The sequence below is a fragment of the Perissodus microlepis genome, chromosome 10, assembly GCF_051167445.1.
Source record: "Perissodus microlepis isolate ML-2025 ecotype Zambia chromosome 10, ASM5116744v1, whole genome shotgun sequence".
Lineage (NCBI taxonomy): Eukaryota > Metazoa > Chordata > Actinopteri > Cichliformes > Cichlidae > Perissodus > Perissodus microlepis.
In genome coordinates, this window is record NC_140470.1 from 3,098,364 (window position 1) to 3,169,037 (window position 70,674).

Here is a 70,674-nt window from a genome sequence, read left to right on the forward strand (position 1 = left end):
CACTCAGGCATCATTCAAACCTGGTCTGTAGGAAGTTCCTGTCAGAAGGAGGGGGCACCGCGAGGGCGTCGAGGGGCGGAAGGCGGTGCCTTAGTGCCTCCCTCCTTCTGACATTGTAAAGGAACCCTAACTTTATTATTTTTTTAATAGTAAGATATATATATACATGTATGTATATGTTTTTTGTGCTCAGATGAGGTTTGAAGTGTCTGTGTGGTGCAGCTGGTCTGGTCTGTCTCTGTACAGTCGAGGCTGCACCCACCTATAAAAGGTGGAGGCTCACCAGGACATGCACACCTCACAAGTTCCCGGCTCTCTCGACTCGGTTGAAGACGGGTTTCTTGGAGAAGGGGAGGGCAGTGAGGCACAGTCCCCCGTCCCCCGACGCCCCTCGCGATGCCCCTCCTTCTTTGACTAACCCTCTGCAGAGGAGCCGTGAGAGCCAGGAACTTGTGAGTTTTGTATGTCCACTCAGGCATCATTCAAACCTGGTCTGTAGGAAGTTCCTGTCAGAAGGAGGGGGCACCGCGAGGGCGTCGAGGGGCGGAAGGCGGTGCCTTAGTGCCTCCCTCCTTCTGACATTGTAAAGGAACCCTAACTTTATTATTTTTTTAATAGTAAGATATATATATACATGTATGTATGTATGTATATGTTTTTTGTGCTCAGATGAGGTTTGAAGTGTCTGTGTGGTGCAGCTGGTCTGGTCTGTCTCTGTACAGTCGAGGCTGCACCCACCTATAAAAGGTGGAGGCTCACCAGGACATGCACACCTCACAAGTTCCCGGCTCTCTCGACTCGGTTGAAGACGGGTTTCTAGGAGAAGGGGAGGGCAGTGAGGCACAGTCCCCCGTCCCCCGACGCCCCTCGCGATGCCCCTCCTTCTTCGACTAACCCTCTACATAGGAGCCGTGAGAGCCAGGAACTTGTGAGTTTTGTATGTCCACTCAGGCATCATTCAAACCTGGTCTGTAGGAAGTTCCTGTCAGAAGGAGGGGGCACCGCGAGGGCGTCGAGGGGCGGAAGGCGGTGCCTTAGTGCCTCCCTCCTTCTGACATTGTAAAGGAACCCTAACTTTATTACTTTTTTTAATAGTAAGATATATATATATGTATGTATATGTTTTTTGTCCTCAGAGGAGGTTTGAAGTGTCTGTGTGGTGCAGCTGGTCTGGTCTGTCTCTGTACAGTCGAGGCTGCACCCACCTATAAAAGGTGGAGGATCACCAGGACATGCACACCTCACAAGTTCCCGGCTCTCTCGACTCGGTTGAAGACGGGTTTCTTGGAGAAGGGGAGGGCAGTGAGGCACAGTCCCCCGTCCCCCGACGCCCCTCGCGATGCCCCTCCTTCTTCGACTAACCCTCTGCAGAGGAGCCGTGAGAGCCAGGAACTTGTGAGTTTTGTATGTCCACTCAGGCATCATTCAAACCTGGTCTGTAGGAAGTTCCTGTCAGAAGGAGGGGGCACCGCGAGGGCGTCGAGGGGCGGAAGGCGGTGCCTTATTGCCTCCCTCCTTTCTGACATTGTAAAGGAACCCTAACTTTATTATTTTTTTAATAGTAAGATATATATATATATGTATGTATATGTTTTTTGTGCTCAGATGAGGTTTGAAGTGTCTGTGTGGTGCAGCTGGTCTGGTCTGTCTCTGTACAGTCGAGGCTGCACCCACCTATAAAAGGTGGAGGCTCACCAGGACATGCACACCTCACAAGTTCCCGGCTCTCTCGACTCGGTTGAAGACGGGTTTCTTGGAGAAGGGGAGGGCAGTGAGGCACAGTCCCCCGTCCCCCGACGCCCCTCGCGATGCCCCTCCTTCTTCGACTAACCCTCTGCAGAGGAGCCGTGAGAGCCAGGAACTTGTGAGTTTTGTATGTCCACTCAGGCATCATTCAAACCTGGTCTGTAGGAAGTTCCTGTCAGAAGGAGGGGGCACCGCGAGGGCGTCGAGGGGCGGAAGGCGGTGCCTTAGTGCCTCCCTCCTTTCTGACATTGTAAAGGAACCCTAACTTTATTATTTTTTTAATAGTAAGATATATATATATATGTATGTATATGTTTTTTGTGCTCAGATGAGGTTTGAAGTGTCTGTGTGGTGCAGCTGGTCTGGTCTATCTCTGTACAGTCGAGGCTGCACCCACCTATAAAAGGTGGAGGCTCACCAGGACATGCACACCTCACAAGTTCCCGGCTCTCTCGACTCGGTTGAAGACGGGTTTCTTGGAGAAGGGGAGGGCAGTGAGGCACAGTCCCCCGTCCCCCGACGCCCCTTGCGATGCCCCTCCTTCTTCGACTAACCCTCTGCAGAGGAGCCGTGAGAGCCAGGAACTTGTGAGTTTTGTATGTCCACTCAGGCATCATTCAAACCTGGTCTGTAGGAAGTTCCTGTCAGAAGGAGGGGGCACCGCGAGGGCGTCGAGGGGCGGAAGGCGGTGCCTTAGTGCCTCCCTCCTTCTGACATTGTAAAGGAACCCTAACTTTATTATTTTTTTAATAGTAAGATATATATATATATGTATGTATATGTTTTTTGTCCTCAGATGAGGTTTGAAGTGTCTGTGTGGTGCAGCTGGTCTGGTCTGTCTCTGTACAGTCGAGGCTGCACCCACCTATAAAAGGTGGAGGCTCACCAGGACATGCACACCTCACAAGTTCCCGGCTCTCTCGACTCGGTTGAAGACGGGTTTCTTGGAGAAGGGGAGGGCAGTGAGGCACAGTCCCCCGTCCCCCGACGCCCCTCGCGATGCCCCTCCTTCTTCGACTAACCCTCTGCAGAGGAGCCGTGAGAGCCAGGAACTTGTGAGTTTTGTATGTCCACTCAGGCATCATTCAAACCTGGTCTGTAGGAAGTTCCTGTCAGAAGGAGGGGGCACCGCGAGGGCGTCGAGGGGCGGAAGGCGGTGCCTTAGTGCCTCCCTCCTTCTGACATTGTAAAGGAACCCTAACTTTATTATTTTTTTAATAGTAAGATATATATATGTATGTATATGTTTTTTGTCCTCAGAGGAGGTTTGAAGTGTCTGTGTGGTGCAGCTGGTCTGGTCTGTCTCTGTACAGTCGAGGCTGCACCCACCTATAAAAGGTGGAGGCTCACCAGGACATGCACACCTCACAAGTTCCCGGCTCTCTCGACTCGGTTGAAGACGGGTTTCTTGGAGAAGGGGAGGGCAGTGAGGCACAGTCCCCCGTCCCCCGACGCCCCTCGCGATGCCCCTCCTTCCTCGACTAACCCTCTGCAGAGGAGCCGTGAGAGCCAGGAACTTGTGAGTTTTGTATGTCCACTCAGGCATCATTCAAACCTGGTCTGTAGGAAGTTCCTGTCAGAAGGAGGGGGCACCGCGAGGGCGTCGAGGGGCGGAAGGCGGTGCCTTAGTGCCTCCCTCCTTCTGACATTGTAAAGGAACCCTAACTTTATTATTTTTTTAATAGTAAGATATATATATACATGTATGTATATGTTTTTTGTGCTCAGATGAGGTTTGAAGTGTCTGTGTGGTGCAGCTGGTCTGGTCTGTCTCTGTACAGTCGAGGCTGCACCCACCTATAAAAGGTGGAGGCTCACCAGGACATGCACACCTCACAAGTTCCCGGCTCTCTCGACTCGGTTGAAGACGGGTTTCTTGGAGAAGGGGAGGGCAGTGAGGCACAGTCCCCCGTCCCCCGACGCCCCTCGCGATGCCCCTCCTTCTTCGACTAACCCTCTGCAGAGGAGCCGTGAGAGCCAGGAACTTGTGAGTTTTGTATGTCCACTCAGGCATCATTCAAACCTGGTCTGTAGGAAGTTCCTGTCAGAAGGAGGGGGCACCGCGAGGGCGTCGAGGGGCGGAAGGCGGTGCCTTAGTGCCTCCCTCCTTCTGACATTGTAAAGGAACCCTACCTTTATTATTTTTTTAATAGTAAGATATATATATACATGTATGTATGTATGTATATGTTTTTTGTGCTCAGATGAGGTTTGAAGTGTCTGTGTGGTGCAGCTGGTCTGGTCTGTCTCTGTACAGTCGAGGCTGCACCCACCTATAAAAGGTGGAGGCTCACCAGGACATGCACACCTCACAAGTTCCCGGCTCTCTCGACTCGGTTGAAGACGGGTTTCTTGGAGAAGGGGAGGGCAGTGAGGCACAGTCCCCCGTCCCCCGACGCCCCTCGCGATGCCCCTCCTTCTTCGACTAACCCTCTGCAGAGGAGCCGTGAGAGCCAGGAACTTGTGAGTTTTGTATGTCCACTCAGGCATCATTCAAACCTGGTCTGTAGGAAGTTCCTGTCAGAAGGAGGGGGCACCGCGAGGGCGTCGAGGGGCGGAAGGCGGTGCCTTAGTGCCTCCCTCCTTCTGACATTGTAAAGGAACCCTAACTTTATTACTTTTTTTAATAGTAAGATATATATATATATGTATGTATATGTTTTTTGTCCTCAGATGAGGTTTGAAGTGTCTGTGTGGTGCAGCTGGTCTGGTCTGTCTCTGTACAGTCGAGGCTGCACCCACCTATAAAAGGTGGAGGCTCACCAGGACATGCACACCTCACAAGTTCCCGGCTCTCTCGACTCGGTTGAAGACGGGTTTCTTGGAGAAGGGGAGGGCAGTGAGGCACAGTCCCCCGTCCCCCGACGCCCCTCGCGATGCCCCTCCTTCTTCGACTAACCCTCTGCAGAGGAGCCGTGAGAGCCAGGAACTTGTGAGTTTTGTATGTCCACTCAGGCATCATTCAAACCTGGTCTGTAGGAAGTTCCTGTCAGAAGGAGGGGGCACCGCGAGGGCGTCGAGGGGCGGAAGGCGGTGCCTTATTGCCTCCCTCCTTTCTGACATTGTAAAGGAACCCTAACTTTATTATTTTTTTAATAGTAAGATATATATATATATGTATGTATATGTTTTTTGTGCTCAGATGAGGTTTGAAGTGTCTGTGTGGTGCAGCTGGTCTGGTCTGTCTCTGTACAGTCGAGGCTGCACCCACCTATAAAAGGTGGAGGCTCACCAGGACATGCACACCTCACAAGTTCCCGGCTCTCTCGACTCGGTTGAAGACGGGTTTCTTGGAGAAGGGGAGGGCAGTGAGGCACAGTCCCCCGTCCCCCGACGCCCCTCGCGATGCCCCTCCTTCTTCGACTAACCCTCTGCATAGGAGCCGTGAGAGCCAGGAACTTGTGAGTTTTGTATGTCCACTCAGGCATCATTCAAACCTGGTCTGTAGGAAGTTCCTGTCAGAAGGAGGGGGCACCGCGAGGGCGTCGAGGGGCGGAAGGCGGTGCCTTAGTGCCTCCCTCCTTTCTGACATTGTAAAGGAACCCTAACTTTATTATTTTTTTAATAGTAAGATATATATATATATGTATGTATATGTTTTTTGTGCTCAGATGAGGTTTGAAGTGTCTGTGTGGTGCAGCTGGTCTGGTCTGTCTCTGTACAGTCGAGGCTGCACCCACCTATAAAAGGTGGAGGCTCACCAGGACATGCACACCTCACAAGTTCCCGGCTCTCTCGACTCGGTTGAAGACGGGTTTCTTGGAGAAGGGGAGGGCAGTGAGGCACAGTCCCCCGTCCCCCGACGCCCCTCGCGATGCCCCTCCTTCTTCGACTAACCCTCTGCAGAGGAGCCGTGAGAGCCAGGAACTTGTGAGTTTTGTATGTCCACTCAGGCATCATTCAAACCTGGTCTGTAGGAAGTTCCTGTCAGAAGGAGGGGGCACCGCGAGGGCGTCGAGGGGCGGAAGGCGGTGCCTTAGTGCCTCCCTCCTTCTGACATTGTAAAGGAACCCTAACTTTATTATTTTTTTAATAGTAAGATATATATATATATATATGTATGTATGTATATGTTTTTTGTCCTCAAAGGAGGTTTGAAGTGTCTGTGTGGTGCAGCTGGTCTGGTCTGTCTCTGTACAGTCGAGGCTGCACCCACCTATAAAAGGTGGAGGCTCACCAGGACATGCACACCTCACAAGTTCCCGGCTCTCTCGACTCGGTTGAAGACGGGTTTCTTGGAGAAGGGGAGGGCAGTGAGGCACAGTCCCCCGTCCCCCGACGCCCCTCGCGATGCCCCTCCTTCTTCGACTAACCCTCTGCAGAGGAGCCGTGAGAGCCAGGAACTTGTGAGTTTTGTATGTCCACTCAGGCATCATTCAAACCTGGTCTGTAGGAAGTTCCTGTCAGAAGGAGGGGGCACCGCGAGGGCGTCGAGGGGCGGAAGGCGATGCCTTAGTGCCTCCCTCCTTCTGACATTGTAAAGGAACCCTAACTTTATTACTTTTTTTAATAGTAAGATATATATATGTATGTATGTATATGTTTTTTGTCCTCAGATGAGGTTTGAAGTGTCTGTGTGGTGCAGCTGGTCTGGTCTGTCTCTGTACAGTCGAGGCTGCACCCACCTATAAAAGGTGGAGGCTCACCAGGACATGCACACCTCACAAGTTCCCGGCTCTCTCGACTCGGTTGAAGACGGGTTTCTAGGAGAAGGGGAGGGCAGTGAGGCACAGTCCCCCGTCCCCCGACGCCCCTCGCGATGCCCCTCCTTCTTCGACTAACCCTCTGCAGAGGAGCCGTGAGAGCCAGGAACTTGTGAGTTTTGTATGTCCACTCAGGCATCATTCAAACCTGGTCTGTAGGAAGTTCCACTCGGCAGCGACAGATGGCCGCCCCTTCCTGAGCCTTGTTCTGTCGGAGGTTTCTCCCCGTTAAAAGGGAGTTTTTCCTCCCCACCGTCGCCAAGTGCTTGCTCATAGGGGATTTTTTGGGCTTTTTTTTTTTTAAACCAACCGCTGATAAGTTCACTGGCATCAAGTTTAGGACTCTGCAAATATTTAAATGGATAATTCGTCATCAAGTGAGGAATGATCCATTTAAATCATATTTGAGAGTCACATATATTTGTATATAAATATGATTTGTTGGACAATAAGGCCAATCACAGACTAATTTGGACAATTGGGAAAAATTAAATAAATAAAAAAAATTGGATAAAATGCATGTGTCATTGTTTCATATTGATTTCAAATAACATACCATTTGATTTCAACATATTTTTGTTACACTTGCAGTGGTGTTATTTTGTTATGATCCTGTTCATTTTAAATATAAATATAAATATAAATCATCTAAATAGAAATGGAAAACTAGAAAAATTAAAAATATAGCTTTACTAATCTGAAAGTTATTTGTCATTGGAGCCATCATTCCCACAGTGGAAACACATTATTTCATATTATGTTCAATTCAGTAGTTAAAAGTATAAAATTTAATAATGTCTATTTTTAGTTTACTTTGTTAATAAACACATTTTTTAGTATTTTAGAAACACTAACATCATACATATCAAAATATGAAGCAATGTTTTAACTCCCATTTACATACAGACCTGTGGCCAACTTTATAAACCATTTTGAATTTTTTCCAGCTGAGGCGTTCAAAACAGATATACTTTTGATTGTCACGGTGTTATTTGGGCAGCTGCCTGCCTAATATAACATAACATCACCACAATATTTACATTAAATGAGGAAATGTATCTTTGTTTCCTCAGCTAAGACTGCTTGGCTGCTGTAGCTTGTGTTTATGTTGAGAGTGACATCTGATTTAAAAGCAAGAAGCAAAAGCTACTGAGCACCATCAGTCAGCACAGAGGCAATGCTACAAATTTAAGGAACAAAGGTCAATTCTTTGTGTGTGTACATGCACAGAGCACATGTGCACACGGTTGTGCAGATTAACTCACAGATGTATATGGCAGCTCACGTTTGTGGCATTGACATTGTTTTCCAATCTTAAATGTAATACATACATTTCCGTCATTGGCCATAATTCTTGCAAGGAAGGGACTCAAAGGTCACAAGTTATTAAATAAAATTAATTAAACACACCATTAAAAGAAGTTCACTATTCACTCCTTAAACATCATAGCTAGCAGCAGTTATTTATATCTATGAAAGAGAGAGCTTAATTGTTTGATTAAGCTGGTTGATTAAATAAGTTGGGGGAGCAAAAGTAAAATGAGCTACTTGTGGGATACTATTTAACTTGGGTTGGGTTGGGTAAGCTGCTCATTTTATGCTCATTTTACTTTTCAGATGGTGTCAAGCCTGGCAGTTTGGTGTAATTGTTAGCCTAGTAATTCATAGTAATATATTTCTCACACACAACCTCAACCTCTGCCTCTCCATGTGAGCAGAGACGCAGCAGCATCTTCTTTCTACAGGAAGCCTGATTAAAATGTGAGGCATTTATACGGTGTACAAGATTAAAGAATATAAAACTGATATTACTAAACCTGATTTCCTTCCATCTATTTTCTGCTGCTTATCTGAGTCCGGTCATGATGCCCAGACGTCCCCCTCCCCAGCCACCTACTCCTGCTCTTCCTGGAGAACAGTGAGCCGCCACTCTGGTGCCTTTCGGTGTAAACGAGTAGCTTTCCAAATAACTCAGCTCTTCATCATGTTTCTAAGGCAGAGCTCAGACATCCTTCAGAAGATGCTCATTTGTGTCAGATTTTAGCCATAGGTAAAGGTATGACTGTAGACTGACGGGTAAATCAACAGGGATCAATACCCTGCTCCTCTTTTTTCCAATACAAGTTCCTCTATCAAATCATTTTTTGACACTTGAGTCAGCAGTCCAAGCAGAGATGTCCAGAAGTTCCTTTTCCCACTTAAGTGGTATTTATGGTCACACAAATGCGTCTGACAACAGACAGGCAGCGAATACTGGGATACCACGGCGAGCCGGCCGAGATACATAATGTGTCCCAGTGTGTCCAGTGTGTGTTTGGTCTGCCCTTACCAGCTCGTCTAGGAGACATTCTGGAGGCCTCCTATTTCAGATGCCAGTCAAACCACCTACACTGGCTCCTTTCTTTTCTGTGAATGATCACAGTTGAGGAGGAGAAGCTATGCTGTCCCCTGGTATGGTCTCCCCAAGGCAGCTGGTTCTTGATGAGGGGCCAAACTTAAGTACAATTCAAAAGACCAAAGTTACTAGCCTGGGACCAGTACTGGGGAGGTTTCTTTTTTTTCCAGAACAGCTGATAGCTGTGCCCCATGAGTTCAGCTTAAAATATCCACACAGGTACTTCGTCCTCCCTCGGGTGGGCAGAGAGCTTTGTGGTCCAGGTGGTGGTCCAGTCCCCGGCTGCTTTAGCTGGCTTTAGAAAAAACCTGAAATTAGAATTAAAACTGTTTGTACCTTCACCTGTGTTACTTACAGTGATATGTTATGTCATTTGTTAACTGTCTCTTTAAGCTTTCAGCAGCTGGAGGGTGAGCGTTTGTTAAAAATAGTCTGTGTGAAAATAGGCAGGCGGTGAACTCGAGCCTGTGATACGTTTTTAATGTCAGGCTGTGACCACAAACACCAGAGTGGTCATCAGCATTCAGATCAGCTGATAGTAACCAGAAACGGCTTTATGGTCATTCTCTTAATTGTTATTGCCGTTTTCTTTTATTTGACTTGTGTAAAATAATAAAAAGCTGATTTGGGTTCATTTCATAAGCAAATCAAATAACTTAATACAACAGAAATAAACTGACAGAGTAGTGGAAAATAAAAAATTATAAATGTGGCTCTAAGCTACACGGATCACTGGCCACAATTCATTCAGCTGGAGGTCTTTTTTTTTTTTAAAGTTAATTTTAAATAGAAATAAATGTGGGCAAGAAATTAAAACTAAATAGGGAGCAAGCCTGAACCCTAAAGGCTTTACTAAGTGTTAATTATGCAGGTTTAGACATGGGCTGATTTGTAAGCTTGTGATAAACCTTAAATAAGTATATATGTATATTTTTGTCTGTTCCCTTGAAACACATGCAGGTTCTGCAGGAGTTTCACCAGCAGCTGTTTGTGCAGAAGAACATGGCGTTCCAGCAAGCACCAGACTTCATGTTCCAGCCTGTCGACTCAGACACGGTAAATACTGATGTTTTTCTCTTTTTATTCATTATTAAATGCATAAAATATCACATGCGATTGCTTTTAGTGATTATTGGGGAAAATAAACTCGTATTTATTATGCATGGAATGAAATCCCCAACCTTAAAAATTTAGAACTCAACATGATTTCTCTAAAATGTTCAAGTAAAACTTGAAGAATCATTTTTGAAACTATTAAAATCCAAATCTCAAAGTGTTTGGGTTGCTTTTAATACAAATTTTGTAGCATAAAATAAGGTACGTGTTTGACTAATTTAGTTGGCAGGAGGTGTTGATCAGTTTACCGGAAAATCAATTTCTACAGAAAGGTGAAGTGAAAATGTGGATCCTTCAGGTTTGAACTGCACAGGTTGGAAACCACAGATAAAATGCTGTAATGAAAACAGATCAGAGGAGATTGTTGAGAAGTGGAACAAAGCTCAACAGATGACAGATTCATTTGTTTAGACAACAATCAATACAAAATCAGACGAGTGGAACAAGCAGCTCACGGGCATCCTGAAAGCTGAGCTGGCCGGGCCACGTGGCCACAAAAGCCCGGACTGGACTCGGCTCAGGACCTTGATGCTCAAAGCGGCTTTAGGCAGAGCAGATCCACCATTTTGGTCCAGAGTTAAACATCTCAACAATACCAGATGCAGAAAAGATTTTTTGTTTTTAGACATTCATGATCACTGGATTATGAAGCTTGAGAAGCTGGGGGATGACTTTTCCTCTAAATTGATACACAAGCAGGAAAAAATGTTCAAATTTTTCTAATTTTCTAAAAATTTGTAAGTAACAGACAAAGTAGCTCCATTGTTTGAGTGTCAATAATCTGTCTGCACTGAAACAAACGACTAATTTAAATAGATTTTAATCACAAAAGTGCTGCACACACATTATGGAACAGTCTGGGTAAGAAGTCAAAGCAGGAAACATAATAAGTCCTGCGTGATTGGTCTTTATCTTTGTTAGTCTGAACTATGAGCCTGAAGGCAGAACAGTGAACTCTTGACTTTGTACTGTACTCCTCGCCCTGCACAGGAACTTAGATTATTTCCCATTTTTAGTTTTTATTTACAGATGTGTCGTCTCATTTCCTCACCGTGGGACTACTTCCAGCTCGTGTTTGTTCCGACTTTATCAGACTGTTTATCTTCCTAAATAAATGCACAACCTCTACTTTTAATTTGCACTTCAGTACACACACACACACAAATACATATATATATATATATATATATATATATACACACACACCTTTTAAAAAGCATATCTTAACTAGTCGCTGTCCTAAACACAGAGGAATATCTGCACAATATAATGACATTTTCCATTTTTATTGTTAATGCACACCACGCACTTATTCCTCTGAACTTCACACTTCCAGGAAGTGTAAACAGATAAACGCGTGCTTTAAAGATTGTCTCAGCTCATTGTCCTCACTTCTAAATGACCTGTGATTATAAGACAAGATACAGACACAGTAATCTGGAAAAGACTGTCACTGTTTTCCATTTACTTTTTCTTCCAAGCTCTCGTTTTGTCTTGTGCTTTAAATCAAAGAGTTTCGCCTCGTTTTAGAAGTCCAAACACTTGTTGTTTATTCATCTTGAGCCATAAGGTTATGAAAAGAGACATAGTATCTGCAGTCTTCTTTATCTGTGATTACCTGGTCTATTTCAGTCATTTTAGAGGCCATCAAAATCCATCTGGCAGCATCAGGCAAAATCTACCTAACTGATATCTGACAGATGCCAGCTAGAAGATGATCCTGGTATAAATATGGAGAAGTTTCATTTGCACTCACTTGGTAGCACACATGTTAAGAGCTTTGAGAGTTTTACTCAAAATGCTGTATTCGCCGGTGAATTAATAGAAAACACACAAAACATCCGGCAGCACCGATGTTTGCTTCTGTTTCTCCACATCATAGAGATTAAATTGGTGCAGGATTGCTGTTTGAAACTACTTGAAACAACTCAAAGTTGATTAAAGGAAACAAGATTTTGGCTTTAGATTGTGGCATGTGGGTTAAAGTTGATTATTTGCAGTTTTTTTGTTTGTTTGTTTTTTACCAGAGCTTTAATGTGTTTTTCCAGCCCTGTTAATTTCACATAGATATCTCCTGTACTTATAAAATTATGAATCTTCAAAAGCGCAGTTGAAAAAGTTTTACATTTCAACCCACCACTATGCACTTTCTGCGCCTATAATTCATAAAAATGTACTAAAGTTATTACACATATATATTCAGCTGATTGTAACGGGGTCATGTGGGGTCATGTGTGTGTGGAATGACCCAGGATTTTTATTTTATAAAACACCCGCAGGTCTGAACCTCCCTTTCTACATGATAGCCCTGTGCAACAGGTCATGTAACATGTAACAGGCCTTTAAAGTTAGGTAAGAAGTTTACAGAAAATCGAATGCTGCTGTTCACCTCATGATTGCCACAATATGGCTGGTGAAATGATGCTGCTGAGATAACTTCCCAGAGTTGCTAAATTCTTCCTTCCTTCCTTCTTTGCTTCCCTCCGACTGTTTTGCATCTGTTACGCTCTCAGCTTTATGGATTTCTCAGTTCAACTTGACTGCCTGGATTGTTTTTCAGTGCCAGTTCAGGTCTGAAACCTCTGCTGTGGTCAAAATCTGCCCTGGGAGCTGCACTTTAGGTGATAAAAGTAGATATGCGTATATAAAATACACATCCTAAACTCCTTTACGAGTCCCATTGCAGACATGGGTGCAATTCAGGTGCACCTGCTCATGAAGCCCGCAGTGTCTCCTTGTGGCCTTAAGTCTATTTTAAATAATTTTACAGCCACATTTGGCTTTTATTGGATTCTTTGCCCACTATAAAAATTAATGTAAATGTCAGCTTTGGTCCAAAAATATTTTCCTATCAGGCTGTAAGGTGACGCCGCAGGTCTGCCAAGCGATGTGTTACGACTCCCGTTCGTGGATGTAAAAGAGTCCGATTCTGACACCGTGCAGTGAATTAAGTTACACATGGTGTATGTAAATGATTAAAGCACGGTGTGGATATTTGAAAACACAGCAGGTAACACTGGTCTTTGTGCTCCGAGTAAAGCGTGTGATCGTTATTCACAGCGATCCAGTAACCAAATGACTTCAAATCGAATCATACAGTCAGTCAAATAAGATGTTATATTTAAAACAGCAGATACACATAGGAGATAGGTTTTCTTTATTGTAATGACATAAGCATGTTCTCTTCTTGTTGTGTAAGAGACGATTTGACTGGATGGCTGTTCGACACAGAAACGTCCTGAAAGTCCATCTGTTACAATCCGGTCAGTGCCAGCGTAGCACCATCTGCTGTTTCGCAACAGAAACAACTTCTCTGTGTTTTGTCAGATTCATAAAGCGAAGCAAAAAAATTGGCAAATTCTGGTTTTAAACATAAAGCACCTTAAAAAAAGTCCCACAAAGTTGATGTTTAAATTCTCTTTTAGGGTGTAAAAATCTGCTAGTTTTAGAGCTACAGATTACTTGTTGAGCCCTCTATTGTTAAAAATAGATCCTGTAGCTTTTTTGGAGAATCTGTGGATTTAAAAATATGTTAAAATTAGTCCATGTTTTCATATTGAGAAAAAATGTAATGCTAGACCTGCCCCCATCCTGCAACAGCAGCAGTTGAGGCAATATATTTACCCATCAGTCATGTCTAGGTAGCTCTGGCTCACGTTACTGCAGCCTTCTAATCAAAATGCATTTGCAATCTCTATTTTAAATTTTATTTTCTTGTTCTCACTGCCTTGAGCCTCTTCTGTTTAAGCACATTTTGCATGTTATGAAATGTGCTCTATAAATAAAATTGGCATTGACATAAATTTCTATGCCTATCAAAATGATATCCTCAGCAGTTAAAGGTATGAGTGGTGGTCATTTTTGTTGCTTTTGCTTTCACTATATAATGAATAAACCCATATAAGGAAAAGTCATGAAATATGATTATCATGGGATTTTAATTTAACAGTTTTTACAATTCCAGAGGAGTCAAAATGACCCTTTGGACATGATGAGTGTGACGTTCTGCAAAGAGAAGGAAATCCTCTGGGAAGTTTAAGTCTCTGAATCTAAACGTGCGTGTTATGTCTGTGTTTGGGTTTGGAGTTATTCTGATGTGGTTTGTCACCCCTTACTCACACAATCCCTGGAAAATCTTTGCAGGAAGTGTACAAAATGCACTGATGTGTCACTTTTTTCCATTAAACTGGAATTTGGCCTTTAATGCAGCGAAGCCGGTCAACTGGATGATAATAATAAACCTCGGCATCATAAACTCCTCCATATTTTACTGTGGCATGAAAGGATAAAATTGATAAGAGCTCCGTCTCACTGGTTTATTGCGAAAGCTGGTTTAAGATAAGTGAGCACAGTTCGTGCAGCGACCTGTTTCCAGATGTCCCTGGTTATGTTGATCGCTTTATTGTTGGACCGTTTCCATCTATTCCATGTGTTCCTTTGTATACGTCACCACAATAGTTGTAATTGTTTTGTTTTCAGGCCCTGGAGGAGTACGGGACCCAGGAAGCTTCGGAGCCAAACAACAGCGAGCTGGAGACCAAGATGGAGGTGGCCAGGCAGAGTCTCCGCAGGGCAGAGGTCCATCTTCTGAATCAGTTTCTCCTTATTTAAAGTTGCCCCAGTGTGCCACCTGCTGGTTTGAAAGGTGAAGTGACAGATTTAAAGGATTAATGTTTTGTTAGAAGAGAGCAGAGGTGTTTAAAACACATTAAGTATTTATTTTATTTTCATACTAATCTCATTGTGTTTTCTTTAAAGAAAACACAATGAGATCAGTATTCTTTGGGGGGGTGGGGGGCTTGTCAGTGGGTTGTGAAAGTCTAGTGGTCTTTAACTCACCTTTATTTTATTTATTTTTTGCTGCTAGACGGTGAAAGCGAAAGCCGAGGCCCGGCTGGACCTGCTAAGGGAGGCGGGAGTCCCGGTTGAAACGTGGCTGAAGAGTGCGATGAACCAGGTGATGGAGGAGCTGGAGAACGAGCGCTGGAACAACCTCAGTACCCACGATCCTTCACTCTCCGTAAGACAAAAACTCCAATTCCACAGTGCTGTAGTTTTGAAGTATATGCGCTGTAGATTTGTGCCCTAAACGCAGATGTCGGTCTAACATCCGTAGGTAACAGCAGACTTGGAGCGAGAGGATGAAGAGGAGATGGAGGACAGCGGTGAAGTGTTGGATGACAGCAGCTCCAGCCCCTCCAGCACCTTGAAAAACTATCCACTCACCTGCAAAGTGCTCTACTCCTACAAGGTAACGGCACACGCTTAAGCAGAGTCGTAGCCGATGAGTCAGTCAGTGCCCAGAGAAATGGGGACATCTACAAAGCCTCATGTGTTTGTATCAATCAGTGTCGCTGCTCTGGAAAAAACACTGTTTGATTGCTGTTGCAGCATCTCGCTTTCTGTATTGACAACTCGTTAAAATACGTGTACAGGCCGGCCTTGCCTCGAGCTCGAGGCACGGGGAGTGCGTGTTGGGAGTTACAGAAGCAGTCATTATTAGAAAATGCAGGAAGCTGGCGTAGCTGGATATTGATGGATGAAGATTCAGGAGCCACAAAAAATGTGTTTTTAGAAGAACAGTGACTTGCAGAGTTACACGTTCTGTCCTCTGTAAACCTCATTGTAATGCAGAATACATAAAACGGCTGGAAGTGAAAGGAGAAGTATTTTTAACCCTTGTGCGCCCTGGACCAAAAAAAAAAAAAAGAAGGGGGGGGGGGTCACGCAGACCCCGGCAGCGCGGAACCAGGTCTCGTCGTGAAACAGGGCGCCGGTTCGCGGTGGGGGCAGATGGGGGTCAGGCGGACCCCCGGCTATAGCGGGTCTCGTCACAGCGTCGGACAAAGGCACCTAATTGGTTGTAACCCTCCATCGATCGCGTAAGTTACGATGGCAAACCTTCGGGTCTGGAGGGACCCCAAAGCGCCACGGCAACAACTCTCAACTTCACATTATCATCATCATCATCGTCGTCTCCTTCTCGAGAGTGTTCGCGTACACTGGCCTCAGTAAGGACCTCGGACTCTCCGTTCCTCCTCGACCTCCTTCCTCCTTCTCCCCCGTTCTCCTGCTCCCCGCAGGCGAGCGCTTAGCCGGATGGGCCCCGGGTTACGCGTAAACCGGCCCAAGTGGGGACCGCGGGCGCTCCGTGCTCCGTGGGTACTCTGTGACCCCTTAGTGATCATGATGGGGTATTTCGCCACCCCACACCACATTCGTAAGTTACGATGGCAAATACTGGGGTCTCGAGGGACCCCGAACGACCGGAGCAAACATCTCTCAACTTCACATCATCATCATCATCATCACCATCGTCTCCTTCCTCCTTCTCCTTGGTCCTTCTACCCTGCGCTTGCAAACGCTCAGCTTTACAGAGGGTAGTCTTCACGTAAACAGGCCCTCTCCTCAGTTTTCCTGGGCCTCACTGTTGGACGCTTGGCTTTACAGAGGGCAGAGTTCGCGTAAACCGCCCTCCTTGAGGGCCTCAGACTCTCCCTGCCGCCTTCCTACCTCCTTCTGCTCCATTCTCCTGCTCCTCGCAGGCAAGCGCTTAGCCGGGTGGGCCCCAAGTTACGCGTAAACCGGCCTTCGCGAGGACTGGGGGTACTCTCTGCTCCGTGGGTACACTGTGACCCCTTAGTAATGGCGATGGGGTATTTCGCAACCCCAATGCACATTCGTAAGTTACGATGACAAACACTGGGGTCTGGAGGGACCCCGAAACGTCGGAGGAAACAACTCTCAACTTCAGATCATCATCATCATCGTCTCCTTCTTGGCAGTTTTCGCGTAAACCGGCCTAAGTAAGGACCTCGGACACTACCTGCCTCCTAGTCCTCCCTCCTTCTCCTCGGTTCTCCTGTGCCTCGCTGTCGGACGCTTAGCTTTGCAGAGGGCAGTGTTCGCGTAAACTGGCCTCTATGAGGACCTCGGACGCCCCCTGCATCCTTGCCCTCCTACCTCCTGCTCCTCGGTTCTCCTGCTCCTCGCAGGGGAGCGCTTAGCCGGATGGGCCCCAGGTTATGCGAAAACAGGCCTCTGTGAGGACCTCGGACTCCCCCTTTCTTCTAGTCCTCCTACCTCCTTCTGTTCCTTTCTCCTGCTCCTCGCAGGGGAGCACTTAGCCAGGTGGGCCCCGGGTTACGTTTAAACCGGCCTTCGCGAGGACCGGGGATGCTCTCTACTCCACGATTACTATGGGGTCAAAGTGTACCCACGATGGGGTATTTCGCAACCCCAATGGACATTCGTAAGTTACGATGGCAAACACTGGGGTCTGGAGGGACCCCCAAGCACCACGGCAACAACTCTCAACTTCACATCATCATCATCATCATCATCATCGTCTCCTTCTCGAGAGTGTTCGCATAAACCAGCCTAAGTGAGGACCTCGGACTCTCCCTGAGTCCCCGTCCTCCTTCCTCCTTCTCCTCGGTTCTCCTGTGCCTCGCTGTCGGACGCTTAGCTTTGCAGAGGGCAGTGTTCGCGTAAACTTGCCTCCATGAGGACCTCGGACGCCTCCAACATCCCAGTCCTCCTACCTCCTGCTCCTCGGTTCTCCTGCTCCTCGCAGGGGAGGGCTTAGCCGGACGGGCCCCGGGTTACGCGTAAACCGGCCTAAGTGAGGACCTCGGACTCTCACAGCCTCCTAGTTCTCCTTCCTCCTTCTGCTCCGTTCTCCTGCTCCTCGCAGGCAAGCGCTTAGCCGAATGGGCCCCGAGTTACGCATAAACCGGCCTTCATGAGGACCGGGGGTACTCTCTGCTCCGTGGGTACACTGTGACCCCTTTGTAATTGCGATGGGGTAATTTGCAACCCCAGTGCACATTCGTAAGTTACGATGGCAAACACTGGGGTCTGGAGGGACCCCGAACCGCCGGAGCAAACAACTCTCAACTTCACCTCATCATCATCATCAATGTCTCCTTCTCGGCAGTGTTCGCATAAACCGGCCTAAGTGAGGACTTCGGACTCTCCCTGCCTCCCCGTCCTGCGACCTCCTTCTGCTCCGTTCTCCTGCTCCTCGCAGGTGAGCGCTTTGCCGGATGGGCCTTGGGTTACGCGTAAATGGGCCTAAGTGAGGACCACGGGCTCTCCGTTGCTCCTCGTCTTCCTTGCTCCTTCTCCATCGTTCTCCTGCGCCTCGCTAGTGAAAGAGCAGCTGCTTGGCCTGCCTATTACGCGAACACCGCCCTCCAGTTGGACCTCAGGCTCTCCGAGCCTCCTCGTCCTCCTTGCTCCCTCTACATCCTTGTCACGCTCCTCGCTAGAGTACGCTTAGGTTTGCAGAGGGTGGGTTTTGCGAAAACCGCTGTCGGTGAGGACATCGAGCTCTCCGTTGCTCCTCGTCCTCCTTGCTCCTTCTCCATCATTCTCCTGCGCCTCGCTAGCGTACGCTTAGGTCTCCAGAGGGCCGTTTTCGCGAACACCCCCGTCGGTGAGGAACTCGGGCTTTCCGTGCCTCCGTGTCCTCCTTGCTCCTTCTCTACCGTTGTCATGCGCCTCGCTAGTGAAAGCGCAGCTGTTTGGCCTGCCTATTACGCGAACACCGCCCTCCGTTTATGCTCCTCCCTAGTGTATGCTTAGGTCTGCGGAGGGCCGGTTTCGCGAACACCCCCTTCGGTGAGGACCTCGGGCTCTCCGTTGCTCCTCGTCCTCCTTGCTCCTTCTCTACCGTTGTCATGCGCCTCGCTAGTGAAAGAGAAGCTGTTTGGCCTTCCTATTACGCGAACACCACCCTCCAGTTGGACCTCGGGCTCTGCGTTGCTCCTCGTACTCCTTGCTCCCTCTACATCGTTCTCAAGTGCCTCGCTAGTGAAAGCGCAGCCGTTTGGCCTGCCCATTACGCGAACACCGCCCTCCGTTTATGCTCTTCGCGAGCGTACGCTTAGGTCTGCGGATGGCCGGTTTCGCGAACACCGCCCTCTAGTTGGACCTCGGGCTCTCCGTTGCTCCTCGTACTCCTTACTCCCTCTACATCGTTCTCAAGCGCCTCGCTAGTGAAAGAGCAGCTGCTTGGCCTGCCTATTATGTGAACACCACCCTCCAGTTGGACCTGGGGCTCTCCATGCCCCTCGTCCTTCTTGCTCCCTCGCCTTCGTTCTCATCTGCCTCGCTAGTGAAAGACCAGCTATGTGGCCTGCCTATTACGCGAACACCGCCCTCCGTTTGGACTTCAGACACTCCTTGCCTCCTCCTCATCCTTGCTCCCTCTACATCGTTCTCAAGAGCCTCGCTAGCGTACGCTTAGGTCTGCGGAGGGCAGGTTACCTGAACACAGCCTTCCGTTTAGACCTCGGACCCTCAGTGTCTCCTCATCCTCCTTTCCCTTTTTTTAAAACATTTTCCTCGCTCTCACGCGACTCGCTGGCGAGCCCTTAGCTTTGGGGAGGGTGGGTTTCGCGAACACCACCGTCTGTGAGGAACCCAGTACCTCCTACACACACACACACACACACACACACACACACACACACACACACATACAGGAGGCAGTGAGGAGTAGAAGGAGGTTGTTGCTACGCCTGCGTCGCGAAACCAGGGCTCATTGTGTGTGCGCCCGGAGCAGCTACGTGGGAAACACATGGGACAACCGACCAGTTTGGGGCCATGGTTTATTCAACGTGTATTTTCAGTGTGGTTTAACTTGCTAATCTGATCTGAAATACTTTCCTTGAATGTGCCTTAATTTCACCTCTTTTTTTATTTCTTCTTTTCTTAGCTTACTGAAAATGTTGGCGACCAAAGGCCGGATCCAGGGATGTGTGCTGCTTGTGCTACTGGCGTTATGTGGGCAAACTGCTCGCTGTCAACATCGATACAAAGGTAAAGTGCAATCCCAGGGTTGTGTGCTGCTTGTGGTACTCACTTTATGTGGACAAACTGCTTGCTGTCAACATCAATACAAAGATAACAAAAGAATAGCCTAGTGTAACGTAGTGTTTTATGTTTTTTTTTTTTCTAGAATGATTCAAATGTTACTATCATTTCCCCAACCCCGCAGGCTCTGCGACCCGTGAAGAACTGAGACTCCTTCTGGTCGGTAAAACAGGATCGGGAAAGAGTGCATCCGGAAACACCATCCTGGGGGATGCGAACGCTTTCAAAGAAGACGTTTCGCCTGAGTCTGTCACCGACGGCTGAGGCAGAGGGCGAAGACGGAAGAAATATCGCTGTGATCGACACTCTGGGGCTGTCTTTTGGATGAAATAGATGAAATGGTGGATTTCAATGGAGGAAACCACTACACCAACAAGATGTATAAGGCGGCCCAGAAGAAACTCGAAGGAGAAAGGCTGAAGAGGAGAAAGGAGGAAGAACAAAGAAAAAGGGAAGAAGAGGAGAGGATCGAATTGAAGGAGCGGTGTAAATTCTTCCGCCTCGCTTCCCTGGGATTATTTGGCACAGGAGCGTACTTTACATCTTATGTTCTCATGGGGCTCGGTGGAGCCCTTGGATATTCTCAGTTAAAGACGCCGAGCTTGACGGTTGGGCGTCTTCTTTACTCGTCGATACCGTGAAAACTGCGTAGGTGTATCACCTACTCGACCTAGTGATCAACGAGTACCGCACCGAAGCATGCAACGGGTGCAAGACCAATCACCCCAGCCAGAGACAACACGAGTGTCTGCGAGTCTTGGTGTCAGGGTCCCTGTGCCTACCCGGTCGGCTCAGTATGGCTACATATGTTTTTCATTTTGTTCCTGCTCTCTCCCTTCCTCTCTTTCCCTCCTCCCTCTGCCAGGGCGGAGCTCACCTGTGGGCTTCTGCCCTTGGTCCACGCACCTGGTCGCCATCACGCACCTGTGGCTCGTTACGAGAGTGTTCCAGCTCCTTTATAAGACGGCAGCTCTGTGTTTCTCGTGGCTGGACGGTTGCCGACCCGCATTCCCTGGACCAACCCCTGTGTTTCCTGAGTGATTGAGTGTGCGAGGAGTGGAGTACGTCATCGTGTTTTCTGTGGAGTGTGGAGAGGAGCGTGAGGAGTGGACGGAGTGCGTGTGGACTTTCAGCGTCTTTTCCCTTTGTGTGTGGACCCCCGGAGCCCGGCTTCCCCCTCACCTCTGTAAATAGATCACCTGGTGTGCTGTAATAAAGATTCTTGTGTTTCCCAACTCAGAGCCTGCGCGTGTGTCCGTTCCATCCCGCTGTGACACTTGGAGGATGACTTTTACGCTGAACATTATTACAGCATCAGGAAAAGACTCCTCACGCCGCGTTTCATTCCTTCCATTCAACGTCTCCTGATCATGTATTCACAGCCACCGAAGGCGCTGTACAGCACCGAGCACCTGAAACACGGACAGTTTGTTGATATTGTAATCAAAAATACAGCCCCGGGGGGGGGGGGCATTTTAAAAACGCACCCTCCCTATTGCGCATGTCCCTAAAAGGTATGGCCTTCCAGATTGCCTCAGTTGTATCGTGAGTGTAATTTCAAATAAAATAAAATAAAACTCAGAAGCGTCTGTGTTCTGTCTTCTTCTCCTCATTATTATTATTATTATTATTATTATCATCATTATTATCATTATTGTGATTATGCTTCATTTTTATGTACTGGGGTATCAATGACCCCCACGCTGCCGCAGCAGCTTCTGTGCGTGGCCCCCAAGTGCTACGTTTTCTTTCCCGATCCCCTGACGAACCCATTAGAATCGCTCTGGGGCACTCTTCGACCCCAAATGATCGTTCTGTTTTTTTCATTTTCATTCACCTGTCTCTACTGAGGGTGGGGTACTTTGGGACCCCCGGGGTCTGGGGCTGCCCCGAAGGGGAGCACAAGGGTTAAGATTCTGTAGGTTTAACCATATTTTCTGGTAATTATATGATTAATATTTAAATCTTTTTAAGTGTCTTGTCATGTTCTCCTGTGCCTCTGTGGTTCTCTCCAGGTTCCTCCTTCAGTAAAATACAAACTTGTTAGATTAAAGCTTCTGTTACTGACACAGACAGCTGGAGACTCGATGGCTGAGTGTTCATTCCTGTTATATTTTCTAAAAGTGTGGTTGAAGTCTGCCGTCTGTGTGGTGCATTATAATGTGGATGCTCTCTGTGTTAGCCTACAAAGCTGGCTGGGATTTCCTCCATCCCTGCTGGATGGATGTCGTCATAAAATCTATTAAGATGTAAATACGGTTAACCTCTCCACACATGATTGAAATATTTGGATTGGACGTGGATCTTTAACATGTCACCAATTATAATTCTGACTTTGAAGTAAAGCCACTTTTTGTTTTGGCTGTTTTTAATCAGTTCCAGTTGTGTTTAACCCCCACTTGGATTTACTTTCCCAAACTTTGTGGCACTAATGATTCTGTGTCCAAACACCTGCTCTCTGAATTTGTACAGAAATTCTAGAGTAAGTGTGAGTTTTGTGCTGCTTTGGAGAATTAGTTGTTTTATATTAACAGAGTCCTGAGTAAAGTGTGGTATTAATGCAGGCATGGTCTCAGTGTTTTCTTCAGTGTTCTGGCTGATGTTATTGAAGCCACAGTGAGCATTTTTGTCCATTCACCAGTGTGGCGGTATTTGAAAAATATACATCACGGGTGAAATGAAGATGGTTAAACTGTTACATCGCAGCTTTAATTTGAATTAACGTGTTTGTCTGTCTGCAGGCTTCTCAGCCGGACGAGCTGACCATCGAGGAGCAGGAAATCTTGGAGGTCATCGATGATGGCGACATGGAGGACTGGGTCAAGGTACAATAATAACACAAACACAGTTGTGTAGCAGAAGCACTCTCATGTTTGAGGGTTGGTTGTTTTGTTTATTAGTTCACTCTCTGGCTCTTAGACTGTTTGACAAACATTTAGTTTCAGTTTTTATAAGACCTCGCACCGGTACAGACTATCTACTGGACGTTTTAGTGTTTCTCTGCGATCAGTTGGACTGATGTGGCTTCAGGAATTAGAATAATTCAACTAAAATGTGTGCGGTGCATTGAGGCAGGTCAGGTTGGCCTGGGTGGTAGAAGCTCTGCTGAACATAAAGACAAATCAAAAAATGTACAAATACACAGTTCTCTGCTTCTTTTTTTGGCCCCGCAGCCATGAAGGGCTGATGGGAGATTCTCGTCACCCAGCCGGGCAGGCAGGTGGGCGGGCATGGCACCCAAGTTTGTGAATGCAATAATTCATGAATGAGGCAGTTTTTAAATTCATACCTTAAGTGCAGCTACTGAAAATCTGGGCCAAATCCTGATTGATGGTGATCCAATCCTGCCTCAGCAGCGCTGCGGTTTGATCACAGTTTGTCAGCTTCTGCTTTTTAACAGCGGTTCGTGGACTCTTGATCAGTTTTAGATCTGCGGAGTGACCTGGTCATGGATATAAAATGTTAATTTGATGATCTCCCAGCTACTTAGTTATCATTTTCACTTTGTTTGTCACAGACTGTTACAAAGTTGCTCCTGGACCTTTGGGAGAAAATTTGAGAAGTCTTTGAGGACATTTTTCGGGTGGTCAGTGGTGTACACTTAAATGTAGAAATGTCAGCTGTGGATGCTCCCATCATTGTGTGAAGTCATTCTTTTATAAACGCCTCTGCAGAGCTGCTGGTGTGTAGTCATTGTGTACTTTGTGTGTGGTTGTTTTCAGATCATTTCCCTGAAGGAACATTGTGCATTGTTGCTGTTTTACTTTGGTTTATTGTGTAAGTCTGGCTTTCCTGTGAGCCATTGTGCAAATGTTCCACATGTTGAGCCAATATTTGATGTATATTTACTTAGGTGATTATCTTTTCATATACAGATATAGTGTTTTAATGGGGTATTTATTTTAATGAATATAATCATACATAAAAATGTGAGCAATATCATTTATATAGACCTGTTTTAGTGCTGTGATGTCTGTGTGCATTGTCTGTGTTTCCAGGCCAGAAACCGTAGCGGACAGGTGGGCTACGTCCCAGAGAAATACCTGCAGCTGCCCTCCTCCAACAGCCTGCTGAGCATGCTGCAGTCGCTGGCCGCGCTGGACGCCCGATCCCATTCCTCCAGCAACTCCACTGAACCTGAAACCGAACTCCCAACCGGCTCCGTCAACGGAGACTCCAGTGGTGAGATCCGCCTCCACCAGATAATATCGGAGTTTTGATTTCCTGCTTTGTTTAATACCCTCGTTGCCACTGTCTGTGTTGCAGTTTCATTCGCAAAGGCTTTGTACGACTACGCGGGACAAACGGAAGATGAGCTGTCGTTCCCAGAAGGCGCCATCATCCGCATCCTGAGCAGAGAGACCCACGAGGACGATGGCTTCTGGGAGGGCGAGTTTAACAGCGTTGTTGGTGTGTTCCCCGCAGTTCTTGTGGAGGATCTCACCGTGACCAGCGAGAATGGAGATGGGCAAAGAGACGGCAGCGCACAGGTAGGCTCACGCTGACTTAAATTTCATGTTCTACACAATTAAAGTTCTTCTGGTTGAACGCACACACACTGTGTCCCCCCCTGGATCAGCTGCCTCTACATCAGCGCAGTACAAATCTACTGTAGCAACTTATTTGTGACACTAAGTCCTGTGTTGTTAAATAATTTATTTCTTTTTATTTTATATAAAATATTAAAGTTTGCACACCTGTCCACTGTTTGTGTTGAAGGCTTCCCCGTCCACACTCTCTCAGTGCGACCGCTCCCCTCGTGGTCCCTTCCAGCCAGGACCTCTGCACAGCAGCCCCCTTCAGACCCACCGTGTCCTCTCCAGTGTCGAGTCCCTGCAGCGCCACAGCCTCTCCCATTGGCCGACCACCCTCCTATCACAACGGACACCACAGACCGCCGCCGGCTCCACACAAAAGCCCCTTTCACAGTAAGAATCTCTGGTTTGTCTGTGAGTGGTTATCTGTAAGAAAAAAGGCCGGTGTGAATAATAATCTGCCTCCTCTGCCCTCTTCAGGTCCAGCACAAAGCTCCCCCCAACCCCCCAAATACCCGGAGAGCGGCGGTGGCACCATCCGACCCGTGAGTAAAACCTTCCGTGGTGACGTAAATGACAGCAGACTTTTTTTTATCTTCATTTTAACTGAGCCGGTGGATTTTTACAGGTACGTGCCGCACCTCCGCACCCGAAGCAGCATCCTCGCGGGCAGGTGAAGCGGCGAGAGGAGGTTGAGATCACACTGGTGTGAAGGCGGCACCCCCTCGAGCAGGGACTCGTAAAAACAATCCCAAAGGAAACCCAAGGAAACTTAAAAACTCCTGAAGACGCCTGGAGACGGAAGAAGCCCCCCCACTCGGAGAAGGAACACCGCTGCGCCTTTTTCTTTTAACTTCCCGTTCAGTGTTCTCGTTTCTCAACACTACTTTACCCAGAGTTTGTACAAGGCTTCATTCTCACCCCCGAACAGTTAATAAGGTGATAACGAGCAAAAGAAGTTGATAGAAAAGTTAACATCATTTTATCCGTTAGTAAAAATAAGTGTGTTTGGACTCGCTGGCTGATATTTTAGGGAGTCGAGCTCATTCGTTCCCTTGCAGAGAGCTCAGTGTGGTATCATTCATCAGTTCGAGCAGCCAGTTTGGTTCTAAAGAACATGCAGCTGACTGAATGAGGCGTTTCATGATATTTAACGCACCGACAGCATAAAACAGAGTGGTTAGCTGATGAGCAGACCCTGGATTTTCTGTTGTTTGAGACTCGGTCATAGCAGCGTTTCATGTTAAAGTAAAACATGTTAGACTGGACTGACCTTGACCTTTGAGAGGTCAAACTGAAGGAAGCGTTTGTGTCTTACCTTCATTTTTCTGTTTATGAACAAAGACACGAGTCTGCAGAACATATCGTCGATCAGGCCTCTGTTCCCTAGATTTAGACACATTTCACACCCCTTCAGTGAGTCTTGATAATTTCAGCTGTGTTCTGAAATGAGAAACTGAACCCTTGAACACATCAGGGAACTGTTCACAGAGGTCCCAGAGACCTCTATAGGACCAGAAGTCTTTTACAGACGCAGGGGTCGCCCCCTGGTGGCCTGTAAATAGAGTACAAATTTTTTTTGTTGCTTCACTTTTCCAACCTGGCAGCTGTGTCAATGTTCTGATGTCTGTGGTCCTTTTTGGCAGTGACGTCATTCCCGAGTTTGTGCATTCCAGCAGGAAAGTCAGAAAAGCAAAGTAAGATGGGATTTATTTTAGCTGCAGCACGTTCATTGATAGAATGTGGTAAGTGCTTAGCGTGTGGCTTATATCATGAGTCACAAATACAGGTGAGTGACAGAGCAGATTATGTTTATTTCTCTGTCACCATCTTGGATTGTTGAGGCTGCTCTGACTTTCCAAGAAGGAAATACTAGTTGAGGGGGAGTTCCAGATGAAAATTACTACTGGGAGCTCAGGAATTCCGACTTCCGACTCAATCTGGAATGCACCGTAAGCCAAGGGCCAACAAGACAACAGCAGATATTTTGACGTCGCCCCCTGGTGACAGGACAAGGTTACAGCACCATTGTACAACCACACCGCTGCCTTCAGTGACCTTGCTTTTTAGGTGTAACCACTTTTCTGTATCTCTGTTGACACTTAATCGCAAAAAAAAAATGTTGTTTGAAGTCAAAATACAAAGAAATTGTGAGCAGTAATGGGCAAAAATAGTCTGATAATCGCTAATTACATCATCAGCAAACCATAAATCAATTTTCTGTTTTCACCTGAGCGATCTTTAAGCTGCCCGTGCTCCACACGGGTATTGCACATGTTTTCACTTCTTTTTTGGCTTCATTAGTCGATTATGTTTAAGATAAACTGCCTCCTGGCTCCGGTTTCACATTAAAGTCTCTGCAAGAAAACAGATAAGTTCTTCCTTCAGCTCGTCGGAAAACATCACTTCTAACTGATCGTGTTATGGATGCCTTAGCTGCAGAATTTCTCCTCGTTTATGGATTGAAGAAAGAATTTTTTATGTTATAGTTATGATTTCGCCCCCGTTGTGTCTCACGTCGTAGCTCTTTGTTACCACCATCAGATTCACGTCTATGCAACAGAGCTGCACTTGTGAGCAAACCAAAAGTCTCGAAAAGAGGCTGGTCCTCTCCGCCGACACACGTGACCGCTCGCGGTTACACAAACAAGGGAAAAGTGGCAATTTTTACCTGTGATTGTTTTGGATCCCTTATCTTTTTTTACCCTTCTAATGTTTAGGAAAAGTTTAAAGTGGGAAACATAGCACGTAAACACACAAACACACAGTCTAACTCTTTTGTTTTTATGTTGCATAATACAGAAAAAAACTGTTTTTACGACACTAATGATGCCAGTAACAGTCGCTGTTGGGGAGGACAGTTTACACTGAGCATGTGCAGTTTAAAGATGCCTTTTATTTTTAAGGAGGAAACCATCCTGAGCTGCTAGCTGTCCAGTTTAAAATCTATAGTGAAGCACTTTCTGATGTCTTCTTATTCCTTTTCAGTATAGTGGATGTTTTGTTCAATATTTCCTGTTATTTAGCCGTAAATAGCCATTGTAGTGTCTTTGATTGAGATATGACTTATCGATCGTATTGATAGTTTACGGAGAGCTTAGAGATGGATATCTGTGCAAGTAATGGCACAGCTTTTTTCCCCTTTTTTGTTTTTAGAATTAGGATTTTAAGAAAACAAAAACAATTAAACTGTAGCTGAATCTGATCAGAGGAAAAGAGGTATCCGTCAGCCGTGACGCTGCGTTCTCGTTGATCTCCTTGAGATCTGAATGACATCAAACTTATTTTTGAAGTTTGCATTTACCCTGTTGTATTAAAAGAATAACTAAAGTTTCTTTTCCATTAGAGAATTTTTTGTTAACCTGTTTACTGGTCTTGATTATGCATCAAGTCAGAATCTGAAATTCATTTTTTTTAAAAAGGACGTAAAAACTCCCACGTTTTACAGCGTCGGCTATGCGGAGGCTGCCAGGCGTCGTATTTACACACCCATGGATGTTTAACTGTATTTATTGTGTACAAATAAATGTGAAATAAAGATAGCTTAAATGGAACAAGACTCTGTTTTAACTCTTAATTCCTGCATCCACCTGTTTAAAATATATTATTTTAAAATAATGTGTTACATGACTACACAGAAGGATGTTTCAGCTCAGTATATAGCAAATATAAAAAATATAAATAATTCTTAATTTTAAAATAAACATTAATCTGATTATTAAAAAAATTATTGGACAAAAAGTACATGGAAAAAAGAACTCGGTGAAATAGAAAAAATAAAGTTCAATATCTTGAAAATCAAATAGAATACAAGCTTTGTTTTCTTCTTTGTTTTCTGTATTTATCTGTTTGTATAAGACAAACAGTTTATCATAAGTAACTGAAAGTCTTTCGGCTCTTCGAAGAAAAACTGATGGGATCCAACAAATAAACATAACTAAAAACTGCAGCCTCAAAAGTAAAACTCATTTGTTGCTGATAACGAACGCAAATCCAAAGTGTTGTTGTTCCCACCCCAGAGCAGCAGGTGGCAGCAGCACGATACAAAGGAACTGTACTGTACTGGGATTTCTGTTCGTTTATTTATTTTTTTCCAAAAAAAGAAGCCGTTTTTAAGGTAAACTGTTGATTAAAGAGTTTTTTGTTGCAGTTTGACCTTCAGCTGAACTTAATGTTGGGTTTCTATTGATTTTAGAGAAGCTATTCGCTGAGAGGTTGTCATAATTCATGCATGAAAGGGTTAAAACTTATCCTTTGTTTCATTTTTTAGTGAAACTCTGGTAGAGTAGCTTTGAAACTGATAATTCAGCATATACTAAAAAATAAAAGCCTTTTCTTACAGTATATTTGTGTGTGTTTTATTTTGCAATATTTCTAATTACCACACTTAAAAGTGAACAGCCTGTAATGCTATCATGACTCATCACTCAGATGCGTTTTCGTTTGAAAACGCATCTTTTTCTCTCCGTTTTGGCCTTCCGTCCACACTGAGACAGCGTTTTCGGTCAAGGAAAGCGCAGCATTTTGAAAACGCTCTCCAAAGCGTATACATTTGACGCCGTTTTCGCGTAGCATTGTGGAAAGCGAACTGGAGCCTTTTTAAAAACAATGATACATTGTAGACTACGTCCTCACGTACACGGGTATTTCTGAAAACTGAGATTTTTCGTTTTTTTAAAAAATCCCATCCACACCTCAACACAAAAAACGAAGGAAAATGCTGCCAGGAGCATGCCAAAGCAACAGGTGGCGATATATTCCTAACCGTGTAGAAATGTTGGCCAATCAGATGTCTAGACGCCTGGGCGGGAAAGAGTAAACAAAGATGGCGGCGCAAAGAAGCAGAAGTGAGTTCTATGTGTGGAGGGACAGTAACTGTCTGTGTATGTAAGAATTTAAACACTACAGAGAGTAAAATTAACAGTATTTTGTCTAAGTCCGCCATTGTAGAAATTAATTTCACCGAAACAATAACTTGGCGCACAGTGTGACGTCAAAAAAGGCGCACACCTTTGACCCTGCGTTTTCTCCGTTTTCCTTGTCCATAGTAAACGCAAAAACGGAGTTCTTGAAAATCTCCACCCAGGCAGGAATTTTTAAAACTCTCCGTTTTGAGTGGCCGAAACGTGTGGACGAAAGGTACAAATGCATAGAAAAATCTACGTTTTCAAAAATACCCATACATGTGGACATAGCCTAGTCAAGTGATGCAATCATGTGATAAATTGTGACAGCCCCGTTAAAGATTAATATCAGTTTGTACATGCTCCAGATAGCTTTTCTTCAAATTCTTTAATTCTCAATCGCTTTTGCAACTTTGTACTTTTGTATTACTTGCAGCAACAACTCCACCTCATTGTTAGTCCATTTAAAAAACTCGTCGCTTTTCCTCGACATTTTGCCGCGACGTTTCAAAGAGCCGGAAAGTAAATAAACGGCAGACAGAAATGAGGCAGGTCGAGTCACCTTGCGTTTCGCGCATGCGCAGTACTGGAGCGTAAGCGTTTTCGGCCGTTTCAATGTGGACGCACAACTCTGTGAAAACGGTAGTCTGGTCACGGAGCGTTTTCAAACGAAAACGCCTTTTTCAAATTTATCCGGGCTAGTGTGACTAAGATCACAGGCCGTTCCAATGATGTCACCAATCACCACACTTCAAAGCACAAAGCCTGCGTTGTCACAGTAACGCATTCTGCGATAGGAGGTCATATATAGGAGTGAACTTGACTCTCACACAGCCTGAACTGTCTGCCTGTCCTCATGTCTGCAATGCTGCTGTCTCCTGTCACCCGTCACCCTGCATGTTTCTAAGGTTAGTTTTCTCCATATGAGGTTTGAAGTGTCTCTGTGGTGCAGCTGGTCTGGTCTGTCTCTGTACAGTCGAGGCTGCACCCACCTATAAAAGGTGGAGGCTCACCAGGACATGCACACCTCACAAGTTCCCGGCTCTCTCGACTCGGTTGAAGACGGGTTTCTTGGAGAAGGGGAGGGCAGTGAGGCACAGTCCCCCGTCCCCCGACGCCCCTCGCGATGCCCCTCCTTCTTCGACTAACCCTCTGCAGAGGAGCCGTGAGAGCCAGGAACTTGTGAGTTTTGTATGTCCACTCAGGCATCATTCAAACCTGGTCTGTAGGAAGTTCCTGTCAGAAGGAGGGGGCACCGCGAGGGCGTCGAGGGGCGGAAGGCGGTGCCTTAGTGCCTCCCTCCTTCTGACATTGTAAAGGAACCCTAACTTTATTATTTTTTTAATAGTAAGATATATATATATGTATGTATATGTTTTTTGTCCTCAGATGAGGTTTGAATTGTCTGTGTGGTGCAGCTGGTCTGGTCTGTCTCTGTACAGTCGAGGCTGCACCCACCTATAAAAGGTGGAGGCTCACCAGGACATGCACACCTCACAAGTTCCCGGCTCTCTCGACTCGGTTGAAGACGGGTTTCTTGGAGAAGGGGAGGGCAGTGAGGCACAGTCCCCCGTCCCCCGACGCCCCTCGCGATGCCCCTCCTTCTTCGACTAACCCTCTGCAGAGGAGCCGTGAGAGCCAGGAACTTGTGAGTTTTGTATGTCCACTCAGGCATCATTCAAACCTGGTCTGTAGGAAGTTCCTGTCAGAAGGAGGGGGCACCGCGAGGGCGTCGAGGGGCGGAAGGCGGTGCCTTAGTGCCTCCCTCCTTCTGACATTGTAAAGGAACCCTAACTTTATTATTTTTTTAATAGTAAGATATATATATATGTATGTATATGTTTTTTGTCCTCAGATGAGGTTTGAATTGTCTGTGTGGTGCAGCTGGTCTGGTCTGTCTCTGTACAGTCGAGGCTGCACCCACCTATAAAAGGTGGAGGCTCACCAGGACATGCACACCTCACAAGTTCCCGGCTCTCTCGACTCGGTTGAAGACGGGTTTCTTGGAGAAGGGGAGGGCAGTGAGGCACAGTCCCCCGTCCCCCGACGCCCCTCGCGATGCCCCTCCTTCTTCGACTAACCCTCTGCAGAGGAGCCGTGAGAGCCAGGAACTTGTGAGTTTTGTATGTCCACTCAGGCATCATTCAAACCTGGTCTGTAGGAAGTTCCTGTCAGAAGGAGGGGGCACCGCGAGGGCGTCGAGGGGCGGAAGGCGGTGCCTTAGTGCCTCCCTCCTTCTGACATTGTAAAGGAACCCTAACTTTATTATTTTTTTAACAGTAAGATATATATATATATATGTATGTATATGTTTTTTGTGCTCAGATGAGGTTTGAAGTGTCTGTGTGGTGCAGCTGGTCTGGTCTGTCTCTGTACAGTCGAGGCTGCACCCACCTATAAAAGGTGGAGGCTCACCAGGACATGCACACCTCACAAGTTCCCGGCTCTCTCGACTCGGTTGAAGACGGGTTTCTTGGAGAAGGGGAGGGCAGTGAGGCACAGTCCCCCGTCCCCCGACGCCCCTCGCGATGCCCCTCCTTCTTCGACTAACCCTCTGCAGAGGAGCCGTGAGAGCCAGGAACTTGTGAGTTTTGTATGTCCACTCAGGCATCATTCAAACCTGGTCTGTAGGAAGTTCCTGTCAGAAGGAGGGGGCACCGCGAGGGCGTCGAGGGGCGGAAGGCGGTGCCTTAGTGCCTCCCTCCTTCTGACATTGTAAAGGAACCCTAACTTTATTATTTTTTTAATAGTAAGATATATATATATGTATGTATATGTTTTTTGTCCTCAGATGAGGTTTGAATTGTCTGTGTGGTGCAGCTGGTCTGGTCTGTCTCTGTACAGTCGAGGCTGCACCCACCTATAAAAGGTGGAGGCTCACCAGGACATGCACACCTCACAAGTTCCCGGCTCTCTCGACTCGGTTGAAGACGGGTTTCTTGGAGAAGGGGAGGGCAGTGAGGCACAGTCCCCCGTCCCCCGACGCCCCTCGCGATGCCCCTCCTTCTTCGACTAACCCTCTGCAGAGGAGCCGTGAGAGCCAGGAACTTGTGAGTTTTGTATGTCCACTCAGGCATCATTCAAACCTGGTCTGTAGGAAGTTCCTGTCAGAAGGAGGGGGCACCGCGAGGGCGTCGAGGGGCGGAAGGCGGTGCCTTAGTGCCTCCCTCCTTCTGACATTGTAAAGGAACCCTAACTTTATTATTTTTTTAACAGTAAGATATATATATGTATGTATGTATGTATATGTTTTTTGTCCTCAGAGGAGGTTTGAAGTGTCTGTGTGGTGCAGCTGGTCTGGTCTGTCTCTGTACAGTCGAGGCTGCACCCACCTATAAAAGGTGGAGGCTCACCAGGACATGCACACCTCACAAGTTCCCGGCTCTCTCGACTCGGTTGAAGACGGGTTTCTTGGAGAAGGGGAGGGCAGTGAGGCACAGTCCCCCGTCCCCCGACGCCCCTCGCGATGCCCCTCCTTCTTCGACTAACCCTCTGCAGAGGAGCCGTGAGAGCCAGGAACTTGTGAGTTTTGTATGTCCACTCAGGCATCATTCAAACCTGGTCTGTAGGAAGTTCCTGTCAGAAGGAGGGGGCACCGCGAGGGCGTCGAGGGGCGGAAGGCGGTGCCTTAGTGCCTCCCTCCTTCTGACATTGTAAAGGAACCCTAACTTTATTACTTTTTTTAATAGTAAGATATATATATATATATGTATGTATGTATATGTTTTTTGTCCTCAGATGAGGTTTGAAGTGTCTGTGTGGTGCAGCTGGTCTGGTCTGTCTCTGTACAGTCGAGGCTGCACCCACCTATAAAAGGTGGAGGCTCACCAGGACATGCACACCTCACAAGTTCCCGGCTCTCTCGACTCGGTTGAAGACGGGTTTCTTGGAGAAGGGGAGGGCAGTGAGGCACAGTCCCCCGTCCCCCGACGCCCCTCGCGATGCCCCTCCTTCTTCGACTAACCCTCTGCAGAGGAGCCGTGAGAGCCAGGAACTTGTGAGTTTTGTATGTCCACTCAGGCATCATTCAAACCTGGTCTGTAGGAAGTTCCTGTCAGAAGGAGGGGGCACCGCGAGGGCGTCGAGGGGCGGAAGGCGGTGCCTTAGTGCCTCCCTCCTTCTGACATTGTAAAGGAACCCTAACTTTATTATTTTTTTAACAGTAAGATATATATATGTATGTATGTATGTATATGTTTTTTGTCCTCAGATGAGGTTTGAATTGTCTGTGTGGTGCAGCTGGTCTGGTCTGTCTCTGTACAGTCGAGGCTGCACCCACCTATAAAAGGTGGAGGCTCACCAGGACATGCACACCTCACAAGTTCCCGGCTCTCTCGACTCGGTTGAAGACAGGTTTCTTGGAGAAGGGGAGGGCAGTGAGGCACAGTCCCCCGTCCCCCGACGCCCCTCGCGATGCCCCTCCTTCTTCGACTAACCCTCTGCAGAGGAGCCGTGAGAGCCAGGAACTTGTGAGTTTTGTATGTCCACTCAGGCATCATTCAAACCTGGTCTGTAGGAAGTTCCTGTCAGAAGGAGGGGGCACCGCGAGGGCGTCGAGGGGCGGAAGGCGGTGCCTTAGTGCCTCCCTCCTTCTGACATTGTAAAGGAACCCTAACTTTATTACTTTTTTAATAGTAAGATATATATATATATATGTATGTATATGTTTTTTGTGCTCAGATGAGGTTTGAAGTGTCTGTGTGGTGCAGCTGGTCTGGTCTGTCTCTGTACAGTCGAGGCTGCACCCACCTATAAAAGGTGGAGGCTCACCAGGACATGCACACCTCACAAGTTCCCGGCTCTCTCGACTCGGTTGAAGACGGGTTTCTTGGAGAAGGGGAGGGCAGTGAGGCACAGTCCCCCGTCCCCCGACGCCCCTCGCGATGCCCCTCCTTCTTCGACTAACCCTCTGCAGAGGAGCCGTGAGAGCCAGGAACTTGTGAGTTTTGTATGTCCACTCAGGCATCATTCAAACCTGGTCTGTAGGAAGTTCCTGTCAGAAGGAGGGGGCACCGCGAGGGCGTCGAGGGGCGGAAGGCGGTGCCTTAGTGCCTCCCTCCTTCTGACATTGTAAAGGAACCCTAACTTTATTATTTTTTTAACAGTAAGATATATATATGTATGTATGTATGTATATGTTTTTTGTCCTCAGAGGAGGTTTGAAGTGTCTGTGTGGTGCAGCTGGTCTGGTCTGTCTCTGTACAGTCGAGGCTGCACCCACCTATAAAAGGTGGAGGCTCACCAGGACATGCACACCTCACAAGTTCCCGGCTCTCTCGACTCGGTTGAAGACGGGTTTCTTGGAGAAGGGGAGGGCAGTGAGGCACAGTCCCCCGTCCCCCGACGCCCCTCGCGATGCCCCTCCTTCTTCGACTAACCCTCTGCAGAGGAGCCGTGAGAGCCAGGAACTTGTGAGTTTTGTATGTCCACTCAGGCATCATTCAAACCTGGTCTGTAGGAAGTTCCTGTCAGAAGGAGGGGGCACCGCGAGGGCGTCGAGGGGCGGAAGGCGGTGCCTTAGTGCCTCCCTCCTTCTGACATTGTAAAGGAACCCTAACTTTATTACTTTTTTTAATAGTAAGATATATATATATATATGTATGTATGTATATGTTTTTTGTCCTCAGATGAGGTTTGAAGTGTCTGTGTGGTGCAGCTGGTCTGGTCTGTCTCTGTACAGTCGAGGCTGCACCCACCTATAAAAGGTGGAGGCTCACCAGGACATGCACACCTCACAAGTTCCCGGCTCTCTCGACTCGGTTGAAGACGGGTTTCTTGGAGAAGGGGAGGGCAGTGAGGCACAGTCCCCCGTCCCCCGACGCCCCTCGCGATGCCCCTCCTTCTTCGACTAACCCTCTGCAGAGGAGCCGTGAGAGCCAGGAACTTGTGAGTTTTGTATGTCCACTCAGGCATCATTCAAACCTGGTCTGTAGGAAGTTCCTGTCAGAAGGAGGGGGCACCGCGAGGGCGTCGAGGGGCGGAAGGCGGTGCCTTAGTGCCTCCCTCCTTCTGACATTGTAAAGGAACCCTAACTTTATTACTTTTTTTAATAGTAAGATATATATATATATATGTATGTATGTATATGTTTTTTGTCCTCAGATGAGGTTTGAAGTGTCTGTGTGGTGCAGCTGGTCTGGTCTGTCTCTGTACAGTCGAGGCTGCACCCACCTATAAAAGGTGGAGGCTCACCAGGACATGCACACCTCACAAGTTCCCGGCTCTCTCGACTCGGTTGAAGACGGGTTTCTTGGAGAAGGGGAGGGCAGTGAGGCACAGTCCCCCGTCCCCCGACGCCCCTCGCGATGCCCCTCCTTCTTCGACTAACCCTCTGCAGAGGAGCCGTGAGAGCCAGGAACTTGTGAGTTTTGTATGTCCACTCAGGCATCATTCAAACCTGGTCTGTAGGAAGTTCCTGTCAGAAGGAGGGGGCACCGCGAGGGCGTCGAGGGGCGGAAGGCGGTGCCTTAGTGCCTCCCTCCTTCTGACATTGTAAAGGAACCCTAACTTTATTATTTTTTTAACAGTAAGATATATATATGTATGTATGTATGTATATGTTTTTTGTCCTCAGATGAGGTTTGAATTGTCTGTGTGGTGCAGCTGGTCTGGTCTGTCTCTGTACAGTCGAGGCTGCACCCACCTATAAAAGGTGGAGGCTCACCAGGACATGCACACCTCACAAGTTCCCGGCTCTCTCGACTCGGTTGAAGACAGGTTTCTTGGAGAAGGGGAGGGCAGTGAGGCACAGTCCCCCGTCCCCCGACGCCCCTCGCGATGCCCCTCCTTCTTCGACTAACCCTCTGCAGAGGAGCCGTGAGAGCCAGGAACTTGTGAGTTTTGTATGTCCACTCAGGCATCATTCAAACCTGGTCTGTAGGAAGTTCCTGTCAGAAGGAGGGGGCACCGCGAGGGCGTCGAGGGGCGGAAGGCGGTGCCTTAGTGCCTCCCTCCTTCTGACATTGTAAAGGAACCCTAACTTTATTACTTTTTTAATAGTAAGATATATATATATATATGTATGTATATGTTTTTTGTGCTCAGATGAGGTTTGAAGTGTCTGTGTGGTGCAGCTGGTCTGGTCTGTCTCTGTACAGTCGAGGCTGCACCCACCTATAAAAGGTGGAGGCTCACCAGGACATGCACACCTCACAAGTTCCCGGCTCTCTCGACTCGGTTGAAGACGGGTTTCTTGGAGAAGGGGAGGGCAGTGAGGCACAGTCCCCCGTCCCCCGACGCCCCTCGCGATGCCCCTCCTTCTTCGACTAACCCTCTGCAGAGGAGCCGTGAGAGCCAGGAACTTGTGAGTTTTGTATGTCCACTCAGGCATCATTCAAACCTGGTCTGTAGGAAGTTCCTGTCAGAAGGAGGGGGCACCGCGAGGGCGTCGAGGGGCGGAAGGCGGTGCCTTAGTGCCTCCCTCCTTCTGACATTGTAAAGGAACCCTAACTTTATTATTTTTTTAACAGTAAGATATATATATGTATGTATGTATGTATATGTTTTTTGTCCTCAGAGGAGGTTTGAAGTGTCTGTGTGGTGCAGCTGGTCTGGTCTGTCTCTGTACAGTCGAGGCTGCACCCACCTATAAAAGGTGGAGGCTCACCAGGACATGCACACCTCACAAGTTCCCGGCTCTCTCGACTCGGTTGAAGACGGGTTTCTTGGAGAAGGGGAGGGCAGTGAGGCACAGTCCCCCGTCCCCCGACGCCCCTCGCGATGCCCCTCCTTCTTCGACTAACCCTCTGCAGAGGAGCCGTGAGAGCCAGGAACTTGTGAGTTTTGTATGTCCACTCAGGCATCATTCAAACCTGGTCTGTAGGAAGTTCCTGTCAGAAGGAGGGGGCACCGCGAGGGCGTCGAGGGGCGGAAGGCGGTGCCTTAGTGCCTCCCTCCTTCTGACATTGTAAAGGAACCCTAACTTTATTACTTTTTTTAATAGTAAGATATATATATATATATGTATGTATGTATATGTTTTTTGTCCTCAGATGAGGTTTGAAGTGTCTGTGTGGTGCAGCTGGTCTGGTCTGTCTCTGTACAGTCGAGGCTGCACCCACCTATAAAAGGTGGAGGCTCACCAGGACATGCACACCTCACAAGTTCCCGGCTCTCTCGACTCGGTTGAAGACGGGTTTCTTGGAGAAGGGGAGGGCAGTGAGGCACAGTCCCCCGTCCCCCGACGCCCCTCGCGATGCCCCTCCTTCTTCGACTAACCCTCTGCAGAGGAGCCGTGAGAGCCAGGAACTTGTGAGTTTTGTATGTCCACTCAGGCATCATTCAAACCTGGTCTGTAGGAAGTTCCTGTCAGAAGGAGGGGGCACCGCGAGGGCGTCGAGGGGCGGAAGGCGGTGCCTTAGTGCCTCCCTCCTTCTGACATTGTAAAGGAACCCTAACTTTATTATTTTTTTAACAGTAAGATATATATATGTATGTATGTATGTATATGTTTTTTGTCCTCAGATGAGGTTTGAATTGTCTGTGTGGTGCAGCTGGTCTGGTCTGTCTCTGTACAGTCGAGGCTGCACCCACCTATAAAAGGTGGAGGCTCACCAGGACATGCACACCTCACAAGTTCCCGGCTCTCTCGACTCGGTTGAAGACAGGTTTCTTGGAGAAGGGGAGGGCAGTGAGGCACAGTCCCCCGTCCCCCGACGCCCCTCGCGATGCCCCTCCTTCTTCGACTAACCCTCTGCAGAGGAGCCGTGAGAGCCAGGAACTTGTGAGTTTTGTATGTCCACTCAGGCATCATTCAAACCTGGTCTGTAGGAAGTTCCTGTCAGAAGGAGGGGGCACCGCGAGGGCGTCGAGGGGCGGAAGGCGGTGCCTTAGTGCCTCCCTCCTTCTGACATTGTAAAGGAACCCTAACTTTATTACTTTTTTAATAGTAAGATATATATATATATATGTATGTATATGTTTTTTGTGCTCAGATGAGGTTTGAAGTGTCTGTGTGGTGCAGCTGGTCTGGTCTGTCTCTGTACAGTCGAGGCTGCACCCACCTATAAAAGGTGGAGGCTCACCAGGACATGCACACCTCACAAGTTCCCGGCTCTCTCGACTCGGTTGAAGACGGGTTTCTTGGAGAAGGGGAGGGCAGTGAGGCACAGTCCCCCGTCCCCCGACGCCCCTCGCGATGCCCCTCCTTCTTCGACTAACCCTCTGCAGAGGAGCCGTGAGAGCCAGGAACTTGTGAGTTTTGTATGTCCACTCAGGCATCATTCAAACCTGGTCTGTAGGAAGTTCCTGTCAGAAGGAGGGGGCACCGCGAGGGCGTCGAGGGGCGGAAGGCGGTGCCTTAGTGCCTCCCTCCTTCTGACATTGTAAAGGAACCCTAACTTTATTATTTTTTTAACAGTAAGATATATATATGTATGTATGTATGTATATGTTTTTTGTCCTCAGAGGAGGTTTGAAGTGTCTGTGTGGTGCAGCTGGTCTGGTCTGTCTCTGTACAGTCGAGGCTGCACCCACCTATAAAAGGTGGAGGCTCACCAGGACATGCACACCTCACAAGTTCCCGGCTCTCTCGACTCGGTTGAAGACGGGTTTCTTGGAGAAGGGGAGGGCAGTGAGGCACAGTCCCCCGTCCCCCGACGCCCCTCGCGATGCCCCTCCTTCTTCGACTAACCCTCTGCAGAGGAGCCGTGAGAGCCAGGAACTTGTGAGTTTTGTATGTCCACTCAGGCATCATTCAAACCTGGTCTGTAGGAAGTTCCTGTCAGAAGGAGGGGGCACCGCGAGGGCGTCGAGGGGCGGAAGGCGGTGCCTTAGTGCCTCCCTCCTTCTGACATTGTAAAGGAACCCTAACTTTATTATTTTTTTAACAGTAAGATATATATATGTATGTATGTATGTATATGTTTTTTGTCCTCAGAGGAGGTTTGAAGTGTCTGTGTGGTGCAGCTGGTCTGGTCTGTCTCTGTACAGTCGAGGCTGCACCCACCTATAAAAGGTGGAGGCTCACCAGGACATGCACACCTCACAAGTTCCCGGCTCTCTCGACTCGGTTGAAGACGGGTTTCTTGGAGAAGGGGAGGGCAGTGAGGCACAGTCCCCCGTCCCCCGACGCCCCTCGCGATGCCCCTTCTTCTTCGACTAACCCTCTGCAGAGGAGCCGTGAGAGCCAGGAACTTGTGAGTTTTGTATGTCCACTCAGGCATCATTCAAACCTGGTCTGTAGGAAGTTCCTGTCAGAAGGAGGGGGCACCGCGAGGGCGTCGAGGGGCGGAAGGCGGTGCCTTAGTGCCTCCCTCCTTCTGACATTGTAAAGGAACCCTAACTTTATTACTTTTTTTAATAGTAAGATATATATATATATATATATGTATGTATGTATATGTTTTTTGTCCTCAGATGAGGTTTGAAGTGTCTGTGTGGTGCAGCTGGTCTGGTCTGTCTCTGTACAGTCGAGGCTGCACCCACCTATAAAAGGTGGAGGCTCACCAGGACATGCACACCTCACAAGTTCCCGGCTCTCTCGACTCGGTTGAAGACGGGTTTCTTGGAGAAGGGGAGGGCAGTGAGGCACAGTCCCCCGTCCCCCGACGCCCCTCGCGATGCCCCTCCTTCTTCGACTAACCCTCTGCAGAGGAGCCGTGAGAGCCAGGAACTTGTGAGTTTTGTATGTCCACTCAGGCATCATTCAAACCTGGTCTGTAGGAAGTTCCTGTCAGAAGGAGGGGGCACCGCGAGGGCGTCGAGGGGCAGAAGGCGGTGCCTTAGTGCCTCCCTCCTTCTGACATTGTAAAGGAACCCTAACTTTATTACTTTTTTTAATAGTAAGATATATATATATATATGTATGTATATGTTTTTTGTGCTCAGAGGAGGTTTGAAGTGTCTGTGTGGTGCAGCTGGTCTGGTCTGTCTCTGTACAGTCGAGGCTGCACCCACCTATAAAAGGTGGAGGCTCACCAGGACATGCACACCTCACAAGTTCCCGGCTCTCTCGACTCGGTTGAAGACGGGTTTCTTGGAGAAGGGGAGGGCAGTGAGGCACAGTCCCCCGTCCCCCGACGCCCCTCGCGATGCCCCTCCTTCTTCGACTAACCCTCTGCAGAGGAGCCGTGAGAGCCAGGAACTTGTGAGTTTTGTATGTCCACTCAGGCATCATTCAAACCTGGTCTGTAGGAAGTTCCTGTCAGAAGGAGGGGGCACCGCGAGGGCGTCGAGGGGCGGAAGGCGGTGCCTTAGTGCCTCCCTCCTTCTGACATTGTAAAGGAACCCTAACTTTAGTATTTTTTTAATAGTAAGATATATATATATATATATGTATGTATATGTTTTTTGTGCTCAGATGAGGTTTGAAGTGTCTGTGTGGTGCAGCTGGTCTGGTCTGTCTCTGTACAGTCGAGGCTGCACCCACCTATAAAAGGTGGAGGCTCACCAGGACATGCACACCTCACAAGTTCCCGGCTCTCTCGACTCGGTTGAAGACGGGTTTCTTGGAGAAGGGGAGGGCAGTGAGGCACAGTCCCCCGACGCCCCTCGCGATGCCCCTCCTTCTTCGACTAACCCTCTGCAGAGGAGCCGTGAGAGCCAGGAACTTGTGAGTTTTGTATGTCCACTCAGGCATCATTCAAACCTGGTCTGTAGGAAGTTCCTGTCAGAAGGAGGGGGCACCGCGAGGGCGTCGAGGGGCGGAAGGCGGTGCCTTAGTGCCTCCCTCCTTCTGACATTGTAAAGGAACCCTAACTTTATTATTTTTTTAATAGTAAGATATATATATATGTATGTATATGTTTTTTGTCCTCAGATGAGGTTTGAATTGTCTGTGTGGTGCAGCTGGTCTGGTCTGTCTCTGTACAGTCGAGGCTGCACCCACCTATAAAAGGTGGAGGCTCACCAGGACATGCACACCTCACAAGTTCCCGGCTCTCTCGACTCGGTTGAAGACGGGTTTCTTGGAGAAGGGGAGGGCAGTGAGGCACAGTCCCCCGTCCCCCGACGCCCCTCGCGATGCCCCTCCTTCTTCGACTAACCCTCTGCAGAGGAGCCGTGAGAGCCAGGAACTTGTGAGTTTTGTATGTCCACTCAGGCATCATTCAAACCTGGTCTGTAGGAAGTTCCTGTCAGAAGGAGGGGGCACCGCGAGGGCGTCGAGGGGCGGAAGGCGGTGCCTTAGTGCCTCCCTCCTTCTGACATTGTAAAGGAACCCTAACTTTATTACTTTTTTTAATAGTAAGATATATATATATATATGTATGTATATGTTTTTTGTGCTCAGATGAGGTTTGAAGTGTCTGTGTGGTGCAGCTGGTCTGGTCTGTCTCTGTACAGTCGAGGCTGCACCCACCTATAAAAGGTGGAGGCTCACCAGGACATGCACACCTCACAAGTTCCCGGCTCTCTCGACTCGGTTGAAGACGGGTTTCTTGGAGAAGGGGAGGGCAGTGAGGCACAGTCCCCCGTCCCCCGACGCCCCTCGCGATGCCCCTCCTTCTTCGACTAACCCTCTGCAGAGGAGCCGTGAGAGCCAGGAACTTGTGAGTTTTGTATGTCCACTCAGGCATCATTCAAACCTGGTCTGTAGGAAGTTCCTGTCAGAAGGAGGGGGCACGGCGAGGGCGTCGAGGGGCGGAAGGCGGTGCCTTAGTGCCTCCCTCCTTCTGACATTGTAAAGGAACCCTAACTTTATTACTTTTTTTAACAGTAAGATATATATATGTATGTATGTATGTATATGTTTTTTGTCCTCAGAGGAGGTTTGAAGTGTCTGTGTGGTGCAGCTGGTCTGGTCTGTCTCTGTACAGTCGAGGCTGCACCCACCTATAAAAGGTGGAGGCTCACCAGGACATGCACACCTCACAAGTTCCCGGCTCTCTCGACTCGGTTGAAGACGGGTTTCTTGGAGAAGGGGAGGGCAGTGAGGCACAGTCCCCCGTCCCCCGACGCCCCTCGCGATGCCCCTCCTTCTTCGACTAACCCTCTGCAGAGGAGCCGTGAGAGCCAGGAACTTGTGAGTTTTGTATGTCCACTCAGGCATCATTCAAACCTGGTCTGTAGGAAGTTCCTGTCAGAAGGAGGGGGCACCGCGAGGGCGTCGAGGGGCGGAAGGCGGTGCCTTAGTGCCTCCCTCCTTCTGACATTGTAAAGGAACCCTAACTTTATTATTTTTTTAACAGTAAGATATATATATGTATGTATGTATGTATATGTTTTTTGTCCTCAGAGGAGGTTTGAAGTGTCTGTGTGGTGCAGCTGGTCTGGTCTGTCTCTGTACAGTCGAGGCTGCACCCACCTATAAAAGGTGGAGGCTCACCAGGACATGCACACCTCACAAGTTCCCGGCTCTCTCGACTCGGTTGAAGACGGGTTTCTTGGAGAAGGGGAGGGCAGTGAGGCGCAGTCCCCCGTCCCCCGACGCCCCTCGCGATGCCCCTCCTTCTTCGACTAACCCTCTGCAGAGGAGCCGTGAGAGCCAGGAACTTGTGAGTTTTGTATGTCCACTCAGGCATCATTCAAACCTGGTCTGTAGGAAGTTCCTGTCAGAAGGAGGGGGCACCGCGAGGGCGTCGAGGGGCGGAAGGCGGTGCCTTAGTGCCTCCCTCCTTCTGACATTGTAAAGGAACCCTAACTTTATTATTTTTTTAACAGTAAGATATATATATGTATGTATGTATGTATATGTTTTTTGTCCTCAGAGGAGGTTTGAAGTGTCTGTGTGGTGCAGCTGGTCTGGTCTGTCTCTGTACAGTCGAGGCTGCACCCACCTATAAAAGGTGGAGGCTCACCAGGACATGCACACCTCACAAGTTCCCGGCTCTCTCGACTCGGTTGAAGACGGGTTTCTTGGAGAAGGGGAGGGCAGTGAGGCACAGTCCCCCGTCCCCCGACGCCCCTCGCGATGCCCCTCCTTCTTCGACTAACCCTCTGCAGAGGAGCCGTGAGAGCCAGGAACTTGTGAGTTTTGTATGTCCACTCAGGCATCATTCAAACCTGGTCTGTAGGAAGTTCCTGTCAGAAGGAGGGGGCACCGCGAGGGCGTCGAGGGGCGGAAGGCGGTGCCTTAGTGCCTCCCTCCTTCTGACATTGTAAAGGAACCCTAACTTTATTACTTTTTTTAATAGTAAGATATATATATATATGTATGTATATGTTTTTTGTCCTCAGATGAGGTTTGAAGTGTCTGTGTGGTGCAGCTGGTCTGGTCTGTCTCTGTACAGTCGAGGCTGCACCCACCTATAAAAGGTGGAGGCTCACCAGGACATGCACACCTCACAAGTTCCCGGCTCTCTCGACTCGGTTGAAGACGGGTTTCTTGGAGAAGGGGAGGGCAGTGAGGCACAGTCCCCCGTCCCCCGACGCCCCTCGCGATGCCCCTCCTTCTTCGACTAACCCTCTGCAGAGGAGCCGTGAGAGCCAGGAACTTGTGAGTTTTGTATGTCCACTCAGGCATCATTCAAACCTGGTCTGTAGGAAGTTCCTGTCAGAAGGAGGGGGCACCGCGAGGGCGTCGAGGGGCGGAAGGCGGTGCCTTAGTGCCTCCCTCCTTCTGACATTGTAAAGGAACCCTAACTTTATTATTTTTTTAACAGTAAGATATATATATGTATGTATGTATGTATATGTTTTTTGTCCTCAGATGAGGTTTGAATTGTCTGTGTGGTGCAGCTGGTCTGGTCTGTCTCTGTACAGTCGAGGCTGCACCCACCTATAAAAGGTGGAGGCTCACCAGGACATGCACACCTCACAAGTTCCCGGCTCTCTCGACTCGGTTGAAGACGGGTTTCTTGGAGAAGGGGAGGGCAGTGAGGCACAGTCCCCCGTCCCCCGACGCCCCTCGCGATGCCCCTCTTTCTTCGACTAACCCTCTGCAGAGGAGCCGTGAGAGCCAGGAACTTGTGAGTTTTGTATGTCCACTCAGGCATCATTCAAACCTGATCTGTAGGAAGTTCCTGTCAGAAGGAGGGGGCACCGCGAGGGCGTCGAGGGGCGGAAGGCGGTGCCTTAGTGCCTCCCTCCTTCTGACATTGTAAAGGAACCCTAACTTTATTATTTTTTTAACAGTAAGATATATATATATATATATGTATGTATATGTTTTTTGTCCTCAGAGGAGGTTTGAAGTGTCTGTGTGGTGCAGCTGGTCTGGTCTGTCTCTGTACAGTCGAGGCTGCACCCACCTATAAAAGGTGGAGGCTCACCAGGACATGCACACCTCACAAGTTCCCGGCTCTCTCGACTCGGTTGAAGACGGGTTTCTTGGAGAAGGGGAGGGCAGTGAGGCACAGTCCCCCGTCCCCCGACGCCCCTCGCGATGCCCCTCCTTCTTCGACTAACCCTCTGCATAGGAGCCGTGAGAGCCAGGAACTTGTGAGTTTTGTATGTCCACTCAGGCATCATTCAAACCTGGTCTGTAGGAAGTTCCTGTCAGAAGGAGGGGGTACCGCGAGGGCGTCGAGGGGCGGAAGGCGGTGCCTTATTGCCTCCCTCCTTTCTGACATTGTAAAGGAACCCTAACTTTATTATTTTTTTAATAGTAAGATATATATATGTATGTATATGTTTTTTGTCCTCAGATGAGGTTTGAAGTGTCTGTGTGGTGCAGCTGGTCTGGTCTGTCTCTGTACAGTCGAGGCTGCACCCACCTATAAAAGGTGGAGGCTCACCAGGACATGCACACCTCACAAGTTCCCGGCTCTCTCGACTCGGTTGAAGACGGGTTTCTTGGAGAAGGGGAGGGCAGTGAGGCACAGTCCCCCGTCCCCCGACGCCCCTCGCGATGCCCCTCCTTCTTCGACTAACCCTCTGCAGAGGAGCCGTGAGAGCCAGGAACTTGTGAGTTTTGTATGTCCACTCAGGCATCATTCAAACCTGGTCTGTAGGAAGTTCCTGTCAGAAGGAGGGGGCACCGCGAGGGCGTCGAGGGGCGGAAGGCGGTGCCTTAGTGCCTCCCTCCTTCTGACATTGTAAAGGAACCCTAACTTTATTATTTTTTTAACAGTAAGATATATATATGTATGTATGTATGTATATGTTTTTTGTCCTCAGATGAGGTTTGAATTGTCTGTGTGGTGCAGCTGGTCTGGTCTGTCTCTGTACAGTCGAGGCTGCACCCACCTATAAAAGGTGGAGGCTCACCAGGACATGCACACCTCACAAGTTCCCGGCTCTCTCGACTCGGTTGAAGACGGGTTTCTTGGAGAAGGGGAGGGCAGTGAGGCACAGTCCCCCGTCCCCCGACGCCCCTCGCGATGCCCCTCCTTCTTCGACTAACCCTCTGCATAGGAGCCGTGAGAGCCAGGAACTTGTGAGTTTTGTATGTCCACTCAGGCATCATTCAAACCTGGTCTGTAGGAAGTTCCTGTCAGAAGGAGGGGGCACCGCGAGGGCGTCGAGGGGCGGAAGGCGGTGCCTTAGTGCCTCCCTCCTTCTGACATTGTAAAGGAACCCTAACTTTATTATTTTTTTAATAGTAACATATATATATATATGTATGTATATGTTTTTTGTCCTCAGATGAGGTTTGAAGTGTCTGTGTGGTGCAGCTGGTCTGGTCTGTCTCTGTACAGTCGAGGCTGCACCCACCTATAAAAGGTGGAGGCTCACCAGGACATGCACACCTCACAAGTTCCCGGCTCTCTCGACTCGGTTGAAGACGGGTTTCTTGGAGAAGGGGAGGGCAGTGAGGCACAGTCCCCCGTCCCCCGACGCCCCTCGCGATGCCCCTCCTTCTTCGACTAACCCTCTGCATAGGAGCCGTGAGAGCCAGGAACTTGTGAGTTTTGTATGTCCACTCAGGCATCATTCAAACCTGGTCTGTAGGAAGTTCCTGTCAGAAGGAGGGGGCACCGCGAGGGCGTCGAGGGGCGGAAGGCGGTGCCTTATTGCCTCCCTCCTTTCTGACATTGTAAAGGAACCCTAACTTTATTACTTTTTTTAATAGTAAGATATATATATATATGTATGTATATGTTTTTTGTGCTCAGATGAGGTTTGAAGTGTCTGTGTGGTGCAGCTGGTCTGGTCTGTCTCTGTACAGTCGAGGCTGCACCCACCTATAAAAGGTGGAGGCTCACCAGGACATGCACACCTCACAAGTTCCCGGCTCTCTCGACTCGGTTGAAGACGGGTTTCTTGGAGAAGGGGAGGGCAGTGAGGCACAGTCCCCCGTCCCCCGACGCCCCTCGCGATGCCCCTCCTTCTTCGACTAACCCTCTGCAGAGGAGCCGTGAGAGCCAGGAACTTGTGAGTTTTGTATGTCCACTCAGGCATCATTCATACCTGGTCTGTAGGAAGTTCCTGTCAGAAGGAGGGGGCACCGCGAGGGCGTCGAGGGGCGGAAGGCGGTGCCTTAGTGCCTCCCTCCTTCTGACATTGTAAAGGAACCCTAACTTTATTATTTTTTTAACAGTAAGATATATATATGTATGTATGTATGTATATGTTTTTTGTCCTCAGATGAGGTTTGAATTGTCTGTGTGGTGCAGCTGGTCTGGTCTGTCTCTGTACAGTCGAGGCTGCACCCACCTATAAAAGGTGGAGGCTCACCAGGACATGCACACCTCACAAGTTCCCGGCTCTCTCGACTCGGTTGAAGACGGGTTTCTTGGAGAAGGGGAGGGCAGTGAGGCACAGTCCCCCGTCCCCCGACGCCCCTCGCGATGCCCCTCCTTCTTCGACTAACCCTCTGCAGAGGAGCCGTGAGAGCCAGGAACTTGTGAGTTTTGTATGTCCACTCAGGCATCATTCAAACCTGGTCTGTAGGAAGTTCCTGTCAGAAGGAGGGGGCACCGCGAGGGCGTCGAGGGGCGGAAGGCGGTGCCTTATTGCCTCCCTCCTTTCTGACATTGTAAAGGAACCCTAACTTTATTACTTTTTTTAATAGTAAGATATATATATATATGTATGTATATGTTTTTTGTGCTCAGATGAGGTTTGAAGTGTCTGTGTGGTGCAGCTGGTCTGGTCTGTCTCTGTACAGTCGAGGCTGCACCCACCTATAAAAGGTGGAGGCTCACCAGGACATGCACACCTCACAAGTTCCCGGCTCTCTCGACTCGGTTGAAGACGGGTTTCTTGGAGAAGGGGAGGGCAGTGAGGCACAGTCCCCCGTCCCCCGACGCCCCTCGCGATGCCCCTCCTTCTTCGACTAACCCTCTGCAGAGGAGCCGTGAGAGCCAGGAACTTGTGAGTTTTGTATGTCCACTCAGGTATCATTCAAACCTGGTCTGTAGGAAGTTCCTGTCAGAAGGAGGGGGCACCGCGAGGGCGTCGAGGGGCGGAAGGCGGTGCCTTAGTGCCTCCCTCCTTCTGACATTGTAAAGGAACCCTAACTTTATTATTTTTTTAACAGTAAGATATATATATGTATGTATGTATGTATATGTTTTTTGTCCTCAGAGGAGGTTTGAAGTGTCTGTGTGGTGCAGCTGGTCTGGTCTGTCTCTGTACAGTCGAGGCTGCACCCACCTATAAAAGGTGGAGGCTCACCAGGACATGCACACCTCACAAGTTCCCGGCTCTCTCGACTCGGTTGAAGACGGGTTTCTTGGAGAAGGGGAGGGCAGTGAGGCACAGTCCCCCGTCCCCCGACGCCCCTCGCGATGCCCCTCCTTCTTCGACTAACCCTCTGCAGAGGAGCCGTGAGAGCCAGGAACTTGTGAGTTTTGTATGTCCACTCAGGCATCATTCAAACCTGGTCTGTAGGAAGTTCCTGTCAGAAGGAGGGGGCACCGCGAGGGCGTCGAGGGGCGGAAGGCGGTGCCTTATTGCCTCCCTCCTTTCTGACATTGTAAAGGAACCCTAACTTTATTATTTTTTTAACAGTAAGATATATATATGTATGTATGTATGTATATGTTTTTTGTCCTCAGAGGAGGTTTGAAGTGTCTGTGTGGTGCAGCTGGTCTGGTCTGTCTCTGTACAGTCGAGGCTGCACCCACCTATAAAAGGTGGAGGCTCACCAGGACATGCACACCTCACAAGTTCCCGGCTCTCTCGACTCGGTTGAAGACGGGTTTCTTGGAGAAGGGGAGGGCAGTGAGGCACAGTCCCCCGTCCCTCGACGCCCCTCGCGATGCCCCTCCTTCTTTGACTAACCCTCTGCATAGGAGCCGTGAGAGCCAGGAACTTGTGAGTTTTGTATGTCCACTCAGGCATCATTCAAACCTGGTCTGTAGGAAGTTCCTGTCAGAAGGAGGGGGCACCGCGAGGGCGTCGAGGGGCGGAAGGCGGTGCCTTAGTGCCTCCCTCCTTCTGACATTGTAAAGGAACCCTAACTTTATTACTTTTTTTAATAGTAAGATATATATATATATATGTATGTATATATATGTTTTTTGTCCTCAGATGAGGTTTGAAGTGTCTGTGTGGTGCAGCTGGTCTGGTCTGTCTCTGTACAGTCGAGGCTGCACCCACCTATAAAAGGTGGAGGCTCACCAGGACATGCACACCTCACAAGTTCCCGGCTCTCTCGACTCGGTTGAAGACGGGTTTCTAGGAGAAGGGGAGGGCAGTGAGGCACAGTCCCCCGTCCCCCGACGCCCCTCGCGATGCCCCTCCTTCTTCGACTAACCCTCTGCATAGGAGCCGTGAGAGCCAGGAACTTGTGAGTTTTGTATGTCCACTCAGGCATCATTCAAACCTGGTCTGTAGGAAGTTCCTGTCAGAAGGAGGATGGACAGTGAACATTTTAAGCCCACTCGGCAGCGACAGATGGCCGCCCCTTCCTGAGTCTGGTTCTGTCGGAGGTTTCTCCCCGTTAAAAGGGAGTTTTTCCTCCCCACCGTCGCCAAGTGCTTGCTCATAGGGGATTTTTTTGGGCTTTTTTTTTTTTAAACCAACCGCTTATAAGTTCACTGGCATCAAGTTTAGGACTCTGCAAATATTTAAATGGATAATTCGTCATCAAGTGAGGAATGATCCATTTAAATCATATTTGAGAGTCACATATATTTGTATATAAATATGATTTGTTGGACAATAAGGCCAATCACAGACTAATTTGGACAATTGGGAAAAATTAAATAAATAAAAAAAATTGGATAAAATGCATGTGTCATTGTTTCATATTGATTTCAAATAACATACCATTTGATTTCAACATATTTTTGTTACACTTGCAGTGGTGTTATTTTGTTATGATCCTGTTCATTTTAAATATAAATATAAATATAAATCATCTAAATAGAAATGGAAAACTAGAAAAATTAAAAATATAGCTTTACTAATCTGAAAGTTATTTGTCATTGGAGCCATCATTCCCACAGTGGAAACACATTATTTCATATTATGTTCAATTCAGTAGTTAAAAGTATAAAATTTAATAATGTCTATTTTTAGTTTACTTTGTTAATAAACACATTTTTTAGTATTTTAGAAACACTAACATCATACATATCAAAATATGAAGCAATGTTTTAACTCCCATTTACATACAGACCTGTGGCCAACTTTATAAACCATTTTGAATTTTTTCCAGCTGAGGCGTTCAAAACAGATATACTTTTGATTGTCACGGTGTTATTTGGGCAGCTGCCTGCCTAATATAACATAACATCACCACAATATTTACATTAAATGAGGAAATGTATCTTTGTTTCCTCAGCTAAGACTGCTTGGCTGCTGTAGCTTGTGTTTATGTTGAGAGTGACATCTGATTTAAAAGCAAGAAGCAAAAGCTACTGAGCACCATCAGTCAGCACAGAGGCAATGCTACAAATTTAAGGAACAAAGGTCAATTCTTTGTGTGTGTACATGCACAGAGCACATGTGCACACGGTTGTGCAGATTAACTCACAGATGTATATGGCAGCTCACGTTTGTGGCATTGACATTGTTTTCCAATCTTAAATGTAATACATACATTTCCGTCATTGGCCATAATTCTTGCAAGGAAGGGACTCAAAGGTCACAAGTTATTAAATAAAATTAATTAAACACACCATTAAAAGAAGTTCACTATTCACTCCTTAAACATCATAGCTAGCAGCAGTTATTTATATCTATGAAAGAGAGAGCTTAATTGTTTGATTAAGCTGGTTGATTAAATAAGTTGGGGGAGCAAAAGTAAAATGAGCTACTTGTGGGATACTATTTAACTTGGGTTGGGTTGGGTAAGCTGCTCATTTTATGCTCATTTTACTTTTCAGATGGTGTCAAGCCTGGCAGTTTGGTGTAATTGTTAGCCTAGTAATTCATAGTAATATATTTCTCACACACAACCTCAACCTCTGCCTCTCCATGTGAGCAGAGACGCAGCAGCATCTTCTTTCTACAGGAAGCCTGATTAAAATGTGAGGCATTTATACGGTGTACAAGATTAAAGAATATAAAACTGATATTACTAAACCTGATTTCCTTCCATCTATTTTCTGCTGCTTATCTGAGTCCGGTCATGATGCCCAGACGTCCCCCTCCCCAGCCACCTACTCCTGCTCTTCCTGGAGAACAGTGAGCCGCCACTCTGGTGCCTTTCGGTGTAAACGAGTAGCTTTCCAAATAACTCAGCTCTTCATCATGTTTCTAAGGCAGAGCTCAGACATCCTTCAGAAGATGCTCATTTAAATAAAATATATATATATATATATATAAATAAAATTGGCATTGACATAAATTTCTATGCCTATCAAAATGATATCCTCAGCAGTTAAAGGTATGAGTGGTGGTCATTTTTGTTGCTTTTGCTTTCACTATATAATGAATAAACCCATATAAGGAAAAGTCATGAAATATGATGATCATGGGATTTTAATTTAACAGTTTTTACAATTCCAGAGGAGTCAAAATGACCCTTTGGACATGATGAGTGTGACGTTCTGCAAAGAGAAGGAAATCCTCTGGGAAGTTTAAGTCTCTGAATCTAAACGTGCGTGTTATGTCTGTGTTTGGGTTTGGAGTTATTCTGATGTGGTTTGTCACCCCTTACTCACACAATCCCTGGAAAATCTTTGCAGGAAGTGTACAAAATGCACTGATGTGTCACTTTTTTCCATTAAACTGGAATTTGGCCTCAGTGAGGACCTCGGACTCTCCATTCCTCCTCGACCTCCTTCCTCCTTCTCCCCCGTTCTCCTGCTCCCCGTAGGCGAGCGCTTAGCCGGATGGGCCCCGGGTTACGCGTAAACCGGCCCAAGTGGGGACCGCGGGAGCTCCGTGCTCCGTGGGTACTCTGTGACCCCTTAGTGATCATGATGGGGTATTTCGCCACCCCACACCACATTCGTAAGTTACGATGGCAAATACTGGGGTCTCGAGGGACCCCGAACCACCGGAGCAAACATCTCTCAACTTCACATCATCATCATCATCGTCTCCTTCCTCTTTCTCCTTGGTCCTTCTACCCTGCGCTTGCAAACGCTCAGCTTTACAGAGGGTAGTCTTCACGTAAACCGGCCCTCTCCTCAGTTCTCCTGGGCTTCGCTGTTGGACGCTTGGCTTTACAGAGGGCAGAGTTCGCGTAAACCGCCCTCCTTGAGGGCCTCAGACTCTCCCTGCCGCCTTCCTACCTCCTGCTCCATTCTCCTGCTCCTCGCAGGCAAGCGCTTAGCCGGGTGGGCCCCAAGTTACGCGTAAACCGGCCTTCATGAGGACCGGGGGTACTCTCTGCTCCGTGGGTACACTGTGACCCCTTTGTAATTGCGATGGGGTATTTCGCAACCCCAATGCACATTCGTAAGTTACGATGGCAAACACTGGGGTCTGGAGGGACCCCGAACCGCCGGAGCAAACAACTCTCAACTTCACCTCATCATCATCGTCATCATCAATGTCTCCTTCTCGGCAGTGCTCGCATAAACCGGCCTAAGTGAGGACTTCGGACTCTCCCTGCCTCCCCGTCCTGCGACCTCCTTCTGCTCCGTTCTCGTGCTTCTCGCAGGTGAGCGCTTTGCCGGATGGGCCTTGGGTTACGCGTAAATGGGCCTAAGTGAGGACCACGGGCTCTCCGTTGCTCCTCGTCTTCCTTGCTCCTTCTCCATCGTTCTCCTGCGCCTCGCTAGTGAAAGAGCAGCTGCTTGGCCTGCCTATTACGCGAACACCGCCCTCCAGTTGGACCTCAGGCTCTCCGAGCCTCCTCGTCCTCCTTGCTCCCTCTACATCCTTGTCACGCTCCTCGCTAGAGTACGCTTAGGTTTGCAGAGGGTGGGTTTTGCGAAAACCGCCATCGGTGAGGACATCGAGCTCTCCGTTGCTCCTCGTCCTCCTTGCTCCTTCTCCATCGTTCTCCTGCGCCTCGCTAGTGAAAGAGCAGCTGCTTGGCCTGCCTATTACGCGAACACCACTCTCTGTTTGGACTTCAGACACTCCTTGTCTCCTCCTCATCTATGCTCCCTTTGCATCGTTCTCATGCTCCTCGCTAGCGTACACATAGGTCTGCGGAAGGCGGGTTTCGCGAACACCCCCTTCGGTGAGGACCTTGGGATCTCCGTTGCTCCCTGTCTTCCTTGCCCCCTCTACATTGCTCTCAAGTGCCTCGCTACTGAAAGCGCAGCTGCTTGGCCTGCCTATTACGCGAACACCGCCCTCCGTTTATGCTCCTCGCTAGTGTATGCTTAGGTCTGTGGAGGGCCAGTTTCGCGAACACCCCCTTCGGTGAGGACCTCGGGCTCTCCATTGCTCCTTGTCCTCCTTGCTCCTTCTCTACCGTTGTCATGCGCCTCGCTAGTGAAAGAGAAGCTGTTTGGCCTTCCTATTACGTGAACACCGCCCTCCAGTTGGACCTCGGGCTCTGCGTTGCTCCTCGTACTCCTTGCTCCCTCTACATCGTTCTCAAGTGCCTCGCTAGTGAAAGCGCAGCTGTTTGGCCTTCCTATTACGCGAACACCACCCTCTGTTTATGCTCCTCGCTAGCGTACGCTTAGGTCTGTGGAGGGCCGGTTTCGCGAACATCCCCTTCGGTGAGGACCTCGGGCTCTCCGTTGCTCCTCGTCCTCCTTGCTCCTTCTCCTTCGTTGTCATGCGCCTCGCTAGTGAAAAAGCAGCTGTGTGGCCTGCCTATTACGCAAACACCACCCTCCAGTTGGACCTCGGGCTCTCCATGCCTCCTCGTCCTCCTTGCTCCCTCTTCATCGCTCTCATGCTCCTCGCTAGTGAAAGAGAAGCTGTTTGGCCTTCCTATTACGCGAACACCACCCTCCAGTTGGACCTCGGGCTCTCCGTTGCTCCTCGTACTCCTTACTCCCTCTACATCGTTCTCAAGCGCCTCGCTAGTGAAAGAGCAGCTGCTTGGCCTGCCTATTATGTGAACACCACCCTCCAGTTGGACCTGGGGCTCTCCATGCCCCTCGTCCTTCTTGCTCCCTCGCCTTCGTTCTCATCTGCCTCGCTAGTGAAAGACCAGCTATGTGGCCTGCCTATTACGCGAACACCGCCCTCCGTTTGGACTTCAGACACTCCTTGCCTCCTCCTCATCCTTGCTCCCTCTACATCGTTCTCAAGAGCCTCGCTAGCGTACGCTTAGGTCTGCGGAGGGCGGGTTACCTGAACACAGCCTTCCGTTTAGACCTCGGACCCTCAGTGTCTCCTCATCCTCCTTTCCCTTTTTTAAAACATTTTCCTCGCTCTCACGCGCCTCGCTGGCGAGCCCTTAGCTTTGGGGAGGGTGGGTTTTGAGAACCCCACCGTCTGTGAGGAACCCAGTACCTCCTACACACACACACACACACACGAGGCAGTGAGGAGTAGAAGGAGGTTGTTGCTACGCCTGCGTCGCGAAACCAGGGCTCATTGTGTGTGCGCCCGGAGCAGCTACGTGGGAAACACATGGGACAACCGACCAGTTTGGGGCCATGGTTTATTCAACGTGTATTTTCAGTGTGGTTTAACTTGCTAATCTGATCTGAAATACTTTCCTTGAATGTGCCTTAATTTCACCTCTTTTTTATTTCTTCTTTTCTTAGCTTACTGAAAATGTTGGCGACCAAAGGCCGGATCCAGGGATGTGTGCTGCTTGTGCTACTGGCGTTATGTGGGCAAACTGCTCGCTGTCAACATCGATACAAAGGTAAAGTGCAATCCCAGGGTTGTGTGCTGCTTGTGGTACTCGCTTTATTTGGACAAACTGCTTGCTGTCAACATCAATACAAAGATAACAAAAGAATAGCCTAGTGTAACGTAGTGTTTTATGTTTTTTTTTTTTCTAGAATGATTCAAATGTTACTATCATTTCCCCAACCCCGCAGGCTCTGCGACCCGTGAAGAACTGAGACTCCTTCTGGTCGGTAAAACAGGATCGGGAAAGAGTGCATCCGGAAACACCATCCTGGGGGATGCGAACGCTTTCAAAGAAGACGTTTTGCCTGAGTCTGTCACCGACGGCTGTCTCAGAAAAGAGGCAGAGGGCGAAGACGGAAGAAATATCGCTGTGATCGACAGCTGTGATCGATGAAATGGTGGATTTCAATGGAGGAAACCACTACACAAACGAGATGTATAAGGCGGCCCAGAAGAAACTCGAAGGAGAAAGGCTGAAGAGGAGAAAGGAGGAAGAACAAAGAAAAAGGGAAGAAGAGGAGAGGATCGAATTGAAGGAGCGGTGTAAATTCTTCCGCCTCGCTTCCCTGGGATTATTTGGCACAGGAGCGTACTTTACATCTTATGTTCTCATGGGGCTCGGTGGAGCCCTTGGATATTCTCAGTTAAAGACGCCGAGCTTGACGGTTGGGCGTCTTCTTTACTCGTCGATACCGTGAAAACTGCGTAGGTGTATCACCTACTCGACCTAGTGATCAACGAGTACCGCACCGAAGCATGCAACGGGTGCAAGACCAATCACCCCAGCCAGAGACAACACGAGTGTCTGCGAGTCTTGGTGTCAGGGTCCCTGTGCCTACCCGGTCGGCTCAGTATGGCTACATATGTTTTTCATTTTGTTCCTGCTCTCTCCCTTCCTCTCTTTCCCTCCTCCCTCTGTCAGGGCGGAGCTCACCTGTGGGCTTCTGCCCTTGGTCCACGCACCTGGTCGCCATCACGCACCTGTGGCTCGTTACGAGAGTGTTCCAGCTCCTTTATAAGACGGCAGCTCTGTGTTTCTCGTGGCTGGACGGTTGCCGACCCGCATTCCCTGGACCAACCCCTGTGTTTCCTGAGTGATTGAGTGTGCGAGGAGTGGAGTACGTCATCGTGTTTTCTGTGGAGTGTGGAGAGGAGCGTGAGGAGTGGACGGAGTGCGTGTGGACTTTCAGCGTCTTTTCCCTTTGTGTGTGGACCCCCGGAGCCCGGCTTCCCCCTCACCTCTGTAAATAGATCACCTGGTGTGCTGTAATAAAGATTCTTGTGTTTCCCAACTCAGAGCCTGCGCGTGTGTCCGTTCCATCCCGCTGTGACACTTGGAGGATGACTTTTACGCTGAACATTATTACAGCATCAGGAAAAGACTCCTCACGCCGCGTTTCATTCCTTCCATTCAACGTCTCCTGATCATGTATTCACAGCCACCGAAGGCGCTGTACAGCACCGAGCACCTGAAACACGGACAGTTTGTTGATATTGTAATCAAAAATACAGCCCCGGGGGGGGGGGGCATTTTAAAAACGCACCCTCCCTATTGCGCATGTCCCTAAAAGGTATGGCCTTCCAGATTGCCTCAGTTGTATCGTGAGTGTAATTTCAAATAAAATAAAATAAAACTCAGAAGCGTCTGTGTTCTGTCTTCTTCTCCTCATTATTATTATTATTATTATTATTATCATCATTATTATCATTATTGTGATTATGCTTCATTTTTATGTACTGGGGTATCAATGACCCCCACGCTGCCGCAGCAGCTTCTGTGCGTGGCCCCCAAGTGCTACGTTTTCTTTCCCGATCCCCTGACGAACCCATTAGAATCGCTCTGGGGCACTCTTCGACCCCAAATGATCGTTCTGTTTTTTTCATTTTCATTCACCTGTCTCTACTGAGGGTGGGGTACTTTGGGACCCCCGGGGTCTGGGGCTGCCCCGAAGGGGAGCACAAGGGTTAAGATTCTGTAGGTTTAACCATATTTTCTGGTAATTATATGATTAATATTTAAATCTTTTTAAGTGTCTTGTCATGTTCTCCTGTGCCTCTGTGGTTCTCTCCAGGTTCCTCCTTCAGTAAAATACAAACTTGTTAGATTAAAGCTTCTGTTACTGACACAGACAGCTGGAGACTCGATGGCTGAGTGTTCATTCCTGTTATATTTTCTAAAAGTGTGGTTGAAGTCTGCCGTCTGTGTGGTGCATTATAATGTGGATGCTCTCTGTGTTAGCCTACAAAGCTGGCTGGGATTTCCTCCATCCCTGCTGGATGGATGTCGTCATAAAATCTATTAAGATGTAAATACGGTTAACCTCTCCACACATGATTGAAATATTTGGATTGGACGTGGATCTTTAACATGTCACCAATTATACTTCTGACTTTGAAGTAAAGCCACTTTTTGTTTTGGCTGTTTTTAATCAGTTCCAGTTGTGTTTAACCCCCACTTGGATTTACTTTCCCAAACTTTGTGGCACTAATGATTCTGTGTCCAAACACCTGCTCTCTGAATTTGTACAGAAATTCTAGAGTAAGTGTGAGTTTTGTGCTGCTTTGGAGAATTAGTTGTTTTATATTAACAGAGTCCTGAGTAAAGTGTGGTATTAATGCAGGCATGGTCTCAGTGTTTTCTTCAGTGTTCTGGCTGATGTTATTGAAGCCACAGTGAGCATTTTTGTCCATTCACCAGTGTGGCGGTATTTGAAAAATATACATCACGGGTGAAATGAAGATGGTTAAACTGTTACATCGCAGCTTTAATTTGAATTAACGTGTTTGTCTGTCTGCAGGCTTCTCAGCCGGACGAGCTGACCATCGAGGAGCAGGAAATCTTGGAGGTCATCGATGATGGCGACATGGAGGACTGGGTCAAGGTACAATAATAACACAAACACAGTTGTGTAGCAGAAGCACTCTCATGTTTGAGGGTTGGTTGTTTTGTTTATTAGTTCACTCTCTGGCTCTTAGACTGTTTGACAAACATTTAGTTTCAGTTTTTATAAGACCTCGCACCGGTACAGACTATCTACTGGACGTTTTAGTGTTTCTCTGCGATCAGTTGGACTGATGTGGCTTCAGGAATTAGAATAATTCAACTAAAATGTGTGCGGTGCATTGAGGCAGGTCAGGTTGGCCTGGGTGGTAGAAGCTCTGCTGAACATAAAGACAAATCAAAAAATGTACAAATACACAGTTCTCTGCTTCTTTTTTTGGCCCCGCAGCCATGAAGGGCTGATGGGAGATTCTCGTCACCCAGCCGGGCAGGCAGGTGGGCGGGCATGGCACCCAAGTTTGTGAATGCAATAATTCATGAATGAGGCAGTTTTTAAATTCATACCTTAAGTGCAGCTACTGAAAATCTGGGCCAAATCCTGATTGATGGTGATCCAATCCTGCCTCAGCAGCGCTGCGGTTTGATCACAGTTTGTCAGCTTCTGCTTTTTAACAGCGGTTCGTGGACTCTTGATCAGTTTTAGATCTGCGGAGTGACCTGGTCATGGATATAAAATGTTAATTTGATGATCTCCCAGCTACTTAGTTATCATTTTCACTTTGTTTGTCACAGACTGTTACAAAGTTGCTCCTGGACCTTTGGGAGAAAATTTGAGAAGTCTTTGAGGACATTTTTCGGGTGGTCAGTGGTGTACACTTAAATGTAGAAATGTCAGCTGTGGATGCTCCCATCATTGTGTGAAGTCATTCTTTTATAAACGCCTCTGCAGAGCTGCTGGTGTGTAGTCATTGTGTACTTTGTGTGTGGTTGTTTTCAGATCATTTCCCTGAAGGAACATTGTGCATTGTTGCTGTTTTACTTTGGTTTATTGTGTAAGTCTGGCTTTCCTGTGAGCCATTGTGCAAATGTTCCACATGTTGAGCCAATATTTGATGTATATTTACTTAGGTGATTATCTTTTCATATACAGATATAGTGTTTTAATGGGGTATTTATTTTAATGAATATAATCATACATAAAAATGTGAGCAATATCATTTATATAGACCTGTTTTAGTGCTGTGATGTCTGTGTGCATTGTCTGTGTTTCCAGGCCAGAAACCGTAGCGGACAGGTGGGCTACGTCCCAGAGAAATACCTGCAGCTGCCCTCCTCCAACAGCCTGCTGAGCATGCTGCAGTCGCTGGCCGCGCTGGACGCCCGATCCCATTCCTCCAGCAACTCCACTGAACCTGAAACCGAACTCCCAACCGGCTCCGTCAACGGAGACTCCAGTGGTGAGATCCGCCTCCACCAGATAATATCGGAGTTTTGATTTCCTGCTTTGTTTAATACCCTCGTTGCCACTGTCTGTGTTGCAGTTTCATTCGCAAAGGCTTTGTACGACTACGCGGGACAAACGGAAGATGAGCTGTCGTTCCCAGAAGGCGCCATCATCCGCATCCTGAGCAGAGAGACCCACGAGGACGATGGCTTCTGGGAGGGCGAGTTTAACAGCGTTGTTGGTGTGTTCCCCGCAGTTCTTGTGGAGGATCTCACCGTGACCAGCGAGAATGGAGATGGGCAAAGAGACGGCAGCGCACAGGTAGGCTCACGCTGACTTAAATTTCATGTTCTACACAATTAAAGTTCTTCTGGTTGAACGCACACACACTGTGTCCCCCCCTGGATCAGCTGCCTCTACATCAGCGCAGTACAAATCTACTGTAGCAACTTATTTGTGACACTAAGTCCTGTGTTGTTAAATAATTTATTTCTTTTTATTTTATATAAAATATTAAAGTTTGCACACCTGTCCACTGTTTGTGTTGAAGGCTTCCCCGTCCACACTCTCTCAGTGCGACCGCTCCCCTCGTGGTCCCTTCCAGCCGGGACCTCTCCACAGCAGCCCCCTTCAGACCCACCGTGTCCTCTCCAGTGTCGAGTCCCTGCAGCGCCACAGCCTCTCCCATTGGCCGACCACCCTCCTATCACAACGGACACCACAGACCGCCGCCGGCTCCACACAAAAGCCCCTTTCACAGTAAGAATCTCTGGTTTGTCTGTGAGTGGTTATCTGTAAGAAAAAAGGCCGGTGTGAATAATAATCTGCCTCCTCTGCCCTCTTCAGGTCCAGCACAAAGCTCCCCCCAACCCCCCAAATACCCGGAGAGCGGCGGTGGCACCATCCGACCCGTGAGTAAAACCTTCCGTGGTGACGTAAATGACAGCAGACTTTTTTTTATCTTCATTTTAACTGAGCCGGTGGATTTTTACAGGTACGTGCCGCACCTCCGCACCCGAAGCAGCATCCTCGCGGGCAGGTGAAGCGGCGAGAGGAGGTTGAGATCACACTGGTGTGAAGGCGGCACCCCCTCGAGCAGGGACTCGTAAAAACAATCCCAAAGGAAACCCAAGGAAACTTAAAAACTCCTGAAGACGCCTGGAGACGGAAGAAGCCCCCCCACTCGGAGAAGGAACACCGCTGCGCCTTTTTCTTTTAACTTCCCGTTCAGTGTTCTCGTTTCTCAACACTACTTTACCCAGAGTTTGTACAAGGCTTCATTCTCACCCCCGAACAGTTAATAAGGTGATAACGAGCAAAAGAAGTTGATAGAAAAGTTAACATCATTTTATCCGTTAGTAAAAATAAGTGTGTTTGGACTCGCTGGCTGATATTTTAGGGAGTCGAGCTCATTCGTTCCCTTGCAGAGAGCTCAGTGTGGTATCATTCATCAGTTCGAGCAGCCAGTTTGGTTCTAAAGAACATGCAGCTGACTGAATGAGGCGTTTCATGATATTTAACGCACCGACAGCATAAAACAGAGTGGTTAGCTGATGAGCAGACCCTGGATTTTCTGTTGTTTGAGACTCGGTCATAGCAGCGTTTCATGTTAAAGTAAAACATGTTAGACTGGACTGACCTTGACCTTTGAGAGGTCAAACTGAAGGAAGCGTTTGTGTCTTACCTTCATTTTTCTGTTTATGAACAAAGACACGAGTCTGCAGAACATATCGTCGATCAGGCCTCTGTTCCCTAGATTTAGACACATTTCACACCCCTTCAGTGAGTCTTGATAATTTCAGCTGTGTTCTGAAATGAGAAACTGAACCCTTGAACACATCAGGGAACTGTTCACAGAGGTCCCAGAGACCTCTATAGGACCAGAAGTCTTTTACAGACGCAGGGGTCGCCCCCTGGTGGCCTGTAAATAGAGTACAAATTTTTTTTGTTGCTTCACTTTTCCAACCTGGCAGCTGTGTCAATGTTCTGATGTCTGTGGTCCTTTTTGGCAGTGACGTCATTCCCGAGTTTGTGCATTCCAGCAGGAAAGTCAGAAAAGCAAAGTAAGATGGGATTTATTTTAGCTGCAGCACGTTCATTGATAGAATGTGGTAAGTGCTTAGCGTGTGGCTTATATCATGAGTCACAAATACAGGTGAGTGACAGAGCAGATTATGTTTATTTCTCTGTCACCATCTTGGATTGTTGAGGCTGCTCTGACTTTCCAAGAAGGAAATACTAGTTGAGGGGGAGTTCCAGATGAAAATTACTACTGGGAGCTCAGGAATTCCGACTTCCGACTCAATCTGGAATGCACCGTAAGCCAAGGGCCAACAAGACAACAGCAGATATTTTGACGTCGCCCCCTGGTGACAGGACAAGGTTACAGCACCATTGTACAACCACACCGCTGCCTTCAGTGACCTTGCTTTTTAGGTGTAACCACTTTTCTGTATCTCTGTTGACACTTAATCGCAAAAAAAAATGTTGTTTGAAGTCAAAATACAAAGAAATTGTGAGCAGTAATGGGCAAAAATAGTCTGATAATCGCTAATTACATCATCAGCAAACCATAAATCAATTTTCTGTTTTCACCTGAGCGATCTTTAAGCTGCCCGTGCTCCACACGGGTATTGCACATGTTTTCACTTCTTTTTTGGCTTCATTAGTCGATTATGTTTAAGATAAACTGCCTCCTGGCTCCGGTTTCACATTAAAGTCTCTGCAAGAAAACAGATAAGTTCTTCCTTCAGCTCATCGGAAAACATCACTTCTAACTGATCGTGTTATGGATGCCTTAGCTGCAGAATTTCTCCTTGTTTATGGATTGAAGAAAGAATTTTTTATGTTATAGTTATGATTTCGCCCCCGTTGTGTCTCACGTCGTAGCTCTTTGTTACCACCATCAGATTCACGTCTATGCAACAGAGCTGCACTTGTGAGCAAACCAAAAGTCTCGAAAAGAGGCTGGTCCTCTCCGCCGACACACGTGACCGCTCGCGGTTACACAAACAAGGGAAAAGTGGCAATTTTTACCTGTGATTGTTTTGGATCCCTTATCTTTTTTTACCCTTCTAATGTTTAGGAAAAGTTTAAAGTGGGAAACATAGCACGTAAACACACAAACACACAGTCTAACTCTTTTGTTTTTATGTTGCATAATACAGAAAAAAACTGTTTTTACGACACTAATGATGCCAGTAACAGTCGCTGTTGGGGAGGACAGTTTACACTGAGCATGTGCAGTTTAAAGATGCCTTTTATTTTTAAGGAGGAAACCATCCTGAGCTGCTAGCTGTCCAGTTTAAAATCTATAGTGAAGCACTTTCTGATGTCTTCTTATTCCTTTTCAGTATAGTGGATGTTTTGTTCAATATTTCCTGTTATTTAGCCGTAAATAGCCATTGTAGTGTCTTTGATTGAGATATGACTTATCGATCGTATTGATAGTTTACGGAGAGCTTAGAGATGGATATCTGTGCAAGTAATGGCACAGCTTTTTTCCCCTTTTTTGTTTTTAGAATTAGGATTTTAAGAAAACAAAAACAATTAAACTGTAGCTGAATCTGATCAGAGGAAAAGAGGTATCCGTCAGCCGTGACGCTGCGTTCTCGTTGATCTCCTTGAGATCTGAATGACATCAAACTTATTTTTGAAGTTTGCATTTACCCTGTTGTATTAAAAGAATAACTAAAGTTTCTTTTCCATTAGAGAATTTTTTGTTAACCTGTTTACTGGTCTTGATTATGCATCAAGTCAGAATCTGAAATTCATTTTTTTTAAAAAGGACGTAAAAACTCCCACGTTTTACAGCGTCGGCTATGCGGAGGCTGCCAGGCGTCGTATTTACACACCCATGGATGTTTAACTGTATTTATTGTGTACAAATAAATGTGAAATAAAGATAGCTTAAATGGAACAAGACTCTGTTTTAACTCTTAATTCCTGCATCCACCTGTTTAAAATATATTATTTTAAAATAATGTGTTACATGACTACACAGAAGGATGTTTCAGCTCAGTATATAGCAAATATAAAAAATATAAATAATTCTTAATTTTAAAATAAACATTAATCTGATTATTAAAAAAATTATTGGACAAAAAGTACATGGAAAAAAGAACTCGGTGAAATAGAAAAAATAAAGTTCAATATCTTGAAAATCAAATAGAATACAAGCTTTGTTTTCTTCTTTGTTTTCTGTATTTATCTGTTTGTATAAGACAAACAGTTTATCATAAGTAACTGAAAGTCTTTCGGCTCTTCGAAGAAAAACTGATGGGATCCAACAAATAAACATAACTAAAAACTGCAGCCTCAAAAGTAAAACTCATTTGTTGCTGATAACGAACGCAAATCCAAAGTGTTGTTGTTCCCACCCCAGAGCAGCAGGTGGCAGCAGCACGATACAAAGGAACCGTACTGTACTGGGATTTCTGTTCGTTTATTTATTTTTTTCCAAAAAAAGAAGCCGTTTTTAACGTAAACTGTTGATTAAAGAGTTTTTTGTTGCAGTTTGACCTTCAGCTGAACTTAATGTTGGGTTTCTATTGATTTTAGAGAAGCTATTCGCTGAGAGGTTGTCATAATTCATGCATGAAAGGGTTAAAACTTATCCTTTGTTTCATTTTTTAGTGAAACTCTGGTAGAGTAGCTTTGAAACTGATAATTCAGCATATACTAAAAAATAAAAGCCTTTTCTTACAGTATATTTGTGTGTGTTTTATTTTGCAATATTTCTAATTACCACACTTAAAAGTGAACAGCCTGTAATGCTATCATGACTCATCACTCAGATGCGTTTTCGTTTGAAAACGCATCTTTTTCTCTCCGTTTTGGCCTTCCGTCCACACTGAGACAGCGTTTTCGGTCAAGGAAAGCGCAGCATTTTGAAAACGCTCTCCAAAGCGTATACATTTGACGCCGTTTTCGCGTAGCATTGTGGAAAGCGAACTGGAGCCTTTTTAAAAACAATGATACATTGTAGACTACGTCCTCACGTACACGGGTATTTCTGAAAACTGAGATTTTTCGTTTTTTTAAAAAATCCCATCCACACCTCAACACAAAAAACGAAGGAAAATGCTGCCAGGAGCATGCCAAAGCAACAGGTGGCGATATATTCCTAACCGTGTAGAAATGTTGGCCAATCAGATGTCTAGACGCCTGGGCGGGAAAGAGTAAACAAAGATGGCGGCGCAAAGAAGCAGAAGTGAGTTCTATGTGTGGAGGGACAGTAACTGTCTGTGTATGTAAGAATTTAAACACTACAGAGAGTAAAATTAACAGTATTTTGTCTAAGTCCGCCATTGTAGAAATTAATTTCACCGAAACAATAACTTGGCGCACAGTGTGACGTCAAAAAAGGCGCACACCTTTGACCCTGCGTTTTCTCCGTTTTCCTTGTCCATAGTAAACGCAAAAACGGAGTTCTTGAAAATCTCCACCCAGGCAGGAATTTTTAAAACTCTCCGTTTTGAGTGGCCGAAACGTGTGGACGAAAGGTACAAATGCATAGAAAAATCTACGTTTTCAAAAATACCCATACATGTGGACATAGCCTAGTCAAGTGATGCAATCATGTGATAAATTGTGACAGCCCCGTTAAAGATTAATATCAGTTTGTACATGCTCCAGATAGCTTTTCTTCAAATTCTTTAATTCTCAATCGCTTTTGCAACTTTGTACTTTTGTATTACTTGCAGCAACAACTCCACCTCATTGTTAGTCCATTTAAAAAACTCGTCGCTTTTCCTCGACATTTTGCCGCGACGTTTCAAAGAGCCGGAAAGTAAATAAACGGCAGACAGAAATGAGGCAGGTCCAGTCACCTTGCGTTTCGCGCATGCGCAGTACTGGAGCGTAAGCGTTTTCGGCCGTTTCAATGTGGACGCACAACTCTGTGAAAACGGTAGTCTGGTCACGGAGCGTTTTCAAACGAAAACGCCTTTTTCAAATTTATCCGGGCTAGTGTGACTAAGATCACAGGCCGTTCCAATGATGTCACCAATCACCACACTTCAAAGCACAAAGCCTGCGTTGTCACAGTAACGCATTCTGCGATAGGAGGTCATATATAGGAGTGAACTTGACTCTCACACAGCCTGAACTGTCTGCCTGTCCTCATGTCTGCAATGCTGCTGTCTCCTGTCACCCGTCACCCTGCATGTTTCTAAGGTTAGTTTTCTCCATATGAGGTTTGAAGTGTCTCTGTGGTGCAGCTGGTCTGGTCTGTCTCTGTACAGTCGAGGCTGCACCCACCTATAAAAGGTGGAGGCTCACCAGGACATGCACACCTCACAAGTTCCCGGCTCTCTCGACTCGGTTGAAGACGGGTTTCTTGGAGAAGGGGAGGGCAGTGAGGCACAGTCCCCCGTCCCCCGACGCCCCTCGCGATGCCCCTCCTTCTTCGACTAACCCTCTGCAGAGGAGCCGTGAGAGCCAGGAACTTGTGAGTTTTGTATGTCCACTCAGGCATCATTCAAACCTGGTCTGTAGGAAGTTCCTGTCAGAAGGAGGGGGCACCGCGAGGGCGTCGAGGGGCGGAAGGCGGTGCCTTAGTGCCTCCCTCCTTCTGACATTGTAAAGGAACCCTAACTTTATTATTTTTTTAACAGTAAGATATATATATGTATGTATGTATGTATATGTTTTTTGTCCTCAGAGGAGGTTTGAAGTGTCTGTGTGGTGCAGCTGGTCTGGTCTGTCTCTGTACAGTCGAGGCTGCACCCACCTATAAAAGGTGGAGGCTCACCAGGACATGCACACCTCACAAGTTCCCGGCTCTCTCGACTCGGTTGAAGACGGGTTTCTTGGAGAAGGGGAGGGCAGTGAGGCACAGTCCCCCGTCCCCCGACGCCCCTCGCGATGCCCCTCCTTCTTCGACTAACCCTCTGCAGAGGAGCCGTGAGAGCCAGGAACTTGTGAGTTTTGTATGTCCACTCAGGCATCATTCAAACCTGGTCTGTAGGAAGTTCCTGTCAGAAGGAGGGGGCACCGCGAGGGCGTCGAGGGGCGGAAGGCGGTGCCATAGTGCCTCCCTCCTTCTGACATTGTAAAGGAACCCTAACTTTATTACTTTTTTTAATAGTAAGATATATATATATATATGTATGTATGTATATGTTTTTTGTCCTCAGATGAGGTTTGAAGTGTCTGTGTGGTGCAGCTGGTCTGGTCTGTCTCTGTACAGTCGAGGCTGCACCCACCTATAAAAGGTGGAGGCTCACCAGGACATGCACACCTCACAAGTTCCCGGCTCTCTCGACTCGGTTGAAGACGGGTTTCTTGGAGAAGGGGAGGGCAGTGAGGCACAGTCCCCCGTCCCCCGACGCCCCTCGCGATGCCCCTCCTTCTTCGACTAACCCTCTGCAGAGGAGCCGTGAGAGCCAGGAACTTGTGAGTTTTGTATGTCCACTCAGGCATCATTCAAACCTGGTCTGTAGGAAGTTCCTGTCAGAAGGAGGGGGCACCGCGAGGGCGTCGAGGGGCGGAAGGCGGTGCCTTAGTGCCTCCCTCCTTCTGACATTGTAAAGGAACCCTAACTTTATTATTTTTTTAACAGTAAGATATATATATGTATGTATGTATGTATATGTTTTTTGTCCTCAGATGAGGTTTGAATTGTCTGTGTGGTGCAGCTGGTCTGGTCTGTCTCTGTACAGTCGAGGCTGCACCCACCTATAAAAGGTGGAGGCTCACCAGGACATGCACACCTCACAAGTTCCCGGCTCTCTCGACTCGGTTGAAGACGGGTTTCTTGGAGAAGGGGAGGGCAGTGAGGCACAGTCCCCCGTCCCCCGACGCCCCTCGCGATGCCCCTCGCGATGCCCCTCCTTCTTCGACTAACCCTCTGCAGAGGAGCCGTGAGAGCCAGGAACTTGTGAGTTTTGTATGTCCACTCAGGCATCATTCAAACCTGGTCTGTAGGAAGTTCCTGTCAGAAAGAGGGGGCACCGCGAGGGCGTCGAGGGGCGGAAGGCGGTGCCTTAGTGCCTCCCTCCTTCTGACATTGTAAAGGAACCCTAACTTTATTACTTTTTTTAATAGTAAGATATATATATATATATATGTATGTATGTATATGTTTTTTGTCCTCAGATGAGGTTTGAAGTGTCTGTGTGGTGCAGCTGGTCTGGTCTGTCTCTGTACAGTCGAGGCTGCACCCACCTATAAAAGGTGGAGGCTCACCAGGACATGCACACCTCACAAGTTCCCGGCTCTCTCGACTCGGTTGAAGACGGGTTTCTTGGAGAAGGGGAGGGCAGTGAGGCACAGTCCCCCGTCCCCCGACGCCCCTCGCGATGCCCCTCCTTCTTCGACTAACCCTCTGCAGAGGAGCCGTGAGAGCCAGGAACTTGTGAGTTTTGTATGTCCACTCAGGCATCATTCAAACCTGGTCTGTAGGAAGTTCCTGTCAGAAGGAGGGGGCACCGCGAGGGCGTCGAGGGGCGGAAGGCGGTGCCTTAGTGCCTCCCTCCTTCTGACATTGTAAAGGAACCCTAACTTTATTATTTTTTTAATAGTAAGATATATATATATGTATGTATATGTTTTTTGTCCTCAGATGAGGTTTGAATTGTCTGTGTGGTGCAGCTGGTCTGGTCTGTCTCTGTACAGTCGAGGCTGCACCCACCTATAAAAGGTGGAGGCTCACCAGGACATGCACACCTCACAAGTTCCCGGCTCTCTCGACTCGGTTGAAGACGGGTTTCTTGGAGAAGGGGAGGGCAGTGAGGCACAGTCCCCCGTCCCCCGACGCCCCTCGCGATGCCCCTCCTTCTTCGACTAACCCTCTGCAGAGGAGCCGTGAGAGCCAGGAACTTGTGAGTTTTGTATGTCCACTCAGGCATCATTCAAACCTGGTCTGTAGGAAGTTCCTGTCAGAAGGAGGGGGCACCGCGAGGGCGTCGAGGGGCGGAAGGCGGTGCCTTAGTGCCTCCCTCCTTCTGACATTGTAAAGGAACCCTAACTTTATTATTTTTTTAACAGTAAGATATATATATGTATGTATGTATATGTTTTTTGTCCTCAGAGGAGGTTTGAAGTGTCTGTGTGGTGCAGCTGGTCTGGTCTGTCTCTGTACAGTCGAGGCTGCACCCACCTATAAAAGGTGGAGGCTCACCAGGACATGCACACCTCACAAGTTCCCGGCTCTCTCGACTCGGTTGAAGACGGGTTTCTTGGAGAAGGGGAGGGCAGTGAGGCACAGTCCCCCGTCCCCCGACGCCCCTCGCGATGCCCCTCCTTCTTCGACTAACCCTCTGCAGAGGAGCCGTGAGAGCCAGGAACTTGTGAGTTTTGTATGTCCACTCAGGCATCATTCAAACCTGGTCTGTAGGAAGTTCCTGTCAGAAGGAGGGGGCACCGCGAGGGCGTCGAGGGGCGGAAGGCGGTGCCTTAGTGCCTCCCTCCTTCTGACATTGTAAAGGAACCCTAACTTTATTACTTTTTTTAATAGTAAGATATATATATATATATGTATGTATGTATATGTTTTTTGTCCTCAGATGAGGTTTGAAGTGTCTGTGTGGTGCAGCTGGTCTGGTCTGTCTCTGTACAGTCGAGGCTGCACCCACCTATAAAAGGTGGAGGCTCACCAGGACATGCACACCTCACAAGTTCCCGGCTCTCTCGACTCGGTTGAAGACGGGTTTCTTGGAGAAGGGGAGGGCAGTGAGGCACAGTCCCCCGTCCCCCGACGCCCCTCGCGATGCCCCTCCTTCTTCGACTAACCCTCTGCAGAGGAGCCGTGAGAGCCAGGAACTTGTGAGTTTTGTATGTCCACTCAGGCATCATTCAAACCTGGTCTGTAGGAAGTTCCTGTCAGAAGGAGGGGGCACCGCGAGGGCGTCGAGGGGCGGAAGGCGGTGCCTTAGTGCCTCCCTCCTTCTGACATTGTAAAGGAACCCTAACTTTATTATTTTTTTAACAGTAAGATATATATATGTATGTATGTATGTATATGTTTTTTGTCCTCAGATGAGGTTTGAATTGTCTGTGTGGTGCAGCTGGTCTGGTCTGTCTCTGTACAGTCGAGGCTGCACCCACCTATAAAAGGTGGAGGCTCACCAGGACATGCACACCTCACAAGTTCCCGGCTCTCTCGACTCGGTTGAAGACGGGTTTCTTGGAGAAGGGGAGGGCAGTGAGGCACAGTCCCCCGTCCCCCGACGCCCCTCGCGATGCCCCTCCTTCTTCGACTAACCCTCTGCAGAGGAGCCGTGAGAGCCAGGAACTTGTGAGTTTTGTATGTCCACTCAGGCATCATTCAAACCTGGTCTGTAGGAAGTTCCTGTCAGAAGGAGGGGGCACCGCGAGGGCGTCGAGGGGCGGAAGGCGGTGCCTTAGTGCCTCCCTCCTTCTGACATTGTAAAGGAACCCTAACTTTATTATTTTTTTAACAGTAAGATATATATATGTATGTATGTATGTATGTATATGTTTTTTGTCCTCAGAGGAGGTTTGAAGTGTCTGTGTGGTGCAGCTGGTCTGGTCTGTCTCTGTACAGTCGAGGCTGCACCCACCTATAAAAGGTGGAGGCTCACCAGGACATGCACACCTCACAAGTTCCCGGCTCTCTCGACTCGGTTGAAGACAGGTTTCTTGGAGAAGGGGAGGGCAGTGAGGCACAGTCCCCCGTCCCCCGACGCCCCTCGCGATGCCCCTCCTTCTTCGACTAACCCTCTGCAGAGGAGCCGTGAGAGCCAGGAACTTGTGAGTTTTGTATGTCCACTCAGGCATCATTCAAACCTGGTCTGTAGGAAGTTCCTGTCAGAAGGAGGGGGCACCGCGAGGGCGTCGAGGGGCGGAAGGCGGTGCCTTAGTGCCTCCCTCCTTCTGACATTGTAAAGGAACCCTAACTTTATTATTTTTTTAATAGTAAGATATATATATATATATATGTATGTATGTATATGTTTTTTGTCCTCAGATGAGGTTTGAAGTGTCTGTGTGGTGCAGCTGGTCTGGTCTGTCTCTGTACAGTCGAGGCTGCACCCACCTATAAAAGGTGGAGGCTCACCAGGACATGCACACCTCACAAGTTCCCGGCTCTCTCGACTCGGTTGAAGACGGGTTTCTTGGAGAAGGGGAGGGCAGTGAGGCACAGTCCCCCGTCCCCCGACGCCCCTCGCGATGCCCCTCCTTCTTCGACTAACCCTCTGCAGAGGAGCCGTGAGAGCCAGGAACTTGTGAGTTTTGTATGTCCACTCAGGCATCATTCAAACCTGGTCTGTAGGAAGTTCCTGTCAGAAGGAGGGGGCACCGCGAGGGCGTCGAGGGGCGGAAGGCGGTGCCTTAGTGCCTCCCTCCTTCTGACATTGTAAAGGAACCCTAACTTTATTATTTTTTTAATAGTAAGATATATATATATGTATGTATATGTTTTTTGTCCTCAGATGAGGTTTGAATTGTCTGTGTGGTGCAGCTGGTCTGGTCTGTCTCTGTACAGTCGAGGCTGCACCCACCTATAAAAGGTGGAGGCTCACCAGGACATGCACACCTCACAAGTTCCCGGCTCTCTCGACTCGGTTGAAGACGGGTTTCTTGGAGAAGGGGAGGGCAGTGAGGCACAGTCCCCCGTCCCCCGACGCCCCTCGCGATGCCCCTCCTTCTTCGACTAACCCTCTGCAGAGGAGCCGTGAGAGCCAGGAACTTGTGAGTTTTGTATGTCCACTCAGGCATCATTCAAACCTGGTCTGTAGGAAGTTCCTGTCAGAAGGAGGGGGCACCGCGAGGGCGTCGAGGGGCGGAAGGCGGTGCCTTAGTGCCTCCCTCCTTCTGACATTGTAAAGGAACCCTAACTTTATTATTTTTTTAACAGTAAGATATATATATGTATGTATGTATGTATATGTTTTTTGTCCTCAGAGGAGGTTTGAAGTGTCTGTGTGGTGCAGCTGGTCTGGTCTGTCTCTGTACAGTCGAGGCTGCACCCACCTATAAAAGGTGGAGGCTCACCAGGACATGCACACCTCACAAGTTCCCGGCTCTCTCGACTCGGTTGAAGACGGGTTTCTTGGAGAAGGGGAGGGCAGTGAGGCACAGTCCCCCGTCCCCCGACGCCCCTCGCGATGCCCCTCCTTCTTCGACTAACCCTCTGCAGAGGAGCCGTGAGAGCCAGGAACTTGTGAGTTTTGTATGTCCACTCAGGCATCATTCAAACCTGGTCTGTAGGAAGTTCCTGTCAGAAGGAGGGGGCACCGCGAGGGCGTCGAGGGGCGGAAG

The 70,674-nt window shown here is 48.0% G+C and overlaps 2 protein-coding genes across 2 annotated transcripts; both read left to right on the top strand.

Annotated features, from left to right (window-relative positions):
- The first annotated feature begins 9,798 nt into the window (after positions 1-9,798).
- On the top strand, positions 9,799-24,575 carry LOC146378613 (F-BAR and double SH3 domains protein 2-like). The gene is made up of 7 exons (XM_084941619.1): positions 9,799-9,900; positions 14,440-14,538; positions 14,828-14,980; positions 15,077-15,211; positions 22,584-22,667; positions 23,841-24,024; positions 24,109-24,575. Exons 1-7 carry the CDS (start codon positions 9,799-9,801, stop codon positions 24,345-24,347), a joined length of 996 nt encoding a protein of 331 aa, XP_084797745.1. The 3' UTR covers positions 24,348-24,575.
- Positions 24,576-56,987: 32,412 nt separating this feature from the next.
- LOC146378614 (F-BAR and double SH3 domains protein 2-like) lies at positions 56,988-59,508 on the top strand. The gene is made up of 6 exons (XM_084941620.1): positions 56,988-57,102; positions 58,276-58,459; positions 58,544-58,767; positions 58,997-59,205; positions 59,293-59,357; positions 59,441-59,508. The coding sequence occupies exons 1-6, from the start codon at positions 57,085-57,087 to the stop codon at positions 59,506-59,508; spliced, it is 768 nt and encodes a 255-aa protein (XP_084797746.1). The 5' UTR covers positions 56,988-57,084.
- The last annotated feature ends 11,166 nt before the right edge of the window (positions 59,509-70,674 follow it).

What these genes read in the sequence shown, in the direction of transcription:
- LOC146378614 (XM_084941620.1), top strand. An exon ending in CGTCAACGGAGACTCCAGTG is followed by an intron (nt 58,460 to 58,543) that starts GTGAGATCCGCC and finishes TCTGTGTTGCAG; the next exon opens with TTTCATTCGCAAAGGCTTTG. An exon ending in AAAGAGACGGCAGCGCACAG is followed by an intron (nt 58,768 to 58,996) that starts GTAGGCTCACGC and finishes TTTGTGTTGAAG; the next exon opens with GCTTCCCCGTCCACACTCTC.
- LOC146378613 (XM_084941619.1), top strand. Translation starts at nt 9,799, where the DNA reads ATGCAGGTTCTGCAGGAGTTTCACCAGCAGCTGTTTGTGCAGAAGAAC. An exon ending in AGAGTCTCCGCAGGGCAGAG is followed by an intron (nt 14,539 to 14,827) that starts GTCCATCTTCTG and finishes TTTTGCTGCTAG; the next exon opens with ACGGTGAAAGCGAAAGCCGA. An exon ending in CGTCAACGGAGACTCCAGTG is followed by an intron (nt 24,025 to 24,108) that starts GTGAGATCCGCC and finishes TCTGTGTTGCAG; the next exon opens with TTTCATTCGCAAAGGCTTTG.